We start from the raw sequence: 72089 nt of genomic DNA on the forward strand, positions 1-72089 counted from the left end.
ACATCACCATTGAAGTCAAAGATCTCCTTCAAATGTTCCCCCACATACTTCTGCGAGCACTTGAATTAACATTTTGGAACGAAGATAAACTCCATCTCCTCTGCCATGATTTATGAAGACCTTGCCATTCACCTTGCATTGAAAGCTGTTGTTAGTTTCCTTATCAACCAACTTTTATAAACGCCTTCCAAATCTCATCGAATCCTAAAGGAAAATATTTTAGGGACACGTATGCTCTATGTGGATTCTTCTCGTGAAATATTCAATACTTTTCCTTGCAATCTCTACAACGAAAAAGACTCGAGCGAAATATTCAATACTTTTCCTTGCATATAAGCTTACACAATAACCATTATGCATAGATCAAATAGACAAGCCACAAGATAACACATGATGTACTTTGGGAAAACCCTTAAGGAAAAAAACTAGCCTCTAAGAGCATCCACACTCCATCTATTATTCAACAAATAAACAATACATGCACTTACAGAGCTACAATGAAGACTTCTGCAAAATCAAGCATCTCCAATGCATTCTCCATGTGTCCAAGCATGAATCCACATATCCCATGCCATGCTTCACATATGCACTCTTTCGAAAGATTCAATGATATGACAATCCACTCACCCATCCAACATTAACCATTAATCATGTGCCTACTTTTATAAACATAAGCTCACACAAATAGAACTAAGTGGTAATATAAAACTATGTGACTCAAAACCATGAGTTTACAAAATCATTGACCCCCCATTTAGTACCGAATACTAAGTTTTCACTATATTAAATATCTTTTCTCAAATATTATTTAGTTATCCTATGTCTACCACATAAAATAATCAACCCAATATTACAATACAACTTACAAGTGGCCCCAAGTACTTACCAAGTGTGGCCTAAACACATTTACTAGATGTACCTACAACTAAATAATTATTTAATCACAACATTATAAAATAACATTTCATGCAATGGTGTACAACACCAAATCCTAACACATATGGTTTATAAGCCACACTTAGGTAGCTTTACTTAAGACACACGCATGCTTTGTAAGTCATCCAATTAGTTGTTAAAATAAAATATTTATCCCACATGCATGTGATGGTAGTAGTTGCCTTTGGCAAAAATCTATAGTTTATTATCTATTCAATTAGAAAGGCATTTTTAAATATTCGTAATTAGAGTCTATTTTAGGTTGCCCTCTCAAAGTGTCATTGTGAAGATAATAAAAGTATTTATACTTCTCTCATTTCTACACTATTTTTATATGTTTAATGTATTTTGTCTTGCAAGTTCATTACACATATTCTTGTATGAAATTTGACTCATGACATTATCCTATCTTGATCCTATCATTAATCATCTTAGAATTGACATAATCACTTCTACATGCACATATATTAACCTCAAACCTTTAAAATTCAAAATTCAAATTTAAATTTTCATTATCTATTGCGAGTTAACTTTGCATACATTTGTGTGAATTTGTGTATTATATTGTTGTATTTAAGGACATTCCTTATTCATTTTCAAATCATCTAAGAATCATTAGAAAAACATTCACTAATGAACATCTTAACAACATCACAAAACATTCTAATTACATCATCATCCTAAATATACTATATGACTGCATCTTGTCTTTAAAACTTCATTGATCATTGTTAAATTGACTTATCTAAGAATAAAAAAAAAGAATCCCGTTTCCCAACAAACTCCTCAATAATGTTCTAGACACTATTAATTTTTAAAACTTTTTCCCTTTGAATAAAAACTAAATATCTCGGCCTGCTAATGGGTTTTTGAGGGCTTATCCTCCTAGGGTGGGTGATAAAAGTCATGTGTGGAATCCGCCAGACAGGGGATGGACCAATATCAACTTTGACGGGGCATCAAGGGGGAATCCGGGATCTTCGGTGCAGGGGTCATAGCTCGTGATGAGAAAGGTAGTATTCTTGCTCTTGGAGCAAAGAGATTGGTGGATGGTACTAACAACGAAGCTGAGTGTCAGGCAACAATTGAAGCAATTCTTTTGGCGAAAAAATTGGAGGTGAAAAAACTTCATCTTGAAGGGGACTCCCAGATAGTGGTGAATAACATTGCTAGGGGTAGGATGGAGGCTTGACACCTAGATAAACATATCAGAAGAATGAATAACCTTCTGAATGGGTTTGAGGAGTTTAAGGTATCGCATGTTCTAAGGGAAGCGAATGCTGAGGCTGATATGCTATCGAACACAGGTGCAAATGGTTCCTTGGATGATCATTTTAATTTCTTTGAAGACTTAAGGGATTTGGGTCCCTTAGATTTTGGATGAAGGTGCTTTGAGTTTGAAAGGGGAACCCGAGACGTGGTGTTGAGATTTGCGTGAACCGTTTTAGATACACATGATTGAGGAGTGGGGATGGCTCACGTGGTTTGTGTTCATCGCACTGGCAACAAGTTGTGTAATGGCGACGCAGGTGCAATGATGTCAGTGTATGAAATTTTGGATTGCTGGTGATGCGTGGTATGAGGTGGTGCGTGCGATGAAATAAATGTATGGGGTGGCTGCAGATTGTTTATTTAGGCCCCCGTTTTCCTTTTGGCACTGCACAGAGGATTGTATTGGCTCTTGCGAGTGCTGTGTTTTGGCTGTGAGATAGAGGAAGGATGGCAGCAGATTTTTCGCTGCTTACACAGGGCCAAGTGCCTGCATTTCGAGGCACAATCTCAAGCAACCGCCTGATGAATGTTTTTAGGGTGGATGAGGAAGATTTCTGGAGGGCTGTTCGCCTAATGTTTGGGGAAGAATTCCTGGACACTGACTGTCGCCTGCAAAGAAATTTGGATGTTTCGTCCCTATTTGTGGCTCTGACTTTGATGGTGGGAAGTTCAAAGGAGGAGGTGTTGCGGTGGTGTCCCTTGTATTGAGACCAAAATGGTCGGGCGCCCTGGTAGAGGTGGTGGCACGCGCAAAGATTGGAATGGGTCTGAGAATGGAGCAAGGGCCGTGGAGGTGCTTAGGGGGGCATAATGATGCAACGCAGCCTCTGGTGGTGTGGTCGGCCTCTTGCTCGGTGGAATCCCAACTGGAGGATGCGAGGAATGGGTGGTGGGAAATTATGGACTTTGTGCAGAAATTGGGACCGGTGGAGAGAGCGAAATTGTGTGGCAAGCAGACCTCGGTGAAGTCGTAGGCTCTGATTGGTGAAGATGGGTGGCCGCTGGTGCGTCACCAAATCCCACGGAAGAGTGCGAAGGTTGTGGAACGCAGTGAGCTGCGAGGCGGACGACCATGAACCACAACATGTGTTGGGATGGCGCTGCCCGAGGCAGGACCCAGTCAGGCCATTCCCAACTTTTCCAGGGAGGAAGCCCTTGGCTGGTTCCAGTAGGTTGGTTTCCTGTAGGTCGTCGGTTTTTGGGTGGGGATTCCCTGTTGAAAGGAATGTATCCTGAATGGTAGGCTTTGTTGGTGTGGTTTCTATCTCGAGTTCTTTTTGTTATTGTAGGGACGAGACCCCATTTTGTGGAACGCTGCAGAGCAACTGAAGGCATGTATACTTCCTTTCAAGCAATATAAAACTTAAACCTGTTATCGATAAAAAAAACAAAAAAAAAACTAAATATCTCATTTAATTTATTTAAACATTTATTATCCGAATCATTGTTATTGTTTAATTATTTATGCGGAATAAAAGGTTAAAAAAACACTTTCTAAAAAAAATTATACAACCGAATGTTACGTAATATTTCTGCAAACTTCTTTTGCATTGGGTAAAGCAACTACGGGAAAAGAGGATTCAAACGAACAAATGTCAGGTATAGTTGGGATATGGGAATTACAGAACCCAGCATCAATTCATTGTACAGAAGCAATTTTAAATGATTTGAGAAATTTGGAAACCCTTTTATAGAACAATTTTAAGGTTTGTACGGAGCAGTCACCAAAGTGACAGAAAATTTATAATTAACTACTTAACAAACCTTAGAGAGATATTTTCCAGAGCTTGGACAATCTGAGCAACTCGTAGCGGAGGGAGTGAAGTGTACTGCAGATAACTTGTTAAATTTATTGATTGGTGTGTATATTGATTGGATTGGAATTGATTGTGATGTCGAAGAGGAGGAATAGATTAGGGCACTGTAATTGAGAAGCGATGGGGAACAAGATTGCGCGTACGACGCAGGCATCAGCGTCGGAGTATTACCTGCACGAGCTTCCTTCGTCGTTAAATTTAGTGTTAAAGGAAGTCGTGGGGAGGGGCAGATTTCTGAAGTCCATTCAGTGCATGCACGATGAAGGCCTCTTGCTGGTCAAAGTCTATTTTAAGCGCGGCGGCGATTCCCTCCATCTCAAGGTATGCAGTTCTAATGCTCATTAACTTTACCAAAAAAAAAAACTAATCATGGAAAGCCGCCTCCCATGAATTCAAGAAAGAAATCATGGTGATTTGGCCAATTTACTGTCTCTAATGGCATTTTTAACCTTCCTGACTGAATGTCTGCAATGTAGTCTAATTTAAAATGGTCCTGTATTTATTTTTCTCTCCGTTTATTTGGAGTGTATGCTGTTCACAGTTCATTGCTCTCTGCCGAATGGTTGTTATTTATCTTCAACCGAGTTAAAATAGAATTGTACAGATGAATTGGGTGCTCTATTTTTTGAAAAGTTAGATGGAATATATCTGCTCTGTTTTTTCACTTATATATATATACATTTAGAATTTATAACTGCCTCTTATACCAGTATTTTGCTTCTGAGGGGGGCTTATCATTTGCAGCAGAAAATATTAGAATATGTGGACAATTCATGATGAAGAGAAAAGAGAATTACATGAAAAAATTCCCTATAAAACATTAAGAGACATAGTCTAAGATAATGACAGAGCAATATGGGTGTCTTGTTCGGTTTTTCCTAGTAAATCCTAGATGGGCTTGGTACTAGATCTCTCGGAGTCGTGCGAGATATGGACAACAACCCTCTGTAAGAATATTCCAATTGAAAATATTGGTTGGCGCTTTTGATTCCTTTTCCGGTTGAATTGTGACCAAGTGGTTCCTTCCTTTTAATCCATTGGAAAATTCCCTTGATAGCTTTTACCTATGAAAGATGCCAAGAACCTCCTTTTGGTTTATATCTTGTGAGTCATGCTATAACCTAAAAGTATATTCATAGTCTTTCCAAGATATGGCTGGAAAATCTTAATGATCAATTTTATGGAAGCATTAGGGATATTACTTGTATCAAAGAAAAATATCATAAATACAAAATACATAATGGCCATTTCTGGAAATAATCTGTTTTGGCAAAACACTTTCATGAGTTTGAGTTTATGATGCACATGCTTTGAATCTGCCTTCGAAAATTCAATATACTATTGTACCCTTTGTATTGGTAAGGATATCATCCAAATTGGAGAAAAAACCTATTTTTGCTAGTAAATTCTTAAAGTGCAGAGCGATGTTTACTCATTCTCATGATATAAAAACACCATTGTAGATATTTTACCATTTGTAATGTCCCCTACCTGATCTATTTAAATATACTAAAATTGATAGATTTTCTTCAATAAGTTATTAACAAGTGCTTGTCTATTTTTCTCATTAGCTGATTAATTTCATTATTCGTAGTTCTTAATATAGATATCAAACCCTGCTACTACTTCAGTTTTAAGGGAGAAGGGTTTACATATGTTACCAAAGCGCTTAGAGACCAACTACAATAGGTTCCGTCAAAGTTTACAGATCCAAACCCTTACCTATCTTGGGTCTATACCCTCAAGGCTTATGGGTCGCTGATCCCCACCCTATCTTGGGACTTAACATATTGCTTGGATTTAGACTGCCCCTCTTTGAAACATCTCAATCCCCTCTTTGAAACATCTCAATCCCATCTTCTTAAATACGGAAAGTAATAACATGATTTAGATTATAAGTATATATATTTCTTATGTATTATAAATATATATATGAAATTAAGTATGACTGTCATACATATTGCAGTCCATATTAGTATTACTATTAATTCTGCATAAGAACGTTATTGGGCTTCATATATTAAGCATACTTATTAAACACATCCCCATGCATACCACCAAGAACAAGGATGTTACTGCCTGTAACTTAATAACAGTTCTGATCTGATCTGATCCATGGTGATCTTACTAGATGCTTTTGATTCCTTTCCTTTATATCTCTCAATGTGAGGGAGAGGTCACACCTCTTCATCATGTATGCCCTTTGGCAAGAGACACGCCCTTTCACCATTAGCACCCTTTGAAAGAGTGCAACTCTTCATTATTTCTGCCCTTTGAAAGGGACGCAACCTCTCATAATCAGATCTGCACTTATTATTTAAATCAAATCTGCACTTCTCATTTCCAAATTATTCCCTCTCTCAAATGAGGTTCTCTTCTCCCTTTTATATCTCATTGTTGAGGGAGTCACAACTTTTCCTTTCATGTCTTTCGACTTTTCATTAACTTAATTAATTTTTAATTAATCATATTTAATTTTATTATTTTATATTTTAATTTTATTATTATCATTTATTATTAAATTTTATTTCAAAGTGGGGAAATTACATATTTGACCATTCTTGCACAGAATGGAGGTTCAAAAAGATCAAACATCTTATATTTTCTTGTTTAAAGTTTATCTCTGAATCAAATAAACCTAGTTCTCTTGTAGGTCATGGTACGTAAAGGTGACATTTGTTATTACGATTCCTCTTAGAATGTGCTAGTACTCTTGCAATGGGCACATCTTGCTTTGTACATGTATTTTTAAGCTGTCTTATACACAAGTGATTTAATCATTTTGGAGAAGTGTGTCATTGATCATGCTCTTCTCCAATGTTTTGTCAATGATTAGGTTTGACTAGCTAGGAGTAGAGTGCTTATAAGGCCAAAACTAGAATTATTATTGATTAGGAAATAATTTGATGCTTTATTGATAATTTTCTTGCTTTCTCAATGAATTGCGGGATCTATTCCATCTGAAACCAATAATGATAGATTTGAATAGCTAAATCTAACTTCTGGAAATGACTCTTTGGTTTCAAGTTGTGGCAGAAAGGATGTGTGATAGAGCTAACTGGTTAAATTTACATATAATGGTAGGGAGTACAAATTGGCAAACTTTGTGAAACTTTAACTCATTGAAATCTATAGAAGAAATCTATCATGGTTCATATTTTCTGCATGTTGTTACTCAGTATCAACTTCTCTTGTTTGGAAAATAAATTATTTGCAATCATATATCATGCAAGAGTTATTATCTTATTTTCCTCACACTGTCTGACCCATATTTTCTAATAGCATCTCGAATTTGCTTGGCTACCAAATTAAAACTTAAAACTACAAATCATCAAAGCATGTTGCTGTATTTTCAAGAAGTACTCAGACTAAAAAGAGTATATATACTTATAGTTTGATATTACATCTCCTGGATTTGTGGGGCCTGGGTGCATTGTGGATATAATTCCCCACCATTCTGGAAGTTGTTGCTTCTGACTTATAGTTAAGCTTCTTTTGATCTTTAAAAAGGCTGTTTTAGTTGTCTTCAGTAACTTTGTTTTTAAGGATTGCATATCCTCTGGTATTTAACAAATCTTCCGGGAGTGCTAGTTTTAATGTAAAAGATCTTTCATTTAAAGTGAACCCATTCTGGTGATGCATATGACTACTGTTTTTTTTAGATAATCATGCACGACATAATCCTATTCTTTATGAAAACCTATTTGGGTATCACTAGGTGTAGAAATACTTTCCAAAAATTAGTCACCTTGATTCAGTGCAGGTTGATAAAATCATTTATTGTGAATGTTAGTCATCAGGAAACTTGATCCCATCTCCATCTCCCTTCAACTATATTTTAAAATGATGTCTTTTTCTACGTTACACCATTCCACTTCTTGGGTGTTTATGGTTGCTGTAAAGATTGAGAGAAGGATGTTATGATTAAAGCTTGCCCTCTGGAAGGGTTTTTTTATTAACTGTTGTCTTCTTATATAGTGTAAAAGAAAGCTTGAATGTTTAGATGTAATTATTGCTTGCGTTAATATATATTGTCATTTGTATTATGTACAACAGCTACTTAACTCTGCTTTCTTTCATTGGTTCCAATATGGCCAACTTATAAATATTGTGCACATCGAGCACTGCAATCTAAATTTGACAAATGTTAGAGGACACATTAGCATTAAATCAAAATTGAAACTTAAGGATTATTACAATCCTTAGCACATTTATCTAGCTACAAAATTATGTACTTGTTTTACGTATGCATTGAGATTTAAGAATGTTCAAGGGATAGCTTCTGGTAGGTCATTATGTTATGTTTGTGTCAAGCAACCTGCTGTTTAGTGTGGAAAACTTTGACAATTTGAAATATAAGCTGAAAACCTGAAACGAATCTGAAAACCGCAGCTCTGATATGACTGTTATGAATCCAATCAAAGAAACATAAATCTTATTGAAGATGTCTGAAAAAAACTAGCAATCTGGAAGAGGCATGTTATTTCAGCAAACTGGTAGCTTTGTAATAGAGGTTGATTCATCTATATGTTTATAACAGTCAATTCTTATCGAAACAAAAGTAGATTAAATCCATAAAGCAGCAGTAATGTCAAAACTAACATCTATAACCTAGTGCTGATTCAGAAACTAGGAAAGCAAGGGCAGTGGGAAAAGATAAAAATTTAACCAATAGCATCAGAACTTCGTTTATAGAAAGTAAAAATTTTGTAAATATTAAAAAAGCATGGATGACAGCTTGGACCCAAACATCCCAATCAGTGTTGATGCTGCCTTTCGCCCAAACACATCTGATAGAGGCTTGTTCCAACTGCCATTTTAGACACACTAACACTTCTAGGGTCAAAAGGCTTATTTAAATAACTATTGTTCTTTTATATTTTGTTCATTTTGTCAATGCGGAACGATTACACTATCTTTCCAAATAGCCTAGATACATTGAATCTGGATACATTTGCTAAAAAGCGTGTTTGTGCATGGTGCATCCACTCCCTAAAAATCTGGGTAGGCCCATTAATCCCCAAAGTGGCATGCCCAGTTTATACTGTTAAGTTTTATTTAAATTCTTTGATCAAGAGGCTAGAACAGATGAAGATATAGTCTGGAATTTACTTCGAACTGCAGTAGTGTGAATGAAACGGAAGCACAACACTTATTAATTTTGGTATTGTCCTCCTCCCATTGTATGCATGTTATATATGTGAATGAGAGGGTTCGTAGAGAAGAGATATGTCTTCCCACGTGGGAAGACACATCTCTTCCCTACGTACCACTCCTAATGTCACCGCACGTTAACAAACAATTTGCTTGTTTGACTGATCGTGATTTATTATAAATCGTTTAACCCCAGCCCGTTAACATGAAGGGGTGTAACCGGTGGCATAAGATAACATTCCCAGCCCGATAACATGAAGGGGTGTAACCGGTGGCATAAGATAACCTTTATTGTTTATCGTAGAAACTAATATGGTAACATGTAAGCATCGGAATTATGAAATTGTACGACTGACGTTACCAGAATTAACATATACAAAAAGGGTTGGGTTGTACACTCCACTCAAAAAGTATGGGCCGTTGCATTACTTTAAAAGTGGCATGCCCATATTACATATAAAGGTTGTGCTGGGCCCACTAACTAATAATGCCATTGCCTTTTAGCATAGAGCCAAAAGGTTTATACCAGTTCCTCTTCCAATTTCTTTCCCCATAGCAGAAGTGTTGGATGATGAACCATTTTGATATTTTTTAAGCTTTACAACTTCTTGAAGCTATTTCACATTTTGTCAATACTGCCTCCTGGATCAAATAGCCAAAGCAATAATCCAATATCATCCTTGGGAAAAAGTGTTTATAGCAATATCTAAAAATATATTTTCAATTTTTTCAAGGTTTTATATATTTTTACACAATAATGACCAAGTTGCAATTTTTTTTTTTAATTGGTGTTTTGGATGATATGATACAATTTTTTTTTGTTGTTGCAAAAAGCCTTGTTTGCTGATATTATGAACTGTTGAAGTCTTACATCTATAAAATAAATATTGTTTCATTTCATAGGATTTGAGGTGAATAGTTGTAGAGAGAAAAAGACAAATATTGAATCAATAAATATTAGCCTCTATATTTATTTCTAGAGTGCCTTTAATATATGTTGACTATGTTGCTTGGCCATATATGAGGACAATTTCTGGAAGTTTCATCTCCCAAGTAGAGGATTATAATGCATTATCACTCATTGTAATAATGGGTTCAAAAACTTCATTAACTCTACCCCCCAAGAAATACGTGCTGAAATTGACAAAATTTCATTAGTTTTTCTTGAATTAGGTTTAGGCGATTGACTTTGATATGTCTAACAAATGGTTGGAAATTCTGGTTTTCTTATATAAATTCTGTTCATTGTTACCAGGAGATAGGGATTGGTATTGGTGCCAGAGATGAGGGTGGGTACTGATATGCCATATACATATACATGTACATGTCCGTATACATATACATATATTTGTCTGTAAGTTTATTTGAAAATGGCATATCAGTGCCCATCCTCATCTCTGGCACCATCTGGGGATTCAAACCTCTAAGAACAAACTGTGTCTTTCAACAACCTAACTGTCTGATCTGTGCCCTATAAGGGCAGCTCATGAGGCTAGAAGTAGAGGCTATAGGGGCTTTGTAATTAGGATCTCACAAATGGGGTTTCAGCTAGTGTTGCTTCCTCTGTATCAAACAAAATAAATTGGAAATTATAAGTGTGCAACAGATATGCACATTTAAAGAAAGTAAAATACTAAATGTTTAAAAATTAAAAAATTAACATTTAAAAGTATTAGAAAAGAGGAAGCAACATTATATTTTAATGTGATGGTTGTGATTAATCCTGTTAGTTCTCCTATGGGCCCTAGCTTTATACCCTTCTTTTCCTTTGTGGATTTGGTAGTGGTATGTGAATCTATCATCGCTCCTATTACTCTTGGATGAATTTAAGGTATTGTTGCTTCTTCTTGATGGCTCCTAAATCCAACGATTTAGGCTTGTTTCAAGTATTGATGGATGACAAGGCATCAGTCCTCTCATCTTTGATAGTAGTCAACTGGTGTAAGACCTCTATCAAATATGATATCAGTCTTGTTAATGTTGTGTTTCCTGTGTGCTGCTCGTTTACAAATGCAGTTGGGAAGGATGACTCAAAGGCTGTGCCTGCGCTGGGTCTTTCTTTGGGTGCCATTGAGTGTGTCGGCTTCAGGCCTGTAATGTGGGTTTTGTGTGGTTGCATGCTTAGAAAGTATTCATTTGGGTTCCCTGTGATGTGAAGTTTCTTATGAGGAAGCCTAACATGCTGAAAAGGTTTGATTTGCAAGTTTACTCATTTGTGGCCTAGTATGCTAGATCTTTATTCTTGCATGTCTTGGTCTTGGAGGCCTTTTTACTCTAGGCTTGTTGATGTTTTCCTTTGTGATGTTTTCCTTTGTGCTCAAGATTTTTTGGTTTACTTTTAGATCTGTTGCCGATAGGTTACAAATTCTTTTGAAGGGGTCATTGTTCTTGGGGCAGGCTAATTTGTTGATGATACCTTTGTTGTAGGAGCTGTAGACTCCAAGATCACCTATAAAAACAATGATGTTTTCCACAAGAGTGTTAAATGCCTAATGCAAATTTAAATGCTTAGGAAACTAAAATTAAATGAGGTCAACTTGGCCCCATTATAACTATCTTCTAGAATGCCACTTAGGACCTAAGCTAATTTAACATGTGAATATGCCCCTCACTAGGAAATTACAAGGTACAAGACCTTGACTAGGTACTAGATATTATTCACTCTAACAGCCCCTCTTAAATGCAACTTAGGGAGATGGAATTCTTATGCAAATGATGCAAGATGCAAAGATGGGTTCTGGCTACTAGGCTATGTTAGATACCCATGTACAAATGATCTCTCATAAATGGAGAAAGGGTGAAAAACCACTCCCCAAAAGAGAGAATGCAAATTAAGATCATATACAAGTGATGAAATGGGTGATGTATGGAGGTCTCATCAATGCCCCCCAAGAACTACATTCATCACAACGATAGAATCGATATCCCCCCATAAGAGGGAAAGAGAAAGATGAGATAGCCTCCTAGGGCATAATGAATAATCTCTTAGAAAAATGGTAAGTGTCTAAAGACAAAACATGATCCAATGGTTACAAACAACTTGTCTCCCCTTAGGAGAAACAAAACTGAGTACAATGCAGGAATGCTTCCCATTCAGGAAAGGAATTGAAAGATGGAAGCATGAAGAAGAATGACGATGTCTTTGAAAATTGCTTAGGTGACTCCTTGTCCATGAAAGATGAAGATGCCACAATCCAATTAGGTACATGCCCAATCAAAGGAGGTGACGAATTGGGACTCTGCAGAAATTGATGTTGAACAAGCTTCAAAGACAAATATGGTTTGACAATAGGAGTGCAATGGCTGTCATCAAAGAGGGTTGTTAACCCTTCAAATGAGTCCTCCAAATCTGAATGACAATGATGGTCCTGATGAACACGAATGGTGGAAGTCTCAATCAATGACTTTGCACAAGGAACCAATGAAAGTGAAATGTTCCTTTGAATAACTAGATTTGACTGAAATGTTTTACTCATAATAATCAAATTTGTTTTGCACAAATATCAGATATTCCACAAAGAACATGAAAAATTATAGATTTATATTTACCAATCAATAAGCATAGTTAACCAATAATGTCCATACCAGTTCAGGATGCCAGTTAACGATGATTGCATTTATATATGGCAAACTCAATTGTTGCACTAAATCAGATATACAAGTGCCAAAGAAATAGAAATCTTTGTTTAGTCAGAAGAACACATCTCAACACACCTAAGCTTGTGTTAGTCCTGTGCTTCCTCATTCCATGCTTGCGCTAGACCTGAGCCTCCACCATCCTTTAGCGGTGAACACTGCTAATGAAGAATACCTTGGCAGCCTACTGAACTGCTGCCTCTTGCTTTGCTGATGTCAGCAGACAAACAACAAAGCAGGTGTTTATATCCGCGGAAGAAGAGACTGATAACATGAGCTAATGTGATCCAAAGCCTCTCCACAATGACTACCAAATTGCTTGAAACTTATACACTTCATGGCCTTCCAAAATGCTATGTATCGTATACTGTCACCGGACTCGAAAAAATGCAGGAAACTCAGTGAAATAGGCAAATAGTGGGCAGGGAACATCCTGTTCTTATGGTGCCTTCTAAGGTTTGTGTCTCAAAAGACCATGGCATTTGTTTAATGCATTGAACTTAGAAAATTTTCGATGCCTTAGCCACCTACAACTCACATATATATACTTGCTCCTTTCTAGGTCAACCTCAAAAGGAAAATCGCCACAAACAAGCAAGTCAGCCTGTAGAGCCGTTTTAATAAAATTATTTAATAATTGCATTTATTCATAATTTTTATTTATTATTTATTTAGTTAAAACATTGGCAAATAAAAGAGTCAACCTAGCTCCTAATTGGGGACATCACAGAAGGTGAAGGTACATCAACTATCTCTGAAGAAGAATTGGGAACCGCTAAAGCAACCTTGTCCTCCTCTTCTAAAGTTTCAAAGTACTCCAAAGAATCAAACTCCTGAATGGTATCATAGTCATAGGGTATCCTTTTTGAAGAGTAAAGAGGCAAATTACAATCTGAAACAGGATCATCTGGAAATGGTTGAGTATTAGGATCTTCGATTAGGTAGGAACTGCTGCGATGAGTTTTTTGTGGCTGCGACCCTATATCCTTCCATCAGGTGGGTATTAGGATCTCTATATAACTCCCAAATTTTAGTCCAAAGAGCACAAGGACACTCAAAATCAACAATACACTTCAATATGTCATTATCTACATGCATAGCAATAACACTTAAAACATGATCCTTTTTGCAATTCCAAACAAATTTCTTACTAGGTGTGTTAAAGGAACAAGATTATACAAATATGGCAACAAACGAAGCCATCCAAGATCTTTTATGATGCCATCTCTTTATTGTTTATAGTTTCCCCTTTTCAGAATGATCAGAGAAGGATGAAATGACAAACCCACTATAAACTATGATATTCTCCAAAATTACAAAGAAAGAAACTCTCACATGAATATGGAAACTCCCCAATATGATCAATACTGCCAATGAATCCTTTTCAAGATGACAAAACCTCTCCAAGAGTCCAGATGTCCAAGTAATTAGTCTCAAGAATAAATACTACCTAGGGTTGAATCTGGAAAATGTGCATGGGCTCAATTATAGAGCTCCTCAATACCTTTCCAACGTCACAAGAATCGTGAAAATTGGAGATCTTGGCAAAAAGTTATGAGCTCGTAGGTCCAAATTGGGAAAATTGATTTCAATGAGCAATAAAATTCAACAAAAAAAAAATCTAAAAAAATTACTTGCACCACTACGAAGTATATGGAACCAGCTTTTTGACGATATCTCCTTTCAAAAGACTAACTCTGCTAGTCCAAGTTATGCTCCATTGAAAAAAATTTGCCTTATTTGGTTTCTTGGGAGGGCAAGAAATAAGCACTAATTGTGCCATATGACCGCTTGCTGGGTCATTGGAAAAAAGGGTTTCCACCCAAGCGGCTACTTTTTGCAGACTATTGCTTCTTTGGTATGAACAACTAACATGACACAAGCTTTAAATGCCTAGGAAACTAAAATTAAATGAGGTGAACATGGTCCCATTACAACTATTTTGGAATACTGCCTAGGACCTAAGTTAACATGTGAATATGGCACTCACTAGGAAATTACAAGGTACAAGACCTTGACTAGGTACTAGACTTTATTCACTGTAACATATCCTTCTTTCAACCCGTTTATAGAGTCTTTCTCCAATAATCTGAAGTCTCCCAATGTCTGGTGATGTCCCCATATGGGTATTTGAGACGGTGATGCATTTTCTATATGGAAGATGAGTACAAGGGTTAGGGTATGATTCTTTGTGTAAGCATGTTTCAATCCAAATTGTTCTAATATAGTGGATAAGGAAATTGTGTTGATGGTTCAGCTGTGGTTAGCAAAGAATTTTCGTCAATGTATTTGTTTGACTCTTAAGCCCTGGTATTTAAGATCAAGGAAAACTTCAGGCTCAGGTTTGCCTACATGGAAGTTTATATGGAAAACAAAAGTTTCTCAGTGATGGATCCACAATTTTTGGGATATATTATAAAGAACTAAATATAGCAGCGGTGATTTTCCCTTCTTTCTGCTTAACTATGTTATTGGAGAAAGGACATAAATTTTCTGCGTTTGTACGTTGCTTGTACCCTTTTCACCATTTTCTGATGGGGTTTCTTTTCTGGGGTGTTTTTCAACAACAGTCTTTATTAGAAGATAATGGCCATGGTGAGTGAGCCAGCTTTCAGCCAAATCTTTATTCTTCGCATCATGCTCATAAAGACCGTCATTGGGGTCTGGATGTTAGTCAAAATCATGTTCTTGGCCTGTGTCAATTCTTTGAATTCCAATAATTACTTCCTTTGATCTTCTGTATCTTTGTAATGCCCCCTTTTGTAAATGCCCTAGATCTTAATCCGAAGTAAACTAAGAAATGAAATTGAGATATATTTTACCAATTAAGTCCTGATTAAGACCCCTCAGTCATGTTAGATATAAAATTGATCTTTCCTGCTAGGGGTAGGAACATTATCTCATTGTAGTTTACTGTAATGTCCCCTTTTGGGATTTTCTGTAGTTTAGTCCCAAGACAATAATACCAACTTAATATGAGAGTTGTAGTACATTAATAAATATAATTTTATCAAAATTGAATATATTTCATTATAATATTCAACTTAAAGTTTTAAGGCTAGTTTGGAAAATAGTATATATCTTGATAGATTCTGTCATTTGAGATATATGTTTCTATATTGTAAACATCCCCTTACTATAATTCTGATATCTATGTCAGATCAGATGGTATTCCTAATTCCCTCCTTTCCTTAACTGGTACTTGTGCTTAGACCGGATACTAGAAGATATGCCAAATATCTGCTAATGTTTCAGATTTCCATTCAACCATGTGTATATGCAATATGGTATAGGTATGTCAATATGGAATATTACTGTGGGCGATATGTCGCTGTCTCAGATCTTGATCTCTAAGCCTTTTTATTGACGTCTATTACCATTTATTTATTCTGATCCCTAACAATGCATAGTAATCCCCCTTGAATAATTTTGTGATTTCCTTCTTATATCGTCTTTCAGGGAATGAAGAGTTACCATGAAAGAGATGTGTCTAATCCCTTACTTCTTATGCTTAATCGATGACCATTATTGTGCTATCTTAGATATTGGTTTGTTAACAAATTAGTTGCTGTTTATTATCAATTTACTATTTTAATATCGATTACTTTATTATTGACTAAAAAGCACGTACTACTTGGTAGTATTGGCTGTCATGTTTGCTCAATCGCTACTCTTAATGAATGGACCATATTATATTATAATGAAGTTGGCTCTTCACAAAAACTAATAGCACCTTTAGTGTATATTCACGTTATTAATTAAGGATGATTTGCTAAGGTCAATCGTACTTTATGTTAAATCATAACAATTCAGTTTTGTCATATAAATAACAGTGAGCAGTTTATTATCACTGCCAATAAACACTAAAGCTGATTATCACTGTCTGTTGCTGACGGGACAATCTCTGACACCTGCAGTCCTCTTTTAATAATTAAATTTATTTATTTTTCAGGTTATCGATCAGGATGAATGCAGATCTATTATATATAATTTCTATTGAATATTTGTTAATACAGTAAAATTGTTGTCTCAATCATTATTATTTCACGTAATTATTAATAAAGATATTAATGAATATTTGATACTAATAAGATGATTAATATGTGATACGTAATATTAATATGAAGGCATATTAGTGATCTGTTTATTTAATAATTATTTTATAGTAATTAATATTGGTTGCAAATTAATATTTTATTTAATAAAATATTATTATTGAGATAAATGGTTATTCATTATTTTATAATATATTGCTGATAGAAATAAATGGATGATTAATCAGTGCTAAATAAGTGTATTGATATTTAATTTAATTTAATTTATATGTTTATTCTTTTGTATTTGAATTTTATTATCATTATTTATTATTATTTTTCAAAGGGGACATCACATTTACATAGTGTGCATGTGAGATTCCTTAGGGCTTTTCCCAACATTCCATCCAGACTATGAAGCACTTGGGAGATCATACAAGGTGCATTGAGCCTATCCATCAAGCCCAGGAGCTCGTTAATGGTACCTGCCATTCGACCTCCCAGCCCCACTCGGGGTTACCACTACTTGAATGGACCTTTTTGCTACTTGCCCTCCTCATATGTTATACCTCCCCTCCATAATGGGATGGTGGATTGGCTATAAGCTTAAAGGAATCGTATCCACATTAATCAGACATTCCTATTATTAATCATGTGTCAGAAGCAATAGAACCTCTGCAAACATTCACACTTCTTGTCAAATGAAGACATAATGAGTTATCTAAATCATATGATGATGCATTATATTCATACCACAATATCTGCTAGTTATGTAACTACTTTGTGATATATATATATATATATATATATAACTTGTATTGGCTTGAGTGCTGGTTAATCTTCTTTGATATCGATTACTTGCTTAGAGTTCTCCTTTTTATATCCTTCAATTGGCAATAAAGGTTATATCTCTTTCTACGGGTTGTGACCTCCCTAAAGGTGGTGTCCCTTCAACTAACTATTTCCCAACTTAACTAATGAGATGGCTGCTGATTATCGCACCTGTTCATTTATTACTAGACTGATTGTTGCATTGTTATATGGATCGCTGCACTCAATAAGTTTGTTTTTAGGTGCTGCTTTTCTTACTTATTAATTTATATCCGTCTTTGTTAAGGGAGTTGGCCATTCTTTATATTAGTTGCTGTTTTATTTATACTAACTGTTATTGCTGCTTTATGAGTAAATAGTCTTTGCTTAACTTGATCAAGGTTTAGTCAGCCATCGCATTATGCTGAAGTTTTCTTTCCTATTGTTTATAGTTAATAATCTTGACTGCTCTGAGCGCTACCTTAATATGAGTCATTGCATATTTAACAAGCGAATCTTCATCATTTCCTTTTAACTGCTCTTAAACATGTCTTAGTATTAAAATAACTGTTTTTATCAATCCGTGCGCTGTCTATTAATAATGTTTTCAGATCGCTCTTTCTGGAAAAATTATCTTGTCTCCAGACTTCACAATTTTTTTAAGGTATTGGTATTCCTTTATGGTGGGGCATGACAATATTTAGAAATCAAATGGAGAGGTCTGCAAAAGATTCATGATTATAAGTTTACCCTAACCCCTGATTTTGATTGATTTGACCTAATAGGCTGTCAGCTTCCTTGAATGTGTACCTTCCTAGGGCTTCTCCACGAGGCTAGGAAATTGTTATAATACCATTGTTGTGTTTCAGATAGATGCCTGCTGTTTAGCTGGGAAAATTTTGGTCTGAAATCTGTGTTGAAAATTGGAGTCTCGATCTCTTATATTGTGTAAACTCTTATAAGGAAATTGGAAATTTTACTGAAGATGCAAAATAAGGAGATAAAAAAATGGACTTGACAGAATGCTTATAGCGGCCTGATTTCTAGTACTCTGCATCAATGGCCAATACATCTTTCGAAGTCGATTCTCATCAAAATAACAGCAAAAGGTTTACCTATATACATTAGGATTGACAATTACAGCTATATGACTTATTGCTACAACAGCTATTTTTGAAACTAGGAAAGCAAAGGGAGAAAATAAATTTCAACAGAAACTTTATGATAAATAAGTTTTATTTTTTTAAAATAAAAAGATAAGCTTTCTTGAAAAGCTATGTATGTCAACTCAAGGCCTGGATATCCAAGCTAGCCTGGATGCTTCTTTGCTCCATTTACATTAGCTGTAGACTTTTCAACAACAACTTATATTTAAGAGCATAATTGTACTTTTAGGTCCAATGGCCTAAGTATAACTACTTTTCCTTGAGTGTAATTACTAAATCCTATTAACCAAGCTAGATACATTGAATTTGTGCACATATAACAAAAGATAGGCTGGTTAACATACTGGCTAAAATGTGTGCTGGTGAACCCACTACCAAAAAATGTGTATTGGCCCATTCTATATGAAAAGTGTTAAGTGTACCCAGATTAGGAAAAAGTGGTGCACAAAACAGTTTGGATCAGAATGTGAGGGGGTCTTTTAATAATAAAATTATTAAATAAAAATAAATTTGAGCTATTTTGACTAATAGTTTTGAAATTGAGTACTTTTAGTTTTATTCATTTTACACGATAGTTTTGGTTTATGATTAATGAATGAGCTTATTTAGGAGATACAGCTTGTTTGTAAACTAAGTTACTGGGTTCGGCTATATAGGCCCCCATATTGCTTAAATACGGTTCGGGTATGTGGTTTGGATTTGGTTCGACTGTTGGTTCGCTCAGGGTTTCGAACAGCTCGACAATTCTTGTATCATTCCACTCTGCTTGGCTGCGATGGTACCCAAATTTATTAGTGGCCTATATTATTTCATTTACAGTGGCCGAATGCATTTTATGAGGTCTTATGACTCTTATCCAGTTTGGTCAAGAGGCCTATATAATTTCATTTGCAGCGGCGGAAGGCATTTTCCTTGGCTGCAGCCTCTATTCATTTTCGCCGGAAGCCTATTCATACTTGCAGGCTTCAAATATTATAAATGTTTTGTATGCAGTCATTCTCGGTCAAATGTAAGTAGTCTTATAAATTTATAATATATAATATATAATAGATTATATTATTACAATATATATTATAATATTATTATATTATATTTATATATATATATTAATATTATATATATATAAATATATTATATATATATATATATATAGTTTTTGTACTAACAAACCCAAACTCCTTTCAAAATTTTGTCGTATTGGCAAACCGGGTTCTTGAACCCGAACCGGCAACTTAGTTTGTAAACAATCAGATTTATGCTTGTATACATATATTCTAGTTTTCCATAATCCAGTGAAATCAGGTGCACTATTTTAAATGCCTAACATTGTCCAAGTTCCTCTTTTTTTGGTTGAGAGAAATCATCATTGCACTCTTCCAATAGGTTGAGCACATAAAGGTTATTTATGCAGTTAGCCTTTAGGTCTTCAACATTACTTGTATCAATATGCTTGAGTCCTAACCTATAGTAACATTTATGGTGACAAGTTTTTCCAGGGGCACAAGTCCTGTATGGTTTGGATAAATAGAATGAAGAAAAATATTCATCAAGTAGATACCATCAGATGAAAAGAAGGAAGATACGAGCGATAATATATAATTTGGTGCTTATACTGTGTTTTTGATAGGGAGTATAGAGATATTGACTTTTGTTGGGCTTGAAAGTTTCTTTAATAACAGTTTGGGATGGAAAACATTCGATGGTTGGTGTTCCAAGCAGGGGCAACTTTTGATAATAGCAAGACAAATATTGTGCTTATTTTATTCTGTCTACAACTCTTAAGGTTCTGTTTAACTCAACAGGAATATGAAAGAAGGTTGTGTGAGATAAAGGAGAGGCTTCAAAAGATTAAAGACTCTCATGTTTGGCCATTTCAAGTAAGTATTTTATTTCTTTAGCATTTCATGTTCTGGTTTGATTTTGTTCTTAATTGAGAAGGCCATTCAACATTAAATAAATAATTTGACATTTGAGTGTATACCCAGTGTTGGCTTGAGACTGAGAAAGCAGCATACCTTATTCGCCAATATTTCTTCAGCAATTTGCATGATCGATTAAGCACCCGGCCATTTCTGAACAATATTGAAAAGAAGTGGATCGCCTTTCAGGTCAGCCAATATTGTGCAACATTTTGCTGAAGTTAGTCTTTGTGTTTTAATTCTCTATCAGCGAGTTTTGCATGTAGGTCGCCTTTGGAACTACTCCAACTTATCAATATTGGCTAGTTTGAGTTTGGTTTTTAGTTTTTTCACATCATAGTACCCACAAGAGCTTTGTGGTTATGCAGCTGCTGTATGCTTTGAAGCAGAGTCACGAGCATGGGGTCTGTCATGGTGAATCTCTTATGACCTCAAGTTTTTTTTCATGTAATATCTTAGAATCCTATGATTTGACTTCACAAAATTCTTTACCTGGTTTTTGTAGGTGATATAAAGTGTGAGAATGTACTTTTGACCTCTTGGAATTGGGTGTACCTTGCGGATTATGCATCGTTCAAGCCAACATATATACCTGATGATGACCCATCAGATTTCTCCTTTTTCTTTGACACTGGGGGAAGACGACGTTGTTATCTTGCACCTGAGGTTGGTTGAAGTAGTGCTTTGTTCCATCCCTTGTTTTTTAATGGCTTCTTAATTATTACTGAATGAAAACCTTCTTTCTATCATGGTGATCCAGTATTGTAAATTAAGAGTTGTTAGCTTTCATGTGTGGCTGGTTCGAGTGCTGTTCTTTTGTTCAGTTGGTGTTAATTACATTCTCATTTTCTAGCATGTAAGGGCAAGAAAGTGTGGTTTTCTATTTGATTTGAAGTTTATAGCAACTTTTGCATGCTGTATTCATTCATGACACATATGATTGTTCTGGTTCTTTAAGCTACAATGTTTAGTTATTTTTAGCTGCACGTTAGCTTGCTTATTTAATGAAAGTGTCTGTTGCACAATTACCTGGACATTCCTAGTCACCATCAATTGTTTTTATTTTTCTCTTCTATAGTATAATCCTGTGTGTAAACTTTTTACCCACCACACGGATATTTTGTTGCTTCCCTTTTTAACTTGTTGTTTTTCTGGATTTGAGCATGGCCATATACAAAGTAAGATGTTTTATCTTGTGTTAAGATGTCTTTTTGTAATTTTGAATTTAAAAGTTAAATTGAAATTAAAATGTATGATGGTGTTGGATTTCATTTTGTCATCTTTAAATCTGTATTTGAAATAGGTTTATGGCCAATTGGATTTAAAAAAAGGTACATTAGATTCTTTTCCCCTAGAATCTAGTACTGTCATGATACACAAAACCCAAGAGAGCAGCCAAGCACTCCTCAGGCCAACGCAAATGATGATAGGTCCATTTGTAGCTTCCTTGTCAACATGGATAAGGATCATGACCCGCCAGGACAAACCAAACCAGAAATAGAATCATGGAATGCCGCCACCCCCATATCAAGGTGGGATCACGACAGAGCAATCCACCTCCTGAGGAAACTCAAGAATTTCTCGAAGCCCCGACTAGCAAGAAGGCTTCGAATCTGTGAGGGCAACGGTCTCCTGACCAACACCATAATATGCAATTAAATCTGCAGCCCGATTGGCTTCTCTATACACATGGGATATTGAGTAGTCCACTAATTCCAACATAATTTCCTTGGCAACCCTAATCCAATTGCTAAGTTTCCAGTTAGGAGTCTCCCCTCTTATTATCGCCTGCACACATATGTAGGAATCGCCCTCGATATCCACAACCCCAATTTTCTTCTCTTTACATAATTTGAAACCTAGAACCAACGCCTCAAATTCAGCCTCATTGTTTGTTGCTAAGCCTAACCATTTGGAAGCTGCCCATACACACTCTCCATTCCAATTCCTGATAATACACCTAGCGCTGGCTATACCCGGGTTGCCCTTGGCAGCGCCATCAAAATTTAGTTTCCATCTTCGCAGTTTGGGGCTTCTCCATATGACTTCCTTCCTATTCACCTTATCAACTAGAGTTAATATAATCGGCATCCTCAAGTCTTGCCACTGTTTCTGCATCAACTTGTCCCATTTGGAGAATCTTGTGTTTCTTCTGAACCTAACCCGTGAATTAGCAGCTTCCACAATTCCCTTTCCAATCTTACAAATTAAAGCTTCTGAGTACATCTCTAGTTCATTGAATATTCTTCTATTGCTCTCCCTCCACACATTCCAAATTATTGTAGGAGCAGTGATCCAAATGTCACTCCAAAATTGACATTCATAGCCTCTAAATCTGTGACTTAACATTCCAAGAATAGGGTTGTCCTACGGACCTGGCATGCAGCTCATTGGATCACAGATTTCAAGAACAAGGTCCAACCCTAAAAGAAAACAAAGTAGTAACTTTAATTTTTCACACGGTTTCCCTCCATTCAACACAAAGGATAAACAACCAAATTGAGTGCAATTCAAGTACAATTTCATTTCAATACTGATTAGAATAATATTAGCTATATTCTAGCTTCAACTCAAATACAATTCCAATACATGAAGGAGCCCAGTTGATTTTAGTTGCATTTCCTAACAGGTTTCTCAATACAAAGAGCATAAAGGAAAAATATAGATCAATGAATCCTTCAAGATTTCCAAATTGATTTCTTCATGGCTCCATCCACAAACGAATGTTAGATTCTATCTCTTGTCCATATGGATCCCAAAGAACACCCCTCTTATCTTGGGAGATGAACCCCATGGTTATCAATCACACACATCACTCGTACAAGATTAGCCTCAAGCAATAACACAAACAAGCATGGCTTTCCTTTCACAAATTGGTCTCTCAAACACCCATCCACTATGGATGTATTTCATTGAACATTTGTGTCAAACAATAGAGCTTTTTTGAGATCATTTAGAGGGGGTCTTATTGAAGTCCCCACCCTTAAAAGGATTAAAAAAATACATATTTATAGCAATCTTACAATAAACTAGGCACTAACAGTTTGGCTGAAAGTTTATCATATTAACAATCTTACTAAGTTCCCTTATGTACTGAGTGTTGTGGATTGAAGACTAAAGAATATTGGGATTTATAACCATTGTAGATCTTGAGCTGCCCATGATAATGAGAAACCTGAAGACTTGCCATTACCTTGCTCATATCACAACAATATCTTTGCAAAATGTCCATTTCCCTTTTCAATGCAACCAACTCCCTTTGTCCCTCTTACATTGGTGTTGACAATGAATCCTCACATTCCACTATGCACTTTGCCAAGTTATTTGCTACTCTAGACACTTGCATATCCTGAAATTGATCTAGTAGAAATATTTTTAACAGCCACAAGTCTAGATAGGGGTTAACAACTACAATGCTAAGATTAGCTATGAAATCTCCCCTTAACGTAGACTTTGGCTTATTGCCAAGCTCTAAAGTCCAAACCTCTTTCCCCAAACACCTCTCGACCAAATTCTAAAGCTTCCTATGATTTGTAGACATATTTTCTTTGTGTCTATTCAAAAGGGTGCTCTTACATTCTTCTCCTTACTCCTACCAGCCATTCTAGAATTTGCCATCTTTGCCTTCTCCTTAAAAATCCACTCTGCAAACATAGAAAGCCACCAATGCATGATATTCTAAGCATACTCTCAATGATTGTTCTCCATACTAAATAAATACCTACATGCATAAGCCTCAATATTGCCATTATTGTGAGGTGCAACCAAAGCTCTCCATTGGATCCCTATGACTTTCTCATATGTTCCATACCTCCATGCCCATTTGCAATGGTGTATCACCTTGCACAAAACAATAAATATATGTAATAATTACAAGCTTACTACTCCCTTAGCTACCATTGAACAATTATGATTCCAACCTTAGGTGGAGTGAAAGCTAACATGTTGCTCAAGGTCAGCCCAATAGCTCATTAGGTGACTATAAAATCGTTAAAAGCTATTGATAGAACCTATATTTGCTAGGTGATCTGTTGTTGTATTCAACGACCTCTTGTAGTGACTAAAACTTTTATCCTCAAAGCTAGACTTAAGAGATTTGCCTAGAGTCAACTTATGTATAGATATTGAATTGTATCAGAAAATTTGATTCATTTTCCCTAATTTCTTTTGGTGTCTTTATGCATTCTGTTTTAGCCTCATGACATTGGTTGATCATGTTTAGATTAGTCTGAAGTATAGCTTCCATTTGATTTTATTATCCCATACATTTAGAATTTGATGTTTATTATGTTTATTATCCCAAACAACCTAGTAGGTTAATTTCAGATCAGCTATTGATTGTGTAAGAACCGATATGATTTTTTTTACCCATGCTTGCCTTCCTCCCCTCCTGGTTAAAATGTAGAACATAGGAGCATTACACTTATGCACTATATATGGTATTATCTGTCTTGAAGTAGTGGTGAATGCAAATTCCTCTTCTCCTTTCCCAAAGATAACAAAAACATTTTCACTCCGTAGTGGATTCCTTCCATAATTAAGTGGTAGGAATATGTTCTTATAATCCAGTTGACTAACTTCCCTCTTTTGTATGAACTTGCATGCACTAGTGTGATTTTTGTGGGGGAACGTTACAAAGGTTCCATCCCATATCAGCTAAGGAGCTTCCACAATTTATTTCTTGCTTACAAAAATCCATTCTTATGCACCATGCTCTCCTAGGTGGTTGTGCTAGGTGTTTATTATGAAACAATATGCCCTTCTTAAGACAAGTACTATTAAAATTCTGCCCATACATAAACATAGCGTAAGATTTTGGCCTTGAAAAGGACAAGAAAGATAGGCTCATTATATTGAATGCGATAATTCATTGTCATGATCTTCTACTTTCTCATTTCCTTTTCACCAAAGGTCCTAGGCAATGAATACAAACTCTTGATTGTCATTGCTGACACTTAAAATGATATTAGAATGTTGCATCTTCCCTCATGATGAATTATGGGAGTGTGATTCTACTCCTTTGTGCAAAGCTGATTTTGTATTTGAGTAAAGAGATCTAGGTGTCCTTCACTGCAGGTTATATTTGATTTTGTATTTGAACTCATTAATGTGTGCATTACAAGCTTTTTAGCATGCATGTTCATGCAAACTGAAAAATCGAGCCCTTGTTAGTTGTAATGAGTTTCCATGGAAGGTGTAGCATTTTGTCTAGAAGATCCCGTATTTGTTGTTTTTTGTATGATTGGGTTGATATAGAGTTTTCCTTGTAAAGACCATCTGTGATGCATATATAGAATGCTGACTATTCCACTAGGTAACCATTACATACATACTTTCACTAATATGTATATTCATAGCAAACATATTTTGTGTCAAGTTATCTATATAGAACAATTCTGCTCTGATTATGATCTGTGTGCTTTGTGGAATGATGTTGTTACTGCATGTTTACAAATATTGCGCTTCCTTATTGTTAGTACACAGGAGCTGCTAACATTTTATCATGCCTTGCAGTCTTGTCCATTTTAATATATTGGTTTCTTAATGTTATACTTCATAACATTGTTTTTTTTCAATTGTTTTATTTTTCTTTCTTAACTTTTGAGATCATAATAAAATGATTATTGTTCATCAATAATAAAGTAAGGTTTAGTCTTATCACAAACAAGAAGTTGGCCTCAAATCATTTCAAGTTTGGAGATCCGCTTGCTGTTTATTTTGGTCAAAGAGTTATTTTATCATGTTTGAATATTACTATAGAACCCTTTAAAATTCTGTCATGTAGTTAATTATACATTGTCAGTTCTAAAGATCATAGCCCTCTTACTATATATCTAATTTGTCTCTATCTTCATATAGCGTTTTCACGAGCCAGGAGGTGATGGTCAACTTAATGTGGATACTACTTTGAAGCCATCAATGGACATCTTTTCCCTGGGGTAAGGTTTTGTACAAGTTTGATGAATGAATGCTTAATGAATCATTTAACTTGGGTGCAGGATTCTTGCCTTGATTTACTCGTTCTCTTGCTGACTTTTGTCCCATCGATAAATCCATTAACTTGGAAGTATCATAATCAATGTTAATAAAATGCCTTACACTCAAATGGTTATGGGTCACTGGATGCCAGAATATTTATGTTTTCCTTGTATACACCATTAATCATATTTTTAAAAATTCATAATAAAGGTTATTTTAATTTTCATTGTTGCAAATTGTTGATATTTTATGATGAGGGAAGTTACAATTGCTAATAGTTTGTGTTGTAGACAAGAATGTCTATGGCATGACCTTTTAGGACATGAAAATATCAGTGGGGAAAAATTGTTAAAAGAAATCTATCTAGGTGGTGATATTGAAATGGGAATCTTCTCCGAATGGATGGATTCTTTGCGGAATCTGATTGAATATTATGATCGGGCATTTAGAATTTGCAATAGGGAGATACTTAGAAGTTATAACACTAGATTGTTAACGAGCTATTTCCAAATGACAAATTCATTATGTGGGAAGAGATTTTTTTCCAGTAATTGTAGCTTCTAATAGACTTAGTAAATCCTGTATTCCTGGATTTCGTGGAACCTGTCACAAGAACTGTTCTTTGGCACAAGTGATCAATTTCCTCATTGTCAAAGGTAGGTTTATTTTAATGATTCATGCGAAGTATTCATTGGGGTGTTCTTATAATTTGAAATATAAAAGTGAGTTGGTTATTGATTGTGATTGGTAGATTGAGTAGAAGAAATAAACCAATGATGGCTGCAATTAGGTATACCCACACATATCTACTGTCATAGGGTTCATGGCATTTCAATTTTCAACCATAAAGTTTGAAATCCAGTGAAATAAAAATATAAAAAAAATTGTTTGTCAATAATTCCTTTGGATATGATTGTACAGTTTGTGATAGAAAATATTATGGTTTGCAGCAGTCATTGTGTTTTTCCAGGTGGCTGTGGCATGGAGGGTTTTCAAGATTGTAGACTGCAGGAGAGTCAGCAAGGGTCCACAGATCATTTGAAAACCATCTGTTGACCGTGTCTTCATCTGATAATATATATATGACACTGGACATCACAGGTTGAATCTTGTTGGCCTCTTTTGGTCTCCCATATCCAAGAAAATCAATTCACAAAGTTGATTTCAATGAACAACTTAAGAGATTGATGTAATACATGCGAGGAGTTATAATAATGATGTCTGCCCTATACAACATATACAAGATGTATCTGACATGTGTGTTTACATTTTCCGAACAACCAATATGTGCACACTGGTCAATCCAATCCATTTGGCTTTCTATGTCCTTCAATGAGTCTATTCTCATCAGTGATTATCATGTATAAATGACTTCCCTGTTGAGTTACCTAGCTTAGAACTTTCGTAGTTTGCCAAATTTGACCGTGGGCTTGTATGCTCTAAATTATATATATTCTTTTTGACCTTGGGCTTGGTTAGAGAATCATTTTATTCAATATTTTTAAGTTTATATTACTTTTAATGTTTTATAATTTTTAACTTCTAATATTTAAATATTATTATTTTATATATTTATTTAATTTATTTTTTTGATAAGTAAACGTGATCAATGAGGGTCACAACTATTGTATTAACTCAGAAAACATGTATACACGCCATTGCCTTGAAAAAGGATGAACTAGAAGGGCTGTCCCCAATCAGCTTACAGAAAAGTGTTGTTACAACCATTCCCTAACTGCTTGCTGGCTTTAGCTTCCTTTTGATTTTATTTGCTTTGATAGTACTATGTTTTGGAGCCTCTGTTATCATACGAGGCAGTATTATGTTAGAGAAAGTGAGTAGTGCACACCACTTCTTTGATATGCTCTTTGTTTGAAATCATTGCTGTTTGCCTTCAGCGCCACCTTTGGCCTTATTGAAGAAGTTTTTGATTCAGGGGGAAGAATCAATAGTAGCCTGGGGAGAATCCATACAAATAGTTGTCTCCCTAATGTTGTATTAATAGCTGTCCAAAGCATTTGCTAGATTTTTTGGGGGGACGTATACCTTATGAAAGTAGGCCTTTGGAACAGTTGTTGTCATGCACTGATCCCCAAACAGATCCATGAGATTGGAGAGGAAGATTGAGAGCAATAAGCATTTCCTTTGGAGTTTGGGCTGTCTTCGAGCAATTCCTGTTGTACTACCTTTCATGAGTGGAGACTTGATGATAAAAGGCTTGCTTGAGTTTGGTCAAATCCATGTCTTCTTCTTATGGAGCTTCCTAGGCCTAGGGGGAAAGGGGAATTCAAAATTCAATTTTGTTAGTTCTTTTTCCACTTCTTGTTTCCAAGTAATCATTGTTCTATTGTTTGAGGCTCTTTTTTAATTCACAAGTTTGAGGAAGGAGAACATCTTTGTACCATGTGATGGGGAGCATTGTTCCACCTTTGGGAAACAAAGCCTTATATATTAGGATCAGAAAGCTACATTTGTTCAAATCTGAATGGGGTAGTGATGGGATGATCTCTATGATTTCGAGTTGAATTAGGAAGTGATCGGACCCAAGAAGAGGGAGAATGTTGCATTCATGAAGGAAGCTTGAATTGATCTTAGTTGTTAGCGAGTAAGAAGCAATCTAGCCTCTCTGCTATGTTGCAAAAACTCTCTTGTTAGTCCTAGTGTATAGGCCACTCTCGGGAACATAATCCATCAAGTTGTTTTGATTAATGAAGTTAGCAAATCCTTTTGCAATTGAGTAATATGAGACCCCCCCCTCCCCCCTTGTCAATTAGTGCTATTGAGGACTGCATTGAAATCATCCTCCAAAATGATTAATTTATTTTTGAAGGTATTTTGAATCTCCAATAGTTTGGAGCCTTGGACCATAGATTTGATTTTAGAACATAATCAAGAGGGCTGTATAGTTTTAGTAAGAAGGATTTTAATTTGGCATTGAGACTCACCATCTTCAATAGTTGCCAATTATTTTCTTCTTGTTCCACAACAACTTTCATAGGTGACCAAATCACCCCAAGTTCCTTTGACCAATCCTCTGCTGCTCTAAAATTTCCTTTCTATTTTATCCACTATTCTAGAAAATTTCCAACTTCCTCTTTATTCAACTTTGACTCCCCCAAAAATGGTGATATGTTCCATAGAGGAATTAATTTTTGCTCTTAATCATTCAAGCCCCTAACGTTCCACTTGATGATCTACATGGCTCTCTATGAAGGGTATTTCTCTTTCAGATCTTAAGGTAATCTTTATAAGTTTTAAGTTGATTTAACTACCTAGATTTTTGTCTGTTCAATGAGCATTTATTGGTTACATCCATATGCTTCATTCTCATGGCCTCCTAATTCTAAATGTGGAGGGTGACATACAACTGATTATTATTTCACTCAAAAGGCTGGGTCAACTCCTCCATTATAAACTAGGACACATAATGTAATGTCCCCTTCCTAAGCGTAGATGTTTTTAGCAGGATAAGCCTATCAGCAGGGTTCCCATAGGCTAATAGAGTGGATATTAGGGAGCCCATTCAGGGTTCTTGTGGCCCATTGGGGAGGTTTGCGTGGCATTTTAGGAGCTTAGAGCCAGATTCCTATATTTTAGGAGGGGATTGGCAGTTCGTCTGTTCTTCCGGAGCTGTGCAGGGGGGCTTTATAAGCCATTTTAGATATATGGAGATAGTCTCCTATTTTTTAGGAGGGACCCATTTTTTGGAAGGAGACTGGCAATTGGCTTGCTATTTTTAGACATCACCTGGAGACCAGATGCATCATCATTTTTAGTTGAAGTCGTTAGGTGATGGTTTCAGAATTAAAAATTCAAATATTAAAGTATTTACTTTAATGTTTTAATTAAATTAAATAAAGTATATTTATAAAGTACTTAATAATATTTAATAAAGTGTCTTAATAAGGGGGCCACCAAAGGGTTCGCCCATCCTAGGAGAAATAAGATTGTTTTTAAAAGTCAAAATAAAAAATAATGGTGGTGCCATGATATTAACGCCACATTGGAGGAGTAAATGATTAATCATTAGGTGGGAATATACTATTAATAAAATAAAATGCTTGCAACCCTAAAAGTGGCGTTGCGTTGTGGGGAAGAATAAAAAGACTTTGGGAGGCTTTTTGATATTCATTCTTGAGCATTGAAAAATTGGAGATTTTGGCTTCTTGTGGAGAGCAAGGGTTTCAGCAGAGAAATCAGACTTTGAGAATGAAAACTCTTAGAGGATGCAGTGCTTACAGGTGTGAAAGATCATCCAAGAGCATTCGTGCAGGTTACTTCATTTAGAGAAATCAATAAAAGGATTCATTTTCAGATTGCAACAGGAGGAATTGGCAGGGTTTACTGGAGATTGTTTACCAACATTTTCTTCTCTTACAACTAGCTGCACACCCCTGGAGTAATTGCAGCAAAACCCTAGCTAGTGGTGTGAGGATTTGGTGGGTGTTCTGAGGGCAGAAAACCTCAGATCTGAACGCATGTTATTGCTGTAGCCTTATTCTGCATCATACAGCAGCAAGATTTCATTCACAAAATTCAACAAAAGGGTCAGTTCTGGGTGTAATCAGTCATAGGGTCTGCTAATAAAGCCTAACGTGGCATAAAGGAGATAACTTATGTGTGTGATGAGGACAAATCAGATCTGTACCTCCAATCAGATTTGTTTGTAATTAGATTTGGTATGTACTGATTAATTAAATGCAACTTTTAGATTCTAAAATTAGAGGGAAGTTTTAATTTTGATATTAACTAGTTTTGAAATTTCATTTAGTGTTTCAGTTGCAAGTTTTTTCAGAATTTTTGTATTATAGTTTTATCAATTCTAAACCCCGCAAAACTCAAAAGAGAAAATTAGAAAAGAAATCAGAATCAAAACAAAAAAATCAAAAATTTAGAAACTCAGAAAAAACACAAAAAAATCAGAATCAACATCTTCATATTTGGGGCAGGATATTACAATGGTATCAGAGCACATAGTTTCTTGCCATCCTGTGAACAAAAACCCTTTGATGAGTGATTAGAAATATCAAACCTATACCAAAGAGACAAAACCCTTTCGGAGGGTGATACAGTTTCTGGTATTATTGGGATTCATGGAATAGCTTCTAGTGACAATGAGGGCAGTATAGGTACCATGGCCGAGAAGGAAAAGGAAAGGGCTAGGTCAATCAGCCCTAACACTAGGATTGAAAGGAAATTTGATACTATGATTGGCTAAATTCAGGCAGTACTTGGTTGGGAGAAAATTTGTAGTTAAGAGTTAACAACTTGAAACATTTCATTAGCCAATAAGACCTCAATGACTGTTAGCAAGAAGTGGGTGAGTAAGCTATAGGCTTACGATTTTGACATTGCTTATATGAAGGGCAAGAAGAACAATGTTGCTGGTGTCCTATCGAGGGGACCCCATTTATGCTCTATTGGGGGGATTGCAAATGATTGGTGAGGGTTGATTTCTGCCGAGTATGCTAAGGACACATGGGCCGCTAGTATTATTGATGAGACGGTACAAAACGATAGATTCATAGTTGTAAATGAGCTCATCATTTACTACGGGCAGATTTTCTTAGTCCTAGGATCGGAGATAAAGAGGCCGATATTGAGAGCTTTCCATGATGCACCTATTGCAGGACATCCAGGATACTTTGAGACATCGACAGGTACGAGAGAGGTTCACTTGGAAGGGTCTCAAATCAGAGGTCCGTAGATATGTGCGTGAGTGTCCTACTTGTCAACAGAATAAATAGGAGCACACTTTACTGGCAGGTTTATTGCAGCCGATACTTATTCCGAGTAGGAAGTGGGAGTGTATTTCGATGGATTTTATTATGGGCTTGCTGTACAGGTGGCAGATTTGTTCTTTCGGGAGGTATTCAAATTTTATGGGTTGTCGAGGAGCATAGTTAGTGACAAGGACAACAAGTTCATGAGTCACTTTTGGTAGGAGTTTTTTAGACTCAGCGGCACTAAGCTCACCTCGAGCACTAGTTACCACCCCTAGATTGATGGGCAAATAGAGATTGTTAATAAGTGGGTGGAGGGATACCTTCAAAATTACATAGCGAGGCAGCAAAAGGCATGTGTTAGGTTGCTCCATTTGTGCGAGTATTGCTACAATATAATCAACCACATGTCCATCCAGATGTTACCATTTATGGCACTATATGGGTATGACGTGCTCAACTTTTTGTATTTGCTATTGGGCGACAACAGAGTGCCTAGCGCCAAGAACCTATTGCAGGACAGCCAAGATAGCATGAGGTGTAAGAATTTGCCAATAATAACCAAGATCTAGAGACCAATGGATAACACAACACAAGAGAGACAAAGATTGATAAGAACAAACAGTATTATCATCAAGATGCAAAAATGGATCAATTGGATAAACCATATAATGAAGATGAGCTTGCTTATAAAGGCAAGGCCATATGGAAATTAGAGCACACAATCATGACATGTGGCCCAATGAGATACAAGGGTAGGTGAGGGTAGGTAGGAGAAATAATAAAATATTCCACAAGAGGTGGATTGCCCATCAAAGGTGGAATGCGACAACAAGATGTCACCACAAAAGGTGGAATTTACTCCTACAACCAACTTCCCTAGATGCACTCTTCCCTAAGTGTCTCATATGCAAACTACTATGAATGCATGAACCTAAGTCAACTTAAGTAAAGTGTAATTATGAAACATAATTTACACCAACACCCCCCCTTAAGTGTAACTTAGGGGAATGTAGACTCAAGCTAACAATGTAAGATGGGTCCTGACGGCGAGGCCATGTTAGGTACCAATGAACAAATGCAAGCAATGCAATGCAATTTCTCACAAACGGAGAAAGGGAGAAAACCCAATGGGAAAAAACAAAGAACTCTCAAAGAAGAAGGACAAAACCTCAAGAGAGGAAAATGTCCCCCTCATAAGAGAGGAAGGAGAAGTCAGCTGACCCCTCTTGATGAAATATCCCGCACCCCCATGAGAGCTCGCAACTAATGAAACTTATTCTTAGTGAAGGGTTTGGCGAAGATGTCTGCAACTTGCTTTGTTGTAGGACAATACTGCAAATCAATGACTTGCTCTTGAATAAGTTCCCTGATGTAGTGCATGTGGATCTCGATGTGTTTAGTCTGCTGATGGTGAACTGGGTTCTTCAAGATCTGAATGGTACTCTGATTGTCGCAATGAAGGACTGTAGGCCATGGAGTGGTGAAGCCAAATAGCCTCAGTAGCTATATTAACAGTCCCTCGATACTTAGTCTCAGTTGAAGAAAGAGCAATAGCATGCTGCTTCTTGCTCTGCCAACAAATGGGGCCCGAACCAAGGTTAGTCTTGTGCCTGCTGCATAGTGAATCCCATAGTGATGTGGTTCCTGCATAAAATGTGAAACCATGCCAACTGCAAAAGAAATATCAGGGCATGTGTGAGTCATGTAGATGAGACTTCTAACAAGCTGACGATACAATGTGGCATCAACAAGTGGAGTGCAACACTTAGCCTCAAGCTTGACTTTTGAAGAAAGGGAGTCGGTGCAGGCTTACAATCAGCCTTAAAAATCTTGATACTTTGTGGTGGCTTTAGCTGTTATTTTGTCATTTTAAAGAACTATACCCTCAAAACTTCAAAGCTTTAATTTTCATGCATTCAATTATAATTTATATTTAATATCGATTAATTAATATTTAAAATGTTAAAAGATTAAAATGCATATGATTATAATTTATGCTTAATATTGATTATTAATATCTTATGTACATTTTATTATAAACTAAAATCATATACAATTCGGCTGTTGCTCTGCCATCCTCAAAATTTTGGACAAAAGTTGCCATTCCATGTCCCCTTGTCCTTGAAACTCAGAGAAAAACACTGCTCTCCACAGAGAGAGAGAGAGAGAGAGAGAGAGAGAGAGAGAGAGAGAGAGAGAGATGTCTACGTACATATAGGTGAATGTATGAGTACATGGATACATGTCTATATATATATAGAATAAAATATATTAGCATGTATGACTTTGTCTTATCATTATAAATCATTCATTTCTCTGCAGTTGTGTTATTGCTCAGCTATTTCTTGAGAGGTGTTATTATTTGAACAGAAAACACACACATATACAGACACACATATATGCATGTATGTGTCATACACATGTATATACATATATGGCTTCTTGCCTTCAGATGAGACAGTATGTATACACATGTATGTGTATATCTATGCAAAGTACATTAGCATGTATGAGTTTGTCACATCATTATAGCCCATTGATTTATTGCATGTTTATGCAGGTGTGTTATTGCTGAGCTTTTTCTTGAGGGGCAGTCATTATTTGAACTATCGCAGCTGCTTGCTTACCGAAGAGGACAGTATGACCCTGGACCATACCTGGAGAAGGTTTATTCTTTTTAATTTTCACAGATATTTTTCATCTTAGAGTTACAATTGTTTTGATTTCAAAACGAAAATTTGAATTTTCTTCATCTGTTGACTATAATACATTTCTGAAGGGTAGTTTCTATGGAGTTGATTGCAGATATCTGATGATGGAATCCGCAGTATGATTTTACATATGATCCAATTGGATCCAGAGGCACGTCTGTCATGTGACAGTTACTTGCAAAACTATGCATATGTTGTTTTTCCAAGCAATTTTCCCTTTTTCCACAACCTTTTTTCTTGGATAACACCTCTGGACACTGATAAAAGGGTAAGTTATATTACCAAGATCTAAGGCTGTTGACATTTTTTGTAAGAAGAGTTTTCAGAAGCTCTGGTTTGGCTTTGTCTGCAGGTTGCAGTCATACAAAGTGCATTTCCTGAAATTCTCAAGCAAATGGCACCAACTTTTTCAGAGGGAAACAATGCACTGAATAAAGCATCAAGCACTGATGCCAATCAGATTGCTATGTCAGCTGGTTCCAGTCCGAGCATTGGAGTACAGGAGAATTTAAAAGGTTGCTTTGACAAGAATGAACAATCTGGAAAAATTAATGTTGGAAGTTCATATTCAGGGTTGATTAGTGATATTGGTACTCTCCAAAGAGACTTGTTGCAACCGAATTGTGAAAAACACACAAGTGAAAAAGCTCAGATGGATTATCTTGGAAATTCTTTTATGAAGAAGAATGAGGATCGGGAAATTAGATCCAGTCATGAAATGAGGAAGTACTCTGATTCTTTGCAATTAAATGCTAATAGAAATGTGATAAAAAAGTACTTATTTTCTGAAAGAAAAGAGAATAAAGATCCAGTCACTTCAGGGGTTGGGACAGAAAAAAATGCGCACTCAGTTCTTGTACACTCAGATAGAGTGGAGACTGGCACAAAGTGTGATGGAATGGTGTTAATTGCATCATTGTTATGTGCATGTGTTCGAAGTGGTACACTTACACAGTCAAGGAGAGGAGCTATATTGTTATTGCTACGCTCTTCATATTATATTGATGACGAGGATCGGTTGCAGCATGTTCTTCCTTATGTTATTGCAATGCTTTCTGATCCAGCTGCTATTGTACGGTGTGCTGCTTTGCAAACTGTCTGCGATGTACTTTCATTAGTCAATGAATTTCCCCCAAGTGATGCAAAAATATTTCCAGAATATATTCTTCCTATGCTTTCAACATTACCAGATGATCCTGAGGAGAGTGTTCGTATTTGTTATGCTAATAATATATACAAGATTGCTGCAACCGCCTCACACTTTCTTATACGCTCTCAAGTTTTGAACGAGGCAGACATTTTAGATAGATCAAATATTTCACATAAGGCTGGCAAAGGTCCTTTGGGTTCACAAGCTTCAGATCATCGAAAGAACAGTAAATGTAATGCAGAACTTACAGAGTTACGGCAGACAATAGCTCATGTTATACAAGAATTGGTAATGGGACCAAAGCAAAGTCCAATAATAAGGAGGGCACTGCTAGAGCACATAAAGGAATTGTGTGATTTCTTTGGGAAGAAGCAAACTAATGACTTCTTGTTGCCTATTCTCCCAGCTTTTCTAAATGATCGTGATGAACAGTTACGAGCTGTATTCTTTGAACAGATTATCCATGTATGTTATTTTGTTGGTCAAATAAGTGTGGAGCAGTATCTTTTTCCTTATATTGAGCAGGCTCTAAATGATGTCGTGGAAGAAGTTATTGTGAATGCCTTGAAATGTTTGGCAGCGTTGTCAAAAAGTAAATTACTAGGAAAATTGTTAGTGATTGGATCAGTTGAGCATTCTGCTCCACTTTTGTGTCATCCTAGCCAATGGGTTAGAAGGGCAGCTGTCATTTTTATTGCTGCAGGTAGTGAGAGTTTACAGCCAGTTAATTCTTATGTTTACCTTTCACCAATTCTTCTTCCTTTCCTTCGTAGAGAGCCAGCATCTTTAACTTCAGAGATTGAGTTATTGTCATGTCTAAAGTCTCCAATGTCAAGAAAGACTTTTCATGAAGTCCTAGAAAAAGCCAAGAATTCACAATGTTTAGAGGTTTCAGAAAAGGGCAACAATCAGAGCAAAGTTAAGCAACTTCCAGATTCTCAGAAGCTAGTTGAACCTAGTTTAAACTCAAATAATGCTCCTTTTTTAAATAAAAAAATACATGAAAAGATTTCATCTATTTCGTCTGTAGCAGTTGATCCAGCTGTGGCCAAAAGCTGGTTAATTAATAAGTCATATCTACATCCAAACATAGAATCTTTTGGCCAGAATATAAGTTTATCTGAGCCAGAAGATTGTGCAAGGATGAAAGCAATGGAAAGCTACATTCTAAATCTGTCCAGTACAATGCAGTCTCGAGAGAACACTTCAGAGTTGGAAAATCATGAGAAGCTTCAAGCTTCTGGTCTAGGAATGCCTGTGAATTCTGGGACAGGTAATGGTTCCAACCATGGCCCATCTTATGATGGTGTCCCAATATATGTGTACCCCCTTAATGAAATGAAAAATGAAAGCGGAAAAAGTCTGATGTCATCGATAGGATCATCCTTGAATGAAGAGTTAAGCAAGGATGTTGTAGGTCCACAAGGTGCAACGCCTATTTTGATGACAAATTTTTCTGGAGCACAAGTTGCTGGTTCTGTTGTTTCCTCACAGTGGACTTTGGGTGCTGGTCACTCGTCCATGCCTGCTGCAGAGATGATACAGAAATCTGTTAGTATGGTAGGTTCTTTTCCTCCCAAGTTGGTTAGTGGTTCTATTTTGAATGGCAGCTTTGCTTCTACCAGACAAGCGAATAAAGTCCTGAGAGATTCTGCTGGAAGAGAAAATGATGACATAACTTACATGATGAATAAGTTCAAAGATATAGCCATTTCCGATGATTCTAAGAGCTCTTTATTGTCGATGAGTGTAACTGCGGGTTCTCCATCACTAACAGACGCAACTGTAATGTCATCTTACTCTGGATCATCTGTCCCAGATCGGGCATGGCGGCCACGTGGAATTCTGGTGGCACATCTTCAAGAGCATCAATTAGCTGTCAATGACATTGCAGTTTCACATGATCATAACTTTTTTGTAAGCGCATCAGATGATTGTACAGTTAAGATCTGGGATAGCCGAAGACTAGAAAAAGACATTACATTTCGGTCAAGGTTGACCTACTCTGTAGGTGATGGCCGAGCACTTCATGTTGCCATGTTTGCAAATGGGCCGCAAGTTGCTGTGGCATCAAGTAGTGGCAGAATACATGTTTTTTCTGTGAATTATCTTTTAAGAGAAGATGGCAGCATTGATAGGTACACTGGCACTGAAAATGTTGCAAAGAAAGAGACAAAGGAAGGAGCAGTTCTAAGTTTGCAAAAGTTTTCTACAGAAGGTCCTCCAATGATTCTTTACAGCACCCAACATAATGGTATTCATCTTTGGGACTTAAGGGCACAGATCAATGCATGGACATTGAAAGCAAGTCCAAAAGAGGGTTACATTTCTGCAGTTGTGGTGGATCCATTTCAGAGTTGGCTTGTTTCAGGTTCATCTAGAGGGGTGCTAACCCTATGGGATGTGCGGTTTCATATCCCTGTAAATACATGGCAGCATCCTATGGCTTGCTCTATAGAGAAAATGTGTCTTCATGCCGCAACTTCAAATTCTTTCCCATGTACAACAGGTGATCCACTGGTTTATGTAGCTGCAGGGATCAATGAGGTGGCTCTGTGGAATGCAAAGGATGGTAGCTGTCAGAAGGTATTGGTTGTGTAGTACTTTCAAGATCTTGTTTGTTGGATAAAACTATCACTGTTTTTAAGATTCCTTCTTGAAACTCATTGTACAGGTCTTTCGACTGCCATGCTCTGAAGCTGTTGCAGATGTTTCTGAGATTCCTGCTGCATTAGCCAGGTCAAGTCAATCGACTCTGAAGTCTGGAGTCGCCCTTCGCTCTAAAAGAATGGCAAATTCAAAATATGGAGTGGATGAGTTGAATGAACCACCACCTCGACTTCCTGGTATCCGCTCATTGCTCCCATTGTCAGGTGGCGATTTGTTAACTGGAGGAACAGATTTGAGGATACGACTTTGGAACCACTTCAGGTGTGGCTCCTCTTTATGCTTTAACCTCTTTTGCTATACTATTTGTGACAGATTTCTGCCAAATATACAAAGAATTTTCTTTTGAGTGTGCCCATCTCTTATTTCATCAAGTAGAATGATCCATCTCTTATTTTGTCGAGTAGAATGATCCAAGTGTGAACTTAAATATGATAATCATCTATTTGGATATATGGACCATAGTAGGATTAATTGGGATTGGGGCTCACTTGTTAAACCAAAAGCATAGTTGTAATTCAATACTTGGGATTTAATCATGATATTAAAAAACTGCTGAAAAACTCTAATATAGAGAAGATAAACATATTTAATTTAATTTTTTTATGCCAATTTAATTGCATTTTAGACAAAGTAAAATGAAATAAGATTGTTAAGACATGAAATATGGAATTTGCTCATTAATTATGCTGATTATAATGCATGGATTTATAACGTTGAACTTAGTAACTTACAATAATAATGTAATATTCCAAATTTCAAAATATGAAGTAACAAAATAGACTGGGAGCTGACAAGGCTATGTTCAACTAGGAGGCGACAAAACATGATGTTGAAGCTCCATTGTCTTGGATTGCATGCACTTGCTTGCGGTCATGTTTATCAAATACCTCCTTGATGCAGACAAGGATAGGTCAACTCAATGACAGCCTTGTCCTTGAAGCCAAGTTCCAAAAGAACTCAATAGTCAATACACTGGCACTATATGCTGCAAGATCATTGGGGACAACACCTTTTCAGATTTTATTACTGTTCTAATATAGAATATGTTACAGACTAGTGATTATTGGTGCTGAATAGAAAACGCTGCAGAATATATGCTGTGAAGGTCATTGTGTCATGACCCTGCAACAAAGAGCCCTTAAATAGATCAGAAAATCGTCTTGTGAAATAAGACTTCACGATTTTCTGTGGTTTAGATTAAAGGATTTAATGTATCAAGCAGCACCTTGTATTATTAATATAAATACTAATCACCCATGTCAGGCAGTGATTTATCTTCATAAAAACAGAGATGAGAAGGCAGCAATCAAGTCAGCATCGATGCATAAATGTGTATATAAAGTGATCCCTATACAAGATAACTATACAGCGATAAGTTAAGGCACACATTAGAGATTTGTGTGATTAAAAGAGCATTGAATTGTGCTTATATTAACACTAGTTATTAATCATTGATGTGGAGCGATTACACTTAGACAGTGATTTCAATAAGTTAAACAACAGTGATTTATTAGTGAAGGGGCACAGGACAATTATAAAGAGATTCCACTTTTGGGAGGGTCATGACCATGGAAAGGACATAGCTCTCCATTACTGATTTGAGGGATATATATATGGCAAATCAGCACTCAAAGGAGGCATCGAAGGAACAGATTATATTAATTTACTGGCAGATCATATTATTACTGGCAATCATCATTGGGAATTTGGGACTGCAGATTGGTATGATGTAACTTATTTATGAACTAAATGTTTATTTATAGTACTGTTATATTTGAATTCTAGTAGGCATAAGGGGGCAAATATATGCTGTTAATATTTATATATACATATAACAGAAATAATGTCAATCAGATTTATATTTGTTAATAATAGTGAAATCAGATTTACATGACAGTTATGCTTAATTTCATATATATTCATAATACATGAGAGATTAGTATATTCATAGCCTAATCCTTAATCATTCTCTATTGCCCCTCATGAGGATAGGTTGGTTTTGTTAGGGAAAGGTGGTATTAATATCTCACAAGGTAGGTGAACCCCAAGAGGTGGTATGGACGGGTGTTCCTAAAACCCTTGGGCCTATTTGTGAAGATCAGTTTTTTAGTACCCCAACGTAGTAATTCCCCATCCTCTGTTAGGGTTGATGGTTAGGAAAGAATTAAGGATTGCGGCTTAAATATAGTAACTATCAATTGTATTATGAGTACTAATTATTCTTTAGTTTTAATGATCTGATTTAAGGCATAATAAGTATAATAATGTATGATTAATTGGCATACCCTAGTAGGGGACATTACAATTGGTATCAAAGCTTTTATCCTGCAATCCTATGAGAGATTAGTTAGTGCAACATAGCCAAACGGCACAAAGAGCCTTAGAAAGGGAAAGAAGGAAACTAAGAGCAAACTCTAACCACACTCAAAACAATAACATGGATAAACCAATGGAAAATGAGTTGAAAACATTCATGGAGATGACAACCAAAGCATTAATGGATCAGAAGGAAAGTAAACCCAAGTACTTCTCCGGGCTTTACAGAACATGAGTAATTTAATCAATAATCTTAAGAACCATTCCTCAAACGGGAGGGACATAAGCTCAAATCATTCAGCAAATAATAATGGATCCTCAACATCTAGGATACCAAAACCCTCTTTCCTACATAGGGAAGATATACCAAGGGGTGAAGAGGAAATTAATCCACTCACAAATAGCACCGAGGAAATTGCTATAGCTTACACAAGTTTAGAGACCCTGAGGTGAGGAGAACCATACCATTTAGGGAATTTTGTGAACCAAAGAAACATGAGGCACCTAGAAAAGAAAAGAGACATCCAATTAAAGACTTGAGACATAAGCTGAATAAGGTAACTCTTCCAAACTTCAATGGATCAGATAAAATCACAGCCCATGCATGGTTACAAAAGTTGAACACCTATTTTACCCCCCAATGACAGAAGAAGATGCTGTCCAATTTGCTATCCTACAGTTTGAAGGATTGACCCACAAATGGTGACACCATGGAATCCACACCCAAGAGCACCAAAATGTAACTTCCTATGATGAATTCTCACTAAAACTCATTAAAAGGTTTGACCAGAAACATCCCCAAAAAGATTTTAAAGAACCGACTCAATTAAAGCAGCAAGGAACAGTAGAGGCATACATAGCCGAATTCCAAAAAATTTCAGTCAGGGTTTCAAGAGTTGATGGAGATAGGCTCACCTATCTATTTGTTGAAGGATTGAAAGATTCACTCCAAGGGTTGGTAAGTTCCCTTAATCCAATATCTCTTGAGGATGCCATTTAAAAGGCTATGAGACTAGAAACATCATCTGCAAGTAACAAACCCTCAAACGAGCATACAAAACCCTTCCACAAGAAAGATAAATTCCACAAAGTCTTCTCTTCCAAAGATGAACTTAAGCAAAATAATTTATGCTACAAATGCAAGGAACCTTGGGAACGTGGGCACATTCGTCATAAGGAGAATCTGAAAAGAAAAAATTATGCTACAAATGTAAGTAGAAAATGGAATCATTGCATAGATGTTAAAAGAGAGGTCGAGCCCATAAGATAGAAGCAACCACCAATGAAGAGGTTGAAGAGAATCCTAGGTAAAAGGAAAGATATGGTGAAGGAGACCTTAAGAGCATACCATCAAAAGAAGAGGTGACAATTAACAAATGGAGTTTTGTGGAGGAACCAATCTAGTAATCACAGCACCCTCATAAATATGGCAACTGAAACCTCTTCATAACACCTCAAGGTGTCATTGTCAAGTAAGGAATGAATACAGTGTACTTAATAAGAAGGAACTAGTAATAACTGGCATGTGTATGCTCTGTGCTTGGTTCATACTTGATGTATTTTCAAGGCTGACACTTAACAACCAAGAGAATCAAAAGACACAAGAATTTTCTCAGAAGAGAACATTACATTTAAGATGTGTGCCATGCTTCTAGACAATATATGGAAAGTTTGCCCTTGTTTTTTCTCACGATTACAGTTGATGAGAGAAAACTTGTCTTAAGATTACAGACCTTGCAACTTCCCAATCATTAGTCAAGATAGCCCACAATGAATTAATGATAGTGATATATGTGTTGAGGATCTAAGGGTTAGTTAGGGATCCTCCCATTAAAAGGGCTTAGTTAAAAGTATCATTGCTTGAGGACAAGCAAATTTGAGAAGGGTGGACTGTCATGACTCCGCCACAACGAGCCCTTAAATAGATCAGAAAATTGTCTTATGAAATAAGACTTCATGATTTTCTGTGGTTTAGATTAAAGGATTGATTGTATCAAGCAGCACCTTGTATGATCAATATAAATACGAATCGCCCATGTCAGGCAGCAATTATCTTCATAAACACAGAGATGACAAGGTAGCAGTTTTAAGTCAGCATCGAAGCATAAACTTGTGTATATACAGTGATCCCTATACAAGACAACAATACAGCGATAAGTTAAGGCACACGTTAGAAATTTGTGTGATTTAAAGAGCATTGAGTTGTGCTTATATTAACACACATTATTCGTTGATGTGGAGTGATTACACTTAGACAGTGATTTAATGAGTTAAACAACAGCGATTTATTAGTGAAGGGGCAAAGGATAGTTATAAAGAGATGCCACTTTTGGTAGGGTCGTGACCATGGAAAGGACATAACGCTCCATTACCGATTTGAGGGATATATATAGCAAATCAGCATTTAAAGGAGGCATCGAAGGAACATATTATATTAATTTACTGGCTGATCATATTATTACTGGCAATCATAATAGGGACAGCATATTGTTATAGTAATGTTATATTTGAATTCTATTAGGCATAAGGGACCAAATATATGCTGTTAATCTTTATATATACATATAACAGAAATAATGTGTATCAGATTTATATTTGTTAATAATAGTGAAATCAGATTTATATGACAATTATGCTTAATTTCATATATATTCATAATACATGAGAGATTAGTATATTCATAGTGTAATCCTTAATCATTCTCTATTGCCCCTCATGAGGATAGATTGTTTTTGTTAGAGAAAGGCTGTTTAATATCTCACAAGGTAGGTGAGCCCCAACAGGTGTTATGGACGGGCATTCCTGAAACCCTTGGGCCTATTTGTGGAGATCAGTTTTCTAGCACTCTAACATAGTAATTCCTCATCCTCCTTTAGGGTTGACGATTGGGGAAGAAGTAAGGATTGGGGTTTAAATATAGTAACTTTAACTATCAATTGTATTAACAATACTAATTGTTCTTTAGTTTAATCTGATTTAAGGCATAATAAGTATAATGATGTATGATTAATTGGTAGACCCCAGTAAGAGACATCACACATTGAGAAAAACACCAACTCTGATCATATTACTGCTGTAACATAGAAAATGTTACAAGCAAATGTTTATTGTCAATGAACAGAACATGCCATAGAATATGCTTTGGAACTTGGTTTTGTTGCAGAAAATCAAAATGCTAGATGCTGATTGAACAGAATGCCATAGACCAATTATTATTGCAATACAAAACATTACATGCTGATGTTTTATCCCAGCAACCAGGTCGCTTCTGACATCTACGATGCACATTACAACATTATAATCGAGGCGTAAGTTTGTAATGTATAATCATACACATTATGTATGAATATCACTTTGATTTTAGATTTGCAGGTTGCAACAATAATTATAATTTAGCAGTTTACTTGGTAAGTTTTTTTGAGCCATAATTGGAGGTTGTGGTGAACAACCAACAGATCATTTATTTGCGTTTTAGTCAAACAATTATGTTTCTTGACGTGTATGTGTTCAAACCATGGTATTGAGACAGCAAGTCTGAGCCTGGCTTTGTGTGTCTGCCGCCTTGATTTGAAGACTCAACCGAGTCTGCAATATTAAAAGGAGAGACAACTTGAAATTTTCAAACAAAAACTATTAATAACATTTTTTTTGTACATTATAATATTTTTAATTGCCGAGTTTTTCTGAACTTTGGTGCCAAATTTGATTCAAAGGAAAAAAATGGCTTGCCAATTCTGAGTCTCAACATTATGGCTCAGACCATAGTTGAAAAACTTGGACTTGACAATAAATCAGCTGACCCAATTTTTTAAAAAAAGTTGGGCTTGGCAAAAACTTGGGGAAAACCTTGGCTAATTTTCTGAACATTAAAAGAACACATAAATTGTCAAAATATTCTTGGAAGACATGCATATTACTGAATTTAGGGGACATATTACTGATTTCTTTAATATATTGATTAAAATTAGAGTTAATTACACATTATAGATCAAAAAGTGAGTTCCATACATATAAAGTTGTTACACCACTGTGAATTTTTGGAAAAAAGAGAACAAGTTAATTTTTAGAGGGCTGAACTTTATAGAAGGTAATAGCAGGATAAAGGCAGTTACAGCAGCAAATAGCAGAATAATGGCAGTTGTTTCAGTCTTCCAAATGCATAAAGAAAAATATTTTGTAGCAGAACAGCAGGAGCAACATTCAAGGAGCAGAAAAATGATATTTGGGGAGCAGTAGAAAATATGGATGAATTGGCAGAAATAAGCACTTGTAATAGTCAGATCACAGTTTAATGAACTCACTATGTAGCCAGTTCAGGGGGCATTGGAAAATGCAGGTTGGTCACGACTCACACATGGTCTTGATCCAGGTGTGGTACTCGAAGGAGTTCAGCCAATGCACAGTCAAATTAATGGGTTTGTTCCAGATGCAGGAACAAGCCCATGATGAATCTGACATAATGTGCACAGCAAATTTTTTTTAGAAATTTATTTGTAAAATATCATTTTATCATTCTTAAAGTAATCCTCTTCCATCTTCTTGTTTCTCTCTTAGCAAAAGCAGGGTAGTTGTAGTAGTGGTTCCACTAGAGAACTATTAACAAACAAAAATGAGAGTGGCACTATTGCAGAGGGCATTGCTGATATATGAAATGGGTGGCATAGGGGCTGCCATTGTTTTTCAAGGCTTTTCCTCCTTGTTTCTCTGTCTACTTATGATTGACGAGTATGTGTGTGAAAATGATGGAGTTTTGGAGGTATCGACGCTTTTAAAAAATTCAACCAAAGTTTTTCTGGAGTATTACCTCCTACATTTATTTTATATAACATAAAGTTTAAACCAATAATAATTTGCTTTTATTATTAACAACACCTTCTTTAGAAGCATGAGATTTCTACAGTCCATATCAATGTTGCTAAGTAATTTCTGGATTTGACTCTCTGAATTTTTAATATTACCAACGTTTCGGATCAAACTCCATGATCCATCATCATCTCTCTTGCATTCACCCTGATGATGGATCATGGAGTTTGATCCGAAATGTTAGTAATATTAAAAATTCACAGTCAAATCCAGAAATTTCTTAGCAACATGTTCTTTATTTAATATTTTTTACTGCTTTGTATCCAACATATTAGTAGTGGGTTTAATTTCAAGATTTAATTCTTCATGGGGTCCACACTGTTGATTTTAACACTTTCAGATTAATGTAAACTCAGAAAATCAGAATTTAATTACTAACTAAATTGATTAAATGAAGGGTTTGTAGATTTCCAGATTTAAGCATAACAAAGAAATGAACAAAATAAGAACAAGATACGGTTACCCTGGGAAAACCTCCTAGGAGGAAAAACCCAGCCAGAAAAGATCCTCAGATCTGATTATGGATTGTATTCATATGAAGGTTACAACACTTATCTCAAGTACTTGAAGGTGATTGCAATTAGGACTGATAATGTCTTCCACAAGACTACACTTTCACAAGCATCAAGTTGTCACATCTGCCCCCTTTAACACTTCCAACAACAATCAGGTCCAAACCCTAGGTCTGCAATATTTGCATATGAAGTCTGCACTTTGATGGGCTGCAACCTCAGTTCGCTCTCCTCATGGATGAATTTCGCACTTTTACTAGCAGATGTAGTTCGCTGATATAGCAGAGGTAATTCGCTGTAATAGCAGATGTAATATTGCTCCTTTAACTCCCATTAGGCAGATACGTGTATTTCGCATGGAATAATGAAAGATGAATGTGTTTGATTGAGGTGAAAAGTATCTTAATTTATATGATGCAATATCCATTTATGTCGGCTTATACTAAGATCCATTTATGTCGGCTTGACCTTTAATTTATTGTTTTCCCTTTAATCCGAAATGCATTAGATAGGGTTGGACCTTTGCAAGTGGCGTGGAGTAGCGTAGGGTTCTTTAAGAGGTGTCGTGAGGTATCGGGCCCAGCCCTATACGTTGGAGAAGGGGGCTGGCTCCCTTGGGCGGATTCCAATGTTGCCCAAGGCAATTGGAATCCGCCATTTCCCTAATTACAATCAACACTCCCTCTTAATTAGGGAGAAAGATAATCTTACAACCGGGTTACAAGATGAGGGCCCAGCCCTAAGTAATATATACAATGTTTAAATTGTAATCCGAACTTAGCTGTCAACTTCAAATACTCCTGAGGGAGGATCACAAGAAGTAGCCACAAATAGTAGCCCATAGTATCCATCTTGTACTGCCTGTGGAGGGTGAAAAACTTTAACATGCACACTTGCAAGTCATGAATATATACACAATTATTCATGCACATCATGGAGTCATTCCATGCCATCGATCACTCATATCCATCATTCATTGTCTTTACCTCAGTCTTCTCCCAAAGAAGAATGTGACATCATAATCTTCCATCTTGCACCCAAGCAAAGAGTGGAGTTACATAATCACGGTTCTCCATAAGCATAAAATTAAAACATAGTCCTCCATCTTGCACACAAGCATAGAATGGAATCTAATAAACATAATCCTCCATCTTGCACACAAGCAAGGAATGGTATAAACATAATCAGAATATTGTAGTCTTCCATCTTGCACATAGGCATAGAATGGAACTACATAACATAGTCTTCCAGCTCACACACAAGCATGGACTGGATCCACCTTACATTGCCCACAGAGGGTGGAGAGAATCTTTTCTACCATCTTACATTGCCTGCAGAGGATGGTAACAATTACTCTTCTCCCAGAGAAGATTACACTACCACCTTACATTGCCCACAGAGGGTGGTTGATACAACACAATGTATCACTGAGGTTGAGACTTGGTGAGAACATTTGTAACACAGGATTGCCCTACCATAAAACACTGAATTGTCAGGTATCTCTATACAACCCTGATAATAAATCAAAACAGCATAACAAGAATTTTGAGAAACCACACTGCTTCTCTTGATGCAACACTTGTAACAATGTATTTAGCTTCAACAATCTACAATGCAACTGAAAATTGTCCCTGTAGGTCCAAGAGATCGCAGCGGGTGAATGCTTGAAGTGTTTTCCTTGTCCGTAACACTTCTTGACCAATCTGAACCTAAATCAATTTTGTCTTGCAAAGATCAAAATATGCTTGGCTGCAACAATATGCTTAGCTTTGATTAGCTGAAGCACTCACCAATCAACCTGCCTCTATTCATGAGACTATCTTTATCAGTCAAAGTTAGGTCATCCACATAAGGAATCAGAATTAACATTTCAAATACTTTAAGGAACAGGTTAGAATCTTTACAAAACCCTAGGCTTATCAAGTACTCTTTCATACCAAGAGTTTTATTGAAGATCATAAGGCTCCCTCTTAATCGTCAATATTAGACTGATAGCTAGGCATCATAGATCATAAGTATTCATAAACAAGGATGAAAAATGCCAACTTCACCTTTTATGAATTGGACCCATGGCGCAATTATGATCAGGACATATCCTCAACTTCTTCTAATTGAGTGTGAAGATCCTTATGCCTTATTTCAAAGCTCCCTCTGAAGCCACATTAATCCAAGCTTATGGATTTCTGATGTCAGTATAGCCTTGGCCCTCGACATACATCACCTACTATATGAGGTTATATAAAAATGACCCTGGGTGAGGATCACAACATTCATGATAAGTTAGATGCATCCCTTTAACAATATAACCAATGATACATAGAATGCTGAGACAATACTTATGTGTAGAATGCTGAGACAATACTTATGTAACACAAATTGAAGGAATACATAGAATGCTGAGACAATACTTATGTGACACAAATTGAAGGAGCCAGCCCGTAACACACAACCTTGATGTACATCACCATACAGGTTATAACACAAATCTAATTTTCATAAAGAAACTCACAAGGGTTAAGTCGTGATCATTTTCTGCCTCACCAGGGTTTCCACAGATTTGAGAGTACATGCATACAACCATTAGTATGACCTAATAGAGTCTACAATTAGCTCACAAAAGTACGATAGTTATCAACTAGAATAATTCTAATTCAGCAATTGAGGATATAGTGTATATTATTAATTTCCTTAATACTTCACACTTCATGATAGCAAATACTCAACTGAAAAGTCAGTTTTATGTAACTATTATAGAATCATTCAATTGATAGTCAAAACTCAATCAGATCATAGGTGAGGAAGTACTACTAGAATGTTTACAAGGAGAGTGAAGTATACTTACCAATGCAGATACTAACCAAGCAATGATAGTGAGAGCCTATACTTCCATGAATCAATAGCAATTAGTAAGCTGTAGTATATATAATCAAAATAATTCTGATAAAGGATTTCAGATCAAACCTCTAGACATTCAACAACAAATACGTCAAAGGAATTAATCTTCAGATCAAGCATTGTGAACAATAAATTCGTAGCTCACTTATTTATGACATTTATTTAATGAATACTTCATTTGCTCAATTAGCAGCGATACTTATGTAACTGGTTTATTTTCCCTTACGCACATAGATAAAGACATACACAAATTAAACGAAGTTCAAAACAGAGAGGAAATATTCAAGTTCACAATGTCTGTACAAATATATGAAGTTCAACTTTTCTTCTTTGTTTTGATCTCACTCATTGGAACACTTAAGCACTAGATATTTAATGTGGGCATACATTCCATATTTAATTTTAGTATTTAATTGATCAAGCATGTACACAAAATTTCCCTTACTAGGTTTAGGCCTGTTTTAACCTTAATTAATCTATTTCAAAATACTTATGACTTCAACTAAATTGATTAGAAGACAAAATCTATCTTAACATGAATCAAATTTGTGATATTCCATAGTTCAATTAGTTTATCATCCATAATTCTTAATGCAAGTGTCAACCTATGTTACTACTTCAGTTCTAAGGAAGAAGGGGATGACTATGTTACCAAAGCGCTTAGAGACCAAAATAGAATAGGCTCCCTCAAGGTTTACGGTTCCAAGCCCTTACCCTATCTTGGGAATCATCCTATTGATTGGATTTAGACTGCCCCTCTTTGGAAACAACTCCATTCCCAACTTTCTTAAATACTGACAGTAGTAACAAGCATTAGGCTATAAGTATACTAACTTGTCATGTATTATGAAATTCTGGTATATTAAATATTTAATAGACTAACAAGCAAGGAATGGTATAAACATAATCAGAATATTGTCATACCACCTAGAACAAAGATGTTACTGCCTGTAACTTAATAACAGTTCTAACCTGTTCCAATCCGTGGTGATATCACTGGATGCTTTGATTCCTTTCTTTTATGTCTCTCAATATGAGGGAGAGGTCACACCTCCTCATCATGTATGCTCTTTGGCAAGAGACACACCCTTTCACCATTAGCACCTTTTGAAAGAGTGCAACTCTTCATTATTTCTGCCCTTTCAAAGGGACACAACCTTTCACAATCAGATCTGCAACTCTTATTTAAATCAGATCTTAACCACTACATAAGTATGCAGCCCAAACGAAATAATAAGCCCTTAACAATAACCTTAATTAACCAAGAATCCTCTTATAATATTTGGTTTAACAAGGACTAAGTAAAAGATTCGTTCATTTAACATTTAATGTTTTCATTGTCATCAAAGTCGTCTTATTGAGAGATCCTTATATTTACTAACCCGTCACCAAAGAAGGAAGGAACAAGAGACTGAAATTACATGATTAAATCTGATCACTGGTTAGTATGAACCTAGCTCTGATACCATGTTGATTTTAACACTTTCAGATTAATGTAAACTCAGAAAATCAGAATTTAATTACTAACTAAATTGATTAAATGAAGGTTTTGTAGATTTCCAGATTTAAGCATAACAAAGAAAGGAACAAAATAAGAACAAGATACAGTTACCCTGGGAAAACCTCCTAGGAGGAAAAACCCAGCTAGAAAAGATCCTCAGATCTGATTATGGATTGTATTCATACGAAGGTTACAACACTTATCTCAAATATTTGAAGGTGATTGCAATTAGGACTGATAATGTCTTCCACAAGACTGCACTTTCACAAGCATCAAGTTGTCACATCTTCCCCCTTTAACACTTCCAACAGCAATCAGGTCCAAACCCTAGGTCTGCAATATTTGCATATGAAGTTTGCACTTTGATGGGCTGCAACCTCAGTTCGCTCTCCTCATTGATGAATTTCGCACTTTTACTAGCAGATGTAGTTCACTGATATAGCAGAGGTAATTCGCTGTAATAGCAGATGTAATATTGCTCCTTTAACTTGCATTAGGCAGATACATGTATTTCGCATGGAATAATGAAAGATGAATGTGTTTGATTGAGGTGAAAAGTATCTTTATTTATATGATGCAATATCCATTTATGTTGGCTTATACTAAAATCCATTTATGTCGGCTTGACCTTTAATTTATTGTTTTCCCTTTAATCCGAAATGCATTAGATAGGGTTGGACCTTTGCATGTGGCGTGGAGTAGCGTGGGGTTCTTTAAGAGGTGCTGTGAGGTATAGGGCCCAGCCCTATACGTTGGAGAAGGGGGCTGGCCCCCTTGGGTGGATTCCAATGTTGCCCAAGGCAATTGGAATCTGCCATTTCCCTAATTACAATCAACACACACAAAGGGAGCCACATGTGATGTGAATATATAATTTTTTTATGCTTGTTTTGTTTATCAAATGTATGGTATATGGTTATCCCTCTTTATTAGGTAAATATATGTATAATTTTCATATGTTCTTTATATGAAAAACCTAAAACAAACCCAACCCTTAAATTTTTTTGTCTAATCTACAGACCAAACTTGAACTCAGACTGCCAACTTAGCCAAATATATGCCAATTGAGTACTCAGCTGTGAGTCTGTAAGCAAGTTACACATGATTTTGTGTGTAATTGGTAGGTTTCTGAAATATGGTTCAAACACACTCCAAGAATACTCACAAGTGGTAAAACTGTAGGTTTGGCTTAATATGCACATTACATAAATCATAGGGATTTGACTTGCCAAAAAAATTCCACCATTATCTTACCAGAACCAAAATTTATTAATATTCTATGATTTATCTAATACTTATAATGTTTGCCAAAGTTCTAATTCAAAGAGGGAAAGGACAAAAGTTGACTGCAAACGCTTGGTTTCTATGTTGCCTGAGAGTCTATAACACATTCAAGAAGAATTCCTCTGTCTACTAGTACATGGGCGATTTTGCAATACTTGGCCATTGCTCATTTGCATAGGGAGAAATGTCTTAATGCACTTGAGATGGCATCTTGTTGCTTCTACATCATCTTTGAAGGACTTAATTTTAAATCAATGTTGGATTTAAATGGTATTTGATGACATCAAGGTAGCAATGCATTTGCTGATCCCATTTGTCATTAATGCTCTCCCATATTTGTGTGTATTTATTCTCCTCATTATGCATCTTGGTCCGAGTAGCTTCCTTAGCTCTTGCCATAAGCTATTTCACTGAGCCAAATACTCGTCAATCACTCGGCTGCAAGATTTTAAGCCATTTACTTGCGATTTGTGTGGGTAATTTACAGGTTTTTCAAATATGGTTCAAAGTCAAACACACTCCAAGAAAAGTTACAAGTGGAAGAATTTTAGGTTTGGCTCAATATGTGCATTGCCATCTCTTAGAGGGATTTGATTTGCCCAAAAAATCCCACCATTGTCCTGTCAAAACCAAAAATGATTAATGTATCTAATATTTACAATGTATGTTAAAGTTTAATTTTAAAGAAAGAAAAGACAAAAGTTGACTGCAAACACTTGATTTGAAGGTTGTCTGGGAGTCTGTGGCACATACATTTGAGAAGAATTCCTTTGAACTGCTTCATGGGCAATTTTGCAATACGTGCCCATTAAGAAAAAATCTCTCAATGCACTTGAGGCCATCTTGTCACCTCTACATCATCTCCAAAGGACTTAATTTCAAAGTAGTGTTGGATTTAGATAGTATTCGATGACACTGAGGTAGCAATGCATTTGCTAATCCATTTGTCATTAATGATCTCCCATATTAGCATGTATTTCTCTTCATTGTGAATTTTGGTCCTAATAGCTTCCCTAGTCTTTCCAGGAGCTGTAGAAATAACCCATGGGGGATTTTTCCCCACCAACTAGTCTTAAACTCTGACCAATGACTTTGAAATTTGCATAATCTATTGTGCATTTGACCAAGAATTCAGAAAAAAAATGCGGTGAAATTTAATAATTTATTACAATAATGTTACGACTTCTTTAGAGACCTAGGGTTTCAGGCTATGTTATCAATGTTGGCATTGGTTTTGGGTTTGTAGGTTTTGTTCATGGTTTCAGTAAATTTTTCTTTTGGGCTGGGTGGTAATGCCCCTTATAGGGAGGCTATGAAAGAAGAGCCCATCCTGTATTCCTTGGGACATTTTCATGGCCCAAATTAAGGTCTTCAAAACCACACAGACCTTCATGGTACGTTCCTTTTTTATAATTTTATCACTATGTTTTCTTTGACAACAAGTCATTATTTTTTTACCAAACTTTCATTTTTCAGAGAACTAACTGTGAAGGTAGAGAATCTGATTGGTCTAAATAAAGAGGGCTGTGTAGTTGAAGATAGGAATATCATCGTTTTGGAATCTTTTTATTTATTTGCTTCACTGTTTTTAGAAACTTCTTATACTAGTCGTCAAAAACTCAACGTTTATAAAAACATAATAACAGTCAAATCCAGAAGCAAAAAAACTCACAGAGTCAAATCAGAAGCATAACAGACAGACTAATGGGTTTTGGAAATCTACTGACATTAACTTAATAACAGTCACTATCACCCCATGCTCACTTCTTCCCTCACTCTCCAGTAAGAAGTTAAAAGTATCTGAATATCAACTTCCTAAATTTAAGACAAAAGAGCATTCATCATAGTAAACAAAAGCAGTAACAATTGTTTTAATATTCTTTTTTTGCCTCCAATACCATGTAAATATTACTTCTTTTTTCTGAGGTTAATCATTTGTTCAATCACTTTGTCTGTCTGTTAAAAGCTTTGACACTAATCAAAATTGTTATCAAGATAACACAGTTTTTTATTTAAAAAATGAACTTTATTGCTGCCCAGGTCATGCGAACTTCTCTGCATCCCTGCGATGGTTGACGGACTCCTAGGAGTCCTTTGGTCTTTCTAGGGATGTTGGAGCATCCTCCCAACGTCTCCAATAGGATGAAACTCTCCCTAGATTGTCTTGGCCCTTGGGAATAGGGGGGATGTATTGAGGATGACGTTGAGAAGGGATGTTTTCTCCCTGTCCTTGTGTTTCCATTTTAGAAACTCTCCAATTTCAACAGGAATGCATTGTTATGGAACTGTGTTTTTGAAAGTTATTTATTTTAAGGGTTGGAATAGTCAGGCAATTGTTGTTTTAAATTATAAATCAAGTTTAGGCATTAAAACTAAATGGTGATAGTTTGAACATTAAGGCCTTCAAGACTAAATTAACCTTCATGGTGCATATGATTTTCATAATTTTATCACAATGTTTTTACACATACCAAATCCTCATTACTCGTGAACAAATCTTCGTTCTTCAGAGATCTAATGGTGACGTTGGGGAAATCTTACTGGTCTAAATGAGGAAGGCTGTGCAGTTGAAGACACGAATATCATCATTCTTGATTGATTTATTTATTTTCTAACTTTGTTTTTTAGAAATTGCTTATAATAATCAACACGAACTCACAAACATATATGAAAATTTGATAGCATCTACCGCCATCTCACCCTCAGTGCTTTCCTCCACTCTCTAGTAATCCTGAGATGTTAGTGATGTACAAATTAAGAAATATTTGATCACTCTAAGTTCCTAAATTGAAAATAATAGACCATGTATCTGAGTAAACAATAACAATAACAATTGTTTAATCATAGTTCACATGCTCACGAGTCAGTGAATACTTTCAATTTTTTTTTTCAAAGTGAGTGACTCAGAAACTTTTGACTCGGCAGGGATGACTTTAAATTGTGTGTTCTTTTTTTTTTGTTTTTGTTTCCATGTTTTTTTGTTGAGTAAATCGACCACTAAAGGTGGGATGGTTGTAACTCCATGCCATATGAACTGTATGATTCTAAATTGACATAGAATGACTATAATGCTGAAAAACATAAATTCAGGTGCCCGGGGTTTCTGAATTTATTATTTTGCCTAGTTTAGCTGAGTTCTGAAATTTAAGTATTTATTAAGTATTTTTGGTTTGCAAGTTCAAGTATGCAAATTGTGGTTTTAATAGTATATTTCGCACCCAGCACCATGTACATATTCCTCCTTTCTTCCAAGGTCAATCGTTTATACATGCCATCTTGTTGTTTGTCTATCCAGAGCTTTCACATAAATCAAAATCATTATCATTCCATAGAGAAAGATTGATCTGTGGGGACTCCCTGGTATGTCCAGGCATCGCTTGGTTGTCCTGGGGCTGTACCCACTAGTAGGGAATGTTGGATGTACTGATGTGCTCCCATTGATTTTCTAAGGCAGTAGGAGATCCTCCTTCCAGCCATTATGTTTAGTTGGTGGTCACTAGTTTTGTATACTAAACTCAAGTTGCACAATGATCATTTGAATTGTCTTTCTATTCTGTCTCATATTTATGTGTGTGTGTGGACTCCTAGATAGGTTTAGCACATTGTATATTTGCAATGAGACATTACATTGAATTTTGTCAATAAATACATTCACATCACTTAACTATGATGTCATGTTGATAGACTTAATATGTACACTAGGGACATACAAGGGACTTGAGTTAATTTCAGCGTTGAAAGCACACTTGGTCCATACTTGAACAAGTAGTCTATCAGATGGTCTGCTTTTAGCATTTGCTTCATGGCTCTGATGTGAAAATAAAAAGTCAAGATAGTGTTGACTTGGTGGTCAGCACCTCCTTGGGGACTCGTGACATGGCTTAACTGCCTCCCATGGGTCGGGTTAAATCTGGCGTTTGTATCAGGTGTTGATAGTTCAAGTTTTTGGCACAACGGCAAATGATTCCAACAATTGGTATCAGAGCCTTGGGTAACGGGTTTGAGTCTCCCTTCGATGGGTGTTGAAGGCTCAGTCAGTGCTGAGGGGGAGATTGTTGACTTGGTGGTCAGCACCTCCTTGGGGACTCGTGACATGGATTAACCACCTCCCGTGGGTCAGGTTAAATCTGGTGTTTGTAGCAGGTGTTGATAGTTTGAGCTTTTGGTGCAACGACAAATGATTCTAATAGATAGCGCATTACTGTATGGAAGTCTCATAGCCAACAAAATGTAAGCTGGTTGTGAGCAAGTATTTATTAATTACAGGCATGATACTGATTACATTATATATTCATACACAAGTTTATCAATATTTTGCGATATACTTAGGGCATTTCACTTTTAAGCCATCTACTTTTTCATTGTTTTACTTAAGTTATTTCATAAAGTCGCCAATTCACTGACTTAGTGAATTGTGGTTACTGGTTACACACAATTTGTTTTAATGTAACTTTACGCTCCAAGGCAATATGGACAGACTTTATTCATATGAAATTGTTTAATTTGGTGAAATAGACCATGTACAAAAAATAATAACTTGAGGCTAACATAAACAACCAGATCCACCGCTATCATTCCCCTGGCCAGTGGAATATCTTTGTCAAACCACCTGTGAAGCTTTTTTCATGATCACATTACAACTGAAGTAACGGATGATTTTGTCCTGATAAAACTAGTTTCCAAGTGCCTTTGGCCAATGGCAATGACTTCCATCTGCTTGAGGGACCTACGAAAATAGAAAAGCATTACAGGGGTACTTATGCTTTTAGCATCAAAGGGAAGAATCGCCTGGCTAAATGAAAATCTATGATCTGGGTATCTCCTGTATGTGTAAACCCTCAAATTTGTCTTTGAACCCATGAATTTCTAGCATGGGAATCTACTAGATGCTTTTTCTTTTCATAAAGCAAGCAGAGCCATTGTTTTTCATTGGGCAAGCAGAATTGTATTTTTAAATAGTTGCAATGTTTCATTAAAAACTTATTTCTGATGATAATTATTTTGTTAATTATTTTAGGAAGTAATTTCAGTAGTGGGAAATTTATCTGATTATACTTACCTCATTCATGTGGCAGACCTGAACGCAGCTATTGTGTCTGTGGACCTCCAATAAAGAAGACAGCTGGGGAAGAATATTATGATACAAGGTCCGTTCATGGGGTACAGGTTGTGCAGGTAAGAACAAGATATGGTAGAAGTTGACAAACACATTTTGGATCAGCTGTGAATTTTTTTCATTTTAGTGGCAATTTTTGTTGAATCAGTTGTATACTTGCAACAGGAAACAAACAGGCATTCCATCAAGTTGACATCAAAGGCGTCCCTTGCTGCAGCTGCAACTGATTCTGCAGGTTGTCACCGTGATTCCATTCTATCAATGGCATCAATCCAGCTAAATCAGAAGTTTTTGATTTCCAGCAGTCGTGATGGTGCAGTCAAAGTTTGGAAATAACACCAAGTTAATATTAAGTTAGAAATGTTGGCAGGAATTGTTTGGATTCTTCATTATAATTTCAAGTTGTGTATCCAGGCACTGTAATAAATGGGCCTTCACTAATGGACATTAATTACAGGCTGGAAGAGCCATATTACAGGCCTACACTCTATGATTATTGTAACTTTGTAAATGGTTAACTACAAATGTTGAGTTAGTCTGGGAGAAATTAATTCATTGTATATACATGCAAGACCTCAAGATTTTGGGATGTAGGGACTATATATTAGCACTATTGATCCTGATCTCCAAGATCCGTAACACACAATTTAAGAATGTATTCATACCCCTCTGTGATGGAATTAGATTTGTAGTATATTGTGATATGTGAGTAACTGGCCTATCGGTTTTGCCATGAAAATTGTTGTACTGTTACCTTTTTTGACAAATAAAATGATCTTAAAAGGAAAATGAACTGCTACCATGGCCATGTAATCTCCCTTTTTGTAAAATACCCTAGTTTGCCCCAGATTACAATTCTCAGCTATTACGGGTGGGTTAGAGAGGGAATACCTTTATCTCTTTAATAGAAGAACCCTGCAAACAAGTTAGGAAAGTAATCTACCAATTAAAACATACAAGTGACTAACAATTACAACATACTAACTATTATAATACATAATATAAAGATTGACTGATTATGGTCCATAAAGTAAAGAAAGACTAACTATGATTCATTAAGTAAAAAGAATTTAAAGTAAGAAAGATGAGTTATTGATGAAGCTAAAAGCAATTTGTAAGTAAAAACAACCGTAAATGTAAATGTACATAACTTAAGGGAATTCCAATCATAGCAAGATAGTATAGGTAACTTGTTAGGGTGTCTTGACTCTTGACAACCGTTCTCCCTCAATAAAGCCACACTTGATAGGGTGTCTTATCAACTGTTCTCCCTCAGTCAAGCCATACTTAATAGGGTGCCTTATGAAACCATTCTCCCTCAATCAAGCCATACAATATGGCGTCTTATCAACCGTTCTCCCTCAATCAAGCCATACAATAGGGTGCCATATATATATATATATAAACCATAATTAATCAGCAGATTGGAGATAACATGCAATATAATATATAAAATAATCATAACAGTAATCCGTTATCACTAGTAGTATGCAAGAAACATTATCAGAAATTTGCCAAGAAATCTCATACCGAAGTATCGCTTTATCTCCAGATGGTTGTAGGTTCCATCTGCTTTTTATGTTTCAATTCGATTACCAATTCATAGATGTAGATATAGAGCCATTTACAATCACAATGAATATCTAAACTTATTGAAACATAAACCTGTTCATTCTGTATTTGTGTTTATTATATTATGGATATGTAAATTCTGTATATTGTTCTATTGATATTCATCGTAAATATATATATAGATGTTTGCATATTAAAACTGTTATATTCATTTCACATGTGCATAGAACTTTGTTAAATATTCATACCACTTCTTGTATCTGCTTATTGAATAACTAACTTGTAATATTGGTGTACTCCTTGCGGTCTCTTCATTAATCGAATCCCCATGCATACCACCAAGATCAAGGATGTTACTGCCTGTAACTAAATGATAGTTTTATCAGATCTGATCGATGGCGTTCTCACTGGATGCTTTGATTCCTTTCCTATATATCTCTCAATGTGAGGGAGGGGTCACACCTCTTCATCATGTATGTCCTTTGGCAAGAGACACCCTTTCATCATTAGCACCCTTTGAAAGAGTGCATCTATTAATTATTTTTGCCTTTTGAAATGGATACAACCTTTCGCAATCAGATTATTTAAATCAGGTCTGCACCTCTGATTTCTGAATTATCCCCTCAAATGAGACCCTCTTCTCCTTTTTATATGTCAAACATTGAGAGAGACAACTTTTCATTCCATGTCTTTTGACCATTTATTAACTTAATTAAATTTTAATTTTATATTTTAATTAAATGTTATTTTTTATCTCTTATATTTTAATATTATTGATATATACTACTAAATCAAATTTCAAAGTGGGGAGATTACAGGCCATGTGTACAAATGATATTTGCATAGACAAACACATTGAGAGAATATGTAGTGTGGAAGGAGAAAGAGATCGAGGAGAAAAGTGTTTTTTGGATCTTGGGTTTCACCATAATGACTGATCTACACAATTTATCATCATGTAGCTGCACACGTGCATTGAGGAAGGGTACAAAGTGCATTTAAGCCTCTTAAGAAACCGCTTCAAGATAATTTTTTAGGATATGTGCGTAGCTGCCATTTGTATAAGTTAATGATAAGATTATATGTTGTCTCTGACCTGCTAGTTCAACTTTGTTGATGCAAGGACCATCATCACTGAATGGCAAATGCATAAATTATTAATGTAATATCATTTACTTGATTTTGTGGAATTTATTGATAAGGTATCTCAACAACATTGCTGTTGTAGTCTAGTTGAAAGGGTGTGAAAATTTAGATTTCAACTACATTACTACGATTTTCTATTGTATTGCAGTTGAGGGGGTTTGAAACATAATATTTCTTATTGTAGTGCATCTTGTCATATCAATTTATGTTTTTATATCATTTTTAAAAATTTTAATATTTTTCTCATGCAGAGTAGGGGAGAATAACATATGTATATGTGTATGTGTGCGCATGTGTATTATATTGTAAGGGTGAAATTGGCTTAGTCATGCTCTCTCTCACTTACTTTTATGCCCACTTTAATGAGACTATCTTAATGCAAGAATATATCAACAAGTGACATTTTTATGTTAGGTCTGGCTTGTGGCTTGATCCCTATCCATCTCTATTTCATCCCCATTTGTAAGGATCCACACAAATTGATCGCTTATTCCTCCCTATTTCACCCTCGTTGGAATCAATTTCTATGCAGTTGTTCCCAACATTTTAATCTGCACTTATTTCTTTGGATAATTTTTGAGTAACTTGGGATTGATCCAAGTTAATTTGAAGGAGCATGGGCATTGGAATCTTTGTAAAAAAATATTTTTTTTATTATTATTATGTGTTCATGCCTATTTTTGCCCTCCAAAATTGAATTGGAAATCTTTGTCTTTGTCATTAGAATCCTAAGAATCCTAAAGGCATGTGTAAGTATTTGCATGGTGCTCATTGGAGTTCCAGACCTAACTCTCGTCCCAAGTATTAATGTTAGGGGATGTCTGATATACTTGTGTTTGCCTTGCATATGTCAGAGTTTAGGGGTAACAAAGATTTAGGGTGGTCTATGTTCTCATACTAGGTATTGGTGTTTGGGGATGTTCAACATACTTGTGTTTGCCATGCGTATGCCAGAGTTTTAGGATATTCAATACTCTCGTCCCATGGTATTGGTTGCTAGAAATGTTTGATTGTTTACAGGCCCAAAACAAAGAAGTGCATTGTTTGTGTTGGACTATTGGGTGGTAGATCCTCTTTTTTTAGCCTTATGTATTTGGAGGATGTTGCATGTTGCTATTTATTAGGGATGTTAGGGTTGTGCATGATTCTGTTTCAAATGTTGGTTAATAATGCTTATCGAAGGTTTGAAAATAATAATGCCTTCAACCTATGATAAAGATGCAGAGTTATAAGTCCCTCATTGTGAAGGTAAGGGACCTATTGGGTGTCTATGATTTGGTCCAAGACACAATCTTTTTTGCACAAGATTTTGTTAATATGAAAGAGGGTATTTCAAATGTAGTTGACTACCAAATGTAATGGTGTAATGTCCTTTCACCCACCCTCATTTGCTCACTATTATTGCATATCAATATCCTAGCTTCTTCATTAATTCATTCAATTTCCTATCCATCTACTGCATCCATTTTGGAGGATTTTGGATGCAAGCAATTGTTTACTACTGATTTGTTGTGTACAATAGTGCTATGATTAGGGTTGATGCCTTGTAACTATTAAAGAGCATTTTTTGTTTATTTTGAAAGGGAGGTTGGTTCTTTTGTGACAGTCCTAGATTTTGTGGGTGCATGGATTTTCTAGGGCTACAATTATGCTATGTCTAGTTGCAAAAAGGGGACAAGTCTTTGAAACATATGAAAGACATTGTATTGGTTTTGTGTAGAGAATGTCTCCAGAGTTTGTATATCTTCAAGGGGATGCCAACTTCCTATGAAGGTTATCTCTTTTCATAGTTGCTTAGTTGAATGTATTGAGCATTAGTAATGTGACAACATTTTAAAATATTACAGAAATTATAACAATCGTTCTTTCTTTTCATTTGGATTCATGCAGTTCAATTTTAAATTCTTTAGTATGCTTTGTGTACAATGCCTATAATGTGATGACATATTTGCCTAGATTGGTCCTTTGATGTTTTTGTTCATTATTTTACTCCCTGTTGTCTATGACTTTAATTGGATAGGCATTGGTCTTGGATCCACTTGATTGATTCCACATCTTCAAAACAAATCAAAACCTAATTAGTAGTTTAGGAATAAACTTAGTATTGTGTATTTATAATTTTTTATTTTAACTAAGGAATCAATCTTAATGGAGCCTAAACGAACTTATTTCAAATGGGTCATGCTTGCACAACCTAATAAACTATGTAGAGGTGTTAAAATAACAATTTATTTTTAGCTCATTGATAATCGTTAGAGTCAAGTGGATAGGTTGGGTTTGGCTATCACAATTTTTGTTTGTTTGTGTTGTTTATCAAATATCTAAAACCCCCCTCTTGAGTCTAAGTTGAGGTCAAAGAGTAGGAGAGTAAATACACTCTTGTAGAGTTGACCTTCAACTCTCCATCGTTTGTGGATGGGCAAGTTTTACTTTCACAACAACCCTCCTATCTTTGTAAGTTTGTTTTATAAAGTAGAATAGTAGTTTTAGGACCCAACAAAATGGCATCGTTGCTAAATAATCATCTATGAATCACGTGAAATCATTGTAAAATCATAATAGTTTGAGACAAGCACTATTTTTGCTTGGGTAAGTTGGTAGCACATCAACTTATATCAACACTCACCATTGCTGGGGACAAATTTATCTATTGATAGGTTGTAGGCATTTGGAGACATCTTTAAAACCCTAGTAACTAACAATCCATAACAGTGCATTGTGTTTGGGTAAGTTGGCAATTCATTAACTTATGCAAATAGATTGGCATTGTTGTCAAGAATAATTTAAATTTGGTTTTATCTTTCATATATCTGTAACTTGTGAAGGTCATTTGTAGTTGTACATTTCTTTGGGTAAGTTGGCAACCTGCCAACTTATGCTAACATATTAGCGCTATTGCTGAGGAAGAATTAACTATTGTTGGGTCTTAGGCAATTGGAGATATTGCAAGCACTTTTATGATAAATAATTTTGGTGTCCAACTAATAAGAACAAATTAGTATAAGAAATAAGAACATGAGTGTTGGGTTGAAAAGGAATTGAAGACTTCGTTAGTGTCTGAACCCAAAATCATTATCATGCTTTGGAGGTTTTCTTGTTTCATGGATTTCCTAATCTTTTGAGATGGCAACTTTGTTATTCAAAAATAAAGTTAATGCTATATTTTTTTGTGTTTCATGAGGATATACTATGATTACTATAGTTGGTTATAAGTTACATGTGGTCTTCTTCCACTATTAGAAGTATGGTTTCTTCCTTGGTAAAGAAACAAGTTATTTGTTCTCCTCTCTTTTCTACCTTGCATGAGTGATTTGTAATCAACCATGGCTAATTTGAATGGACTAACCTTAGGTGTTATGATGTCTTGAATGTCCATGAGTAATATTGAAATGATTACCCATTCAATTTGAGCAATTCATGACAAAATAAAAATTCATTTTAAGATGTACAAATATCCATACTTGAAAACAAGTGAAGGATAGAGATCTTAATAAGCTTGAAAGATAATGTGAAGGGGTCAGAGCACTTCAATCAAAAGAATACCCAATTGTTATAAAAAAGAGGTTTTTCTTTCCCTTGTATTTCTGCTTGACCCAATATATATATATATTTGGACCTCTCTTTGGTCAATTATGAGAGGCAAACAATAAAATCTATGACCTACAAATTGATGCCTAAGTTTGATGGTGTATCCACCCCACCCCCCCCCCCCTCTCTCTCTCTCTCTCTCTCTCTCTCTCTCTCTCTCTCTCTCTCTCTCTCTCTCTCTCTCTTTGTCTATGTCTATGTCTATGTCTTAGTCTCTGCCAGTCTCTCTCTCTCTCTCTCTCTCTCTCTCTCTCTCTCTCTCTCTCTCTCTCTCTCTCTCTCTCTCTCTCTCTGTCTATGTCTATGTCTTAGTCTCTGTCAGTCTCTCTCTCTCTCTCTCACACACACACACACACACACACACTTTTCCTTCCATTTTAGTTAAATAATTAATTAATTATTTTTTCTTTCATAATAATTAAATATTTTTTTATTATTAAATTAATTTACCTTTTTCTTTGACACATTAGTTAAATAATTTGTAATTGTAGACGTATAAAAATGACCATGTTCCTAAATGAATATTTAATGTTCATTTTATTCTCATTCTTCTATTTAGTTAAATCTAATTTAATCAAATCATCCACATTCTTCTATTTAATTAAATAAATTATTCAATTTATTTAAATTCACTTAAGTCCTTTATGTCATTTAATTGAATAAATCATTTTATTTAATTAAATCCCTTCTATCTACTTTTTAATTAAATTTATTTCTAATTAAATAGTTCACTGCAATTAAATAAATCTAATTTATTTAAATTCCCAACTTGCAACCAAATTGAAATAAAGCAATTTATTTTAATTAAATCCTATTATCCCTCATCGACTAGCATTTTCCCACATCTCCCACTTGCATCCTAACCTTCTTCCTAAATTCTTCTAGAACCCATCTAATCCTAATCAATTAGCCTAGACCCATCCATTATCCCCTTTCCCTAAATTTGAGGAGGTCACTTCTCAAATTTGGAGTAAAGTCTTCAAAAGGCATTAAAGCCTTTATGCCTTTACCCCCCAAATTTGAAAGGACTCTTACAAATTTGTCCCCAAAGTCTTCAAACCATTAATGGTTAACTAACCCTTAGTGGCATGGTTAGAGACTTTTTGCCTAACTTAACCTTCTTCTAACCCAGGGGTCTCATCAAGCATTTATTGCTTTGACCATGGTTATCCCTTTAACCTTTGCACAAAGTTTATCCTTTGGGTAAAAGCTTTATCCATTGGATAACTTTAACCTAACCTTAACCCTTACCTTCTAAGGTAACCATGAGGTCTTCTCAAGCATTTAATGCTTCCTTCCTCTCCTCTCAAGCAGTCTTATGTTGACAATTGTCACCATTTCATTGGTGGAAATTGTAAACATGGATTGATAACTTTCAATCCTGACCCTTGATTAGATCCTTCAATCCAGACCATCCATTGCCCTGTTTTCCCTATAAATAGAGCCCTCATTCCTCCATTTTAAAGGATCCAAGCTTTTAGTATCTCATTTATGCTCAATTTTATCAATACATCTAGCCTCTTTATAATAGGAATTAATCTAATAAGCATTTTAGAGTATTTCTGTTATCATTAGCTTAAATCATATAACTAGTATATCATGTTAGGATAGTATTGCTACTAACCTTGTCATCTTATAATCTAGTTTATCTCATTTATAGAATCATGCATAAATAGGATGCATTCATGTTAAAACCAATCTAAAGCATCCCTTGTTCTTGCATTTGTCATCCCTGAGTCACTTTGATCAGTGATATGAGAGCCAAGGCATTGGCTTGAGGGGCCTTGTGAGATAGAGAACCATGGAACCTACCTTGGAAAGTTGAGTCATTCTTCATGACTCCATAACTTGCACCAAGAAGTCCCATGGGTGTGTGGGCAAGCCCTTTGAACATCATTTTTCACATTTTGAGTTTCATAGCCCCGCTTTTCCCGCATACAGTAATTATTTTAAAAAATTATTCACAGTTTCTTCTAGTTCCAATAATTGAATAATTTTAATTAGTTAGTTATTCCTCCACAATTGAATAAATTATATTTCCTAAATTTATTTCTTCCATAAATAAATAAAATTGATATTTTATCAAACTTTCCACTCATGCACAAATTTAATTAGTTAATTATTATTTCACAATTAAATAACTTATCTTAATTTATTTAATTGTCTTTTTCTAAATTTATCTCCTTTATAAATAAAAAAAATCAATATTTATTTATTTTTCACAATTCTTACATGAATCAAATAATTTTAATTCCATCAAGTATTCTTAATGCGTCTCCATCTCATCATTTCACTTATAGTTACTCTCAATCCACTCATCAATCCAATCAACTTGTTTAATTGTAGATGTTTATTGTAGCAGTTTGGACAAGGAAGGTGTGTAAGAAAGTCAAAAATTAGATGAATCAACTTATGTAGTTGATTAAAGAGAACATGCACATGGTGAGATAAATGGTGAACACAATTTTTTTCTTCTTGTTTTTTATCTTGCATTCATTCCTACTTCTAATTTCAAAGTTCCTACTATTTGTCTACACGAGGACAACACATACATACACCTATACTAAATGATAAATTACAAAAAGGAATGTTAGTATAGCTGGTGATATTCATTGTCAAGAGTTCATACTTGATGTGTGAGGTTTGCAATCATATGTAAGTGTGTGAGAACCTACTTTTTTGTGAAAGATTTGTTGTCTTACTCATTCCAAATGGTAGCTGAAAAGGAGAGTGGTAAGAAAATAAAGTGTCTGAGGACTGATCAAGGCAGTGAACTTACTTCTGAGGAATTCACTAGATATTGTGAAGAAAATGGTATCAAATGCCAACTTTCTGCACCAAGGACACCACAACAAGATGGTATTGCAGAGAAGAAAAACCGGTCAGTTGTTGAAGCTGCCAGGACGATGTTGATACAAGGAGGTGTAGCGAAAACTTTCTGGAGAGAAGCTGTCAGCACAACTGTCTACACTATGAACCAGATTTTGGTTAAACGAGGTAAGGACAAGACTCCTTATGAATACTGGTATGGTAGATCACCTAATGTTAGTTATTTCAAGATATTTGGTAGCAAATGTTTTATTAAGAGAGGTGACTATGTTAGCAAATTTGAGGATAAAAGTGATGAAGGTATATTTCTTGGTTATTCCACCAAGAGTAAGGCCTAAAAATGTTACAACAACCGGACACAGAGAATTATTGAGAGTGTTGATGTTCGAGTGGATGAGTATCCTGAAGTCTCAGGGGAAACTAGTGTGGAGAAAAAGGATGAAGATCCTTGCATTTTGTTTTTGGAACCAGAACATGTGAAACCTGAAACTGGTAATGTGAATGCTGTTGTACCAGTTCAACTGGAATAGGTAGATTCAGAAGAAGATGATGACAATGAAGAAGATGAACCTGAAGATAATGATCATGTTAATCTAAGGCATGTGAGACTCAATCACAATCCTGACCAGATTATTGGAGATAAAGATGCTGAAGTGTTAACCAGAAGAAGAATTGGAGAGAATTCTTGCATGATCTCCACTATTGAGCCTAGATTTGCTAAAGAAGCATTTGGAGATGATCATTGGGCCAAAGCTATGGAAGAGGAGCTTGATAAAATTGAGAAGAGCAATACATGGACCCTAGTACCCAGACCGGTAAATTAAAATGTGATAGGTACTCAGTGGGTATTTAGGAACAAGCTGAATGAAGATGGTATAGTAGTCCGAAACAAAACTAGATTGGTTTGCAAAGGTTATGCACAAGAAGAAGGAGAAGATTATGGTGAGACTTTTGCACCAGTTTCTAGACTAGAAGGTGTCACAACTTTACTTGTATTTACAACACATAAGGGTATCAAAGTATATCAGATGGATGTGAAGTCAATATTTTTGAATGGAATACTGGAAGAAGAAGTATACATTGAGCAGCCAGTAGGTTATGCTCTGGCTGATGAAAAATACATGGTATGTAAGTTGCACAAGGCATTATATGGATTAAAGCAAGCACCGAGAGCATGGTATGAAAAGCTTCATTCACACCTGATGAAGATAGGTTTTTAGAGAACCAGTGAAGACAACAACATATATCTCAAATCTGAAGGAGATAAGATACTGGTTAGTGAAGTGTTTGTGGATGATATCATATTTGGAGGTAATGATGACATGAGCAATGACTTTGCAAATGAAATGAAAGTGAGTTTTAAATATCTCTAGTAGGAGAGATAAAATTTTTCATAGGCTTGCAAATTCAGCAAATGAAGAGTGGTATTTTCATCACACAGTCTAAGTATGTGAAAGAGGTATTAAAGACACCAATGGTTACACCAATGTAAATTGTCTAAGGAAGATGAAGCCACATCTATTGATGAAAATGAGTACAGGTCAATGATTGGGAAATTACACTATGTTGTTCACAACAGACCGGATATAGCTCATGCAGTTGGTCTAGTTGCAAGATTTTAGAAGAATCCAAAGGAAACACATTTGATAGAAACCAAGAGGATATTCAGATATTTGAAAGGCACTATTGACTATGGATTATGGTATCCATATGAAGGAAACTTTGACTTGAAGGTGTATATAGATGCAAACTGGGCAGGTAATGTTGATGATAGGAAAAACACAACTGGTGGAGCATTATTTCTTGGAGGAAGACTTGTTTCATGGAGTAGCAAGAAGCAGAGTTGTATATCATGGTCTACTACTAAAGATGAGTATGTTGCAGCTTATATGAATTGTATCCAGGCTATCTGGATGAGACATATTTTGGAAGGTTTCAAGATGAAGTTTACAAAACCTGTAAAGATCTTATGTGACAATACCAATGCCATAAATATTTCCAAGAACCCTGTTTTGCATGCACAAACCAAGCATATTGAATTGAAGTATCATTTCTTGAGGGAAAAAGTGAAAAGTAAAGATGTGATCTTGGAGCATGTTTCTACCAAGGAACAACTTGCATATATCTTTACTAAACCTCTGCCTAAGACTAATTTTGAGTATCTTAGAAGTCAGCTAGGGGTTGTACCCCTTCATGAGGTGAATTGAGCATGATGTAGAGTACATCAGTCTCAGAGCTACTTGCAGAATTTTACAATAGGATTGATGTAGAGTGGAGTTATTCCACAGAGGGAGCATCAAGTTGCAAGTTGTTGATGCTGAACAATGAAGTTTGACATTACATTTTTTACTTTCACTTTGGCATTGTTGTCAAAGGGGAAGAAGAACTATGTGATTATGGGAAGAAGAATTATATGTAAACCAAGATTCCTATTCACAATCATAGCAATCAATGGTATTGATATTTGTATTGCCATCAATGCCAAAGGGGGAGATTTTTGGCATTTGCATGAAGATTGCATTAATGAAATGTTATGTTGTCATTGATGTCAATTAACCGGTTATGATATTGTTACAATGTTGTTTTGTAACCGGTAGGAAGAGTTGGTGAAGGGAACTGTAACCGGTAGGTGAGTTTGTGGAGTGAATCGGTATTGGTAAGCAATGGAGAGTTCATCCGTTAAACCCTACCTATTGATTTGATAAATCCTAACTGATGAAGTTTGTTATATTGGTGTATGATCTGATGATGAGCGGTAATGGTTATGGCACATATGCATGTTTGATGAAAAGAGTTTCAAAGTGTTTTTGGTGCGTTAAGATAACGTTTTTTATCTTGGGAATGAGCAAGTATATTGCATGTAATGCAAAACGCGTGATGAGTTACTGAGTTTGATGAAGTTGTGATCAAGGAGCGGTCGAGGATTTCTTGAATGATGTGCAAAGATTGTTATGTAATCCAACGGTCATACTTGAACCAACTTGTTTGTAATCTCTATGAAAGAATTAGGTTTTTGTTATGTTACCGACCTATTGATTTGTTTATAAGGTCGATGAGTTGTTTTCTTTAAGAGTTGGAAAAGTTTCAGTTGAGTGTGTGGTTGCCAAACCGGATGATGTATCTGCAGTTTGTGTAAAGGAAGATAGGAGCATGAAAAGGATCTGAACAAGCAAGTGTAGTGCTATTCAAATAGATCAACAAAACTCCTGTTGTTTTCTAACAATTACAACAGTTCAAATCCCCTAACTGGGTAAGATCTAACAAGCTTAGTGTTATTCAAATCCTCTAACCAGGTGGTCCATTAGATTGTATTTCAAATCCTCTACCGAGGTTACTCCTCACAGGGTATTGCTTCTAACAAGGCATTATAGTCAATCCCTTAACCAGGTGGTCCCTAACAGGATCTGTTCTTAACATGACTTTTTGTAAAAGCTTCAACATACTTGACTCCTAATAGGGCGAACTTGAGAAGAGTTCAGATAGTTAACTTGTGAGTCTCATCTCATTGTGGTTTTTCCCATTTGGGTTTCCACGTCAAAAATGTTGTGTCAAGTGGTGAATTTTTTTGTGGTTGGTTTTCTTAACTGCTTAATCCACTTTGATAATTTATGTTAACCGACAACAATATGAAATGAGGTTTTACTTATGTCAGTAAAAGTATTTGGATGTTTATGAGTTTCAAGTTGTTTACTATTAATTTGTTGTAACAATCAACTGGTTAAACTTGACAATGATATTGCATTTATAGTTCAGTGGTTTAACTTGTCAGTTCTAAGTTTACTTTGAGAGGTTATTTCTGAGATTTGTGAAGTTATTATCAGTTTTTTTATCTACTGACTCACCCCCCTCTCAGTAGTTGATCGGATCCTTATTCTTTCATCATACCATCAGTCGAGCATTGAGCTAGAGATAATTATTGGGGAGGATGAGTAGATTCCTCCTTCGAAAATAGCGAGGGTAGTGATGAGATCCTCCACACAAAAAATCTTGAAGGACAAAAGTACTACAACACCCCTATCTCTATGTGGGGAAGTGAGCCCCATGATGACCACTCTTAGTGATGGAACCCTAGAGGAATCAATGAGCAATATTAGGGCATTATCAATCGCATCTTCTCATCTTGAACCAAATAAAAAGATGATTAAATAAGAGCTATAATCTTAATTGAAGCATGCAATAAAATATGATTTGTAGATTCACACCCTAGCATCAGAGGGTCCGAAAGTGGATGACCTAAAATGAGACCATAAAAGACAACCCATCAGGAGTCTTAGAAGTCATCATGACCCTTAGGGCCAAGTTCTACTTCAATGCCTCATCCTTAGATTTAGTAAAAACACCATCTATCAAATGCTCATAGTGGGAAATTTTCCATTAATTCTCTATGGATACACAATATACTAAGAGGGGGGGGGGGTGAGATAAATCAATATATACCAATTTCAACTTGATTAAACATTAATTTTCATTAGTAACTTTTTCACACATTACATTTGAATTTACCGTTAAAAGCATCTACTAGCAACAAATCAAATAAATAATATAAAAACACATTCACACATATGAGCACCAAATTTACATGGAAACCTAGAAGGGAAAAAACATGGTTATAATATCTACTTGGGTCTACTGCTCAAATCCAACATCGTAAAATTCTAAAGCAATTACAATGTGAAGTAGGCACCAACCTACTAGAGACACCAATCCCTAATTACATCTTCAAAAACCAATCTATAGGAGACACCAATCCCATCATAATATAGAGATATAAATTGTAGACTTATAGGGCTTAATATTCAATTTCTCTCTAATCTAAACAACATTAGAACTACTTCACACAATGCATATGATCTTTTGATGAAACCACACAATGATTAGGATACTTCTCACATTGCATCATCCACATAATCACACATCAATATCTCCTTAGAGATCTTACAATAATGGAAACACAAAGGATGAACCTAGATCAACTATATATATTAGTTACTACAATGATAATTACATTTGCGCGTTGGCCTAAAACATAATTACAATATTCACAAGCTGACCACAACAAATTCCTTAATCAAACGTCTAATAAGATAAGTCCAAATTACCACACATTACTCTAGAAGAAAGAACACACTATGCATTTACCAATGTAACCTTATTTGTTTCCAACATACATCCACATGTTATCTTCTATTAGAACATGGTACAAACCTCTAGTGCATCAATGTCCACTATGTCACTTTAAACTCTCTATCCACAAAAGATTAGCTCTATCAATTTTGGAATATGATAGAACAAGTGTAGAAATAATCTCCTTCCAAACCATAGGTCAAAACACTCAAGATAGGTAAAATGCAAAGCATAATAATTGCCTATGCAAACACACAGTTTGTGGAACATACATTAGAAAATTCTACAAACCTTTTCTATATCACCTCAAACAATAATAATATATACAAGATGATACAACAAATATTGCATAATAGATATCAT

The 72089-nt window shown here is 35.7% G+C and overlaps 1 protein-coding gene across 1 annotated transcript; it reads left to right on the forward strand.

Moving 5' to 3' along the window:
* Positions 1–3728: 3728 nt before the first annotated feature.
* Positions 3729–58171, forward strand: LOC131060941 (serine/threonine-protein kinase VPS15). The gene is made up of 12 exons (XM_057994402.2): positions 3729–4346; positions 20628–20702; positions 20811–20933; positions 21113–21158; positions 21250–21410; positions 26604–26683; positions 35010–35115; positions 35255–35428; positions 35513–38896; positions 38985–39241; positions 57427–57526; positions 57633–58171. The coding sequence occupies exons 1-12, from the start codon at positions 4146–4148 to the stop codon at positions 57801–57803; spliced, it is 4878 nt and encodes a 1625-aa protein (XP_057850385.2). The 5' UTR covers positions 3729–4145; the 3' UTR covers positions 57804–58171.
* Positions 58172–72089: the final 13918 nt, after the last annotated feature.

The sequence above is a fragment of the Cryptomeria japonica genome, chromosome 5 (assembly GCF_030272615.1).
Source record: "Cryptomeria japonica chromosome 5, Sugi_1.0, whole genome shotgun sequence".
Lineage (NCBI taxonomy): Eukaryota > Viridiplantae > Streptophyta > Pinopsida > Cupressales > Cupressaceae > Cryptomeria > Cryptomeria japonica.

What these genes read in the sequence shown, in the direction of transcription:
- LOC131060941 (XM_057994402.2), top strand. Translation starts at nt 4,146, where the DNA reads ATGGGGAACAAGATTGCGCGTACGACGCAGGCATCAGCGTCGGAGTAT. An exon ending in GTTGTTATCTTGCACCTGAG is followed by an intron (nt 21,411 to 26,603) that starts GTTGGTTGAAGT and finishes ATCTTCATATAG; the next exon opens with CGTTTTCACGAGCCAGGAGG. An exon ending in ATGGGGTACAGGTTGTGCAG is followed by an intron (nt 57,527 to 57,632) that starts GTAAGAACAAGA and finishes TACTTGCAACAG; the next exon opens with GAAACAAACAGGCATTCCAT.